The sequence below is a fragment of the Gymnoscopelus braueri genome (genome assembly GCF_963280865.1).
Source record: "Gymnoscopelus braueri genome assembly, chromosome: 9".
In the NCBI taxonomy this organism is placed as follows: Eukaryota; Metazoa; Chordata; class Actinopteri; order Myctophiformes; family Myctophidae; genus Gymnoscopelus; species Gymnoscopelus braueri.
Genome location: NC_137610.1, coordinates 12723748 through 12795836, shown reverse-complemented (window position 1 = coordinate 12795836; position 72089 = coordinate 12723748). Strand labels below are relative to the sequence as shown.

At 41.9% G+C, this 72089-nt stretch overlaps 5 protein-coding genes across 6 annotated transcripts in view; 3 read left to right on the top strand and 2 right to left on the bottom strand.

Moving 5' to 3' along the window:
• Positions 1-10811, bottom strand: part of pidd1 (p53-induced death domain protein 1) — a 15605-nt gene extending 4794 nt beyond the window's left edge. Inside the window, exons 1-13 of one of the 2 annotated variants that reach the window (XR_013933801.1) lie at positions 9794-10811; positions 9024-9437; positions 8284-8436; positions 7998-8049; positions 7694-7895; positions 6738-6887; positions 6042-6215; positions 5020-5167; positions 4494-4629; positions 4233-4383; positions 871-994; positions 604-715; positions 1-2 (exon numbers count right to left, since the gene is read on the bottom strand). The exon at positions 1-2 is cut by the window's left edge and continues 106 nt beyond it. Coding sequence is in view for 1 of the 2 variants with exons in the window: in XM_080438622.1 (XP_080294748.1) it covers positions 1-2; positions 604-719; positions 871-994; positions 4233-4383; positions 4494-4629; positions 5020-5167; positions 6042-6215; positions 6738-6887; positions 7694-7895; positions 7998-8049; positions 8284-8436; positions 9024-9437; positions 9794-10520 (2549 nt within the window). In the remaining variant the exon portion in view is untranslated. Of the gene's footprint in view, positions 3-603; positions 720-870; positions 995-4232; positions 4384-4493; positions 4630-5019; positions 5168-6041; positions 6216-6737; positions 6888-7693; positions 7896-7997; positions 8050-8283; positions 8437-9023; positions 9438-9793 lie in introns of both variants that reach the window. The other variant, XM_080438622.1, reaches the window with a different exon arrangement.
• Positions 10812-19546: 8735 nt separating this feature from the next.
• LOC308092619 (patatin-like phospholipase domain-containing protein 2) lies at positions 19547-29570 on the top strand. Its single transcript, XM_080438629.1, has 10 exons — positions 19547-19687; positions 20914-21108; positions 21952-22184; positions 23611-23676; positions 24515-24724; positions 25162-25222; positions 25799-25978; positions 26237-26369; positions 27843-27965; positions 28207-29570. The coding sequence occupies exons 2-10, from the start codon at positions 20922-20924 to the stop codon at positions 28505-28507; spliced, it is 1494 nt and encodes a 497-aa protein (XP_080294755.1). The 5' UTR covers positions 19547-19687; positions 20914-20921; the 3' UTR covers positions 28508-29570.
• Positions 29571-46570: 17000 nt separating this feature from the next.
• Positions 46571-55903, top strand: LOC308092180 (patatin-like phospholipase domain-containing protein 2; the record flags this gene model as incomplete). The annotated part of the gene is made up of 11 exons (XM_080438030.1): positions 46571-46757; positions 47599-47831; positions 49297-49362; positions 50195-50404; positions 50844-50904; positions 51483-51662; positions 51921-52053; positions 53180-53302; positions 53522-53737; positions 55002-55017; positions 55784-55903. The coding sequence occupies 11 exons, from the start codon at positions 46571-46573 to the stop codon at positions 55901-55903; spliced, it is 1545 nt and encodes a 514-aa protein (XP_080294156.1).
• A 6917-nt stretch (positions 55904-62820) lies between these two features.
• The window catches only part of LOC308092614 (uncharacterized protein), a 297349-nt gene continuing 288080 nt past the window's right edge, over positions 62821-72089 (bottom strand). Inside the window, exon 7 of the transcript XR_013933802.1 lies at positions 62821-62851. The gene's annotated coding sequence lies outside the window, so the exon portion shown is untranslated. The remainder of the gene's footprint in view (positions 62852-72089) is intronic.
• Positions 65644-66537, top strand: LOC308092179 (mitochondrial carnitine/acylcarnitine carrier protein-like; the record flags this gene model as incomplete). Its single annotated transcript, XM_080438029.1, has 1 exon — positions 65644-66537. One exon carries the CDS (start codon positions 65644-65646, stop codon positions 66535-66537), a length of 894 nt encoding a protein of 297 aa, XP_080294155.1.

Sequence of the window (72089 nt, the reverse complement as noted above, 5' to 3'; positions counted from 1 at the left end):
ACCTACAGTCAAGGAGAGATAGGAGACACATTCTCAATGTTTATTATCCAACAGATGTATCAGAATGAGAGGCATGTTTATCTGCCATCTCACAGATTTACATTTACTTCAACACGTCAGAAATCAACCCTTTCTTGAACTGAACTGGTTAATTTCTTTTACACATGAAACAGCAAGGGGTTGATTTCTTGTAACGTTACTGCACGATCATATGGAATATGGGCCTTACGTGGTCTGTTATCAAATGTGAGTGGGGACTATTTTCTTGACTTTCTAAACCTGATATTTATTCAGTATTTTCATATTTACAGAGCATTTTCAGATTTGGACAATTAACAAACTTTTTATTTATTTAAAACTAAATCAGATCAGTCATCCTGTAAAATGCGCAGCCCTACACAACAATGACACCTTTTTTCTTGTGCTGAGTTACATGTAGATAAGGTACTTAATACTGATTACCATTATGGTACACTGATTATCACTGATGCAATGAAAGGATTCCTGCTTATGGCTTCACTCGTATTCAGAACAGCATTGATGGGATGAAATAGTAGTTGAGTTAGTATTGTATGTGGACAATGTATTCATGTTCCCTCTTACTTGTCCCCTCACTGGCCCTGCATGTCCCTCAGCTGGAGAGACATACACCTCCTTCAAGTTCTTCAGGCTGGAGTAGAACACAAAAGACAGCCTTCCTCCCTCACAGTCTGGTCTATCTAGAGGAAAAAATAGATGAGAAATATCACCTGACGAGGTCTTACAATCTGCTGTTCCAAGGGAGGTATTACGAGATCTTGGCGTGGAAGCGGAGGTCAAATGTTAGAGATAAACCTCTTTGAGATAAAAGTCTCCAAAAGGACTTCAGACCTGAATTGATGTCCAGGCCCTTCTCAAAGCCAGCAAAGAACTGCTCCCCTTCCAGTATGTCACAGAGGTCAGATGGCTGTGGTCCCTCATACTGCTCCGACAGAGACTGAACTCTGCTATCCACCTGAGGGGCAAACATAAAGTACCAATTTCAGCACTTCCCCTTTGACAATTTTTACAGTTAACTTTCCCCCCTTTAAAAAGAACATTTCTTCAAAGCTATTTTTGCTTTATTGAGACAGAGAAGCAGAGAAGAGCAATGATATGCAGCACTGGTGCTGAGGGCATAAATCAAACTCAGAACGTTGCAGTAATGTGGTCAGGGGTTCATTGTCCCACACTCAGGCTACACTTGAAATACTAAATTCCTGTAGAGAATTTCTGGTGTTATCTGTGGCTAGTACTGTATAAGCCACCGTCGGTTGTTCAGTCAGTCTGTCAGACCAACATTTTCAATTGCATTGATTTTCAAGAGCTGGACGTGGCTTATCACAGATTACATGCTTGTTTAATGAGATATCACCAGTGGAGAGACATGTGGTGTGCACACTGGTTGACCCGTAAGGACTCATTTCAACTAAACATTATTTATATAACGCTTAATCACTGTTAGTCTCAAAGGGGCCTTACATGCCCTCATACAAAGGAAACAAAACATGCTTAACATGCATATGTTTGTACTGATTCACTCATCTACTGTACATAAGTATATAGATATACTTATGACACCACGGCCACTGCTTTATCAGATACTGTATGCTCAATAAAACGAGATCAAACTGTTGAACGACAACTAATATACATTCAAGAACATCATGTTTTATTGTGTACTTATTCATACTGTATCATACTCTGTTCCTTCTAAATAACTTATTTTTTTTCTGTTGCAAAGGCTATATTGTCATCCAAACCCTGCCCATAGTAACTACATTTTAGAGGATACCTAGTATGTGTGTAATATTTATTTATTCTCTATTTTGCGTTCACAGGAAGAAATTAAAAATCAAAGGACTTTTGATATAATAAAAAAATACACAAAAACCACGTCTTTAATGGTTTAGTTACAATAATATAAAAGATGCACATGCTACTGTTTGTTTATTTCTGAAAACCAGTTTATAGGCCAATGCAATGGTGTTTTTGTAACCATAGGATGGTAATTTGATGAAAAAACGAAACAAATCCCCATGGTCGAATATTCAATATTAACTCTCTCAGTGCCAATGAAAACCATGCCAACTTTTTTCTTTTTTTTTTTCAAAGTAAAAAAAAAGTGCTTAGGAAGCGAGATACAGCCTTTTTCAGTTATAGGTTAAACAAAGAGTGGATGGAGTTGCAAATCTTCAGATAATGATATCTTGGGTTCTGAACACTTTTTTTTTTTTTTTTACTCGGGATTTCTCGTTCTGGCACTGAGGGTATAACCCTAAAACTCGGGATAACTCGGGGTCTGGCACTGAGAGAGTTAATAGAATTATAGTAATCGAATTTCATTTTGGTCACTTTTACACATCCCTACTTTTAATGTACTTAAACTTCATCACTTGTTGTGTGATACTGCCTGATGTCAGGCCACTCAACTGAATCATCAGCTCTTTAGGATGACATCGAGGGGGTACTACATTCAAAACACCCCATTCAACCCTCAATCAGGTAGCAGGAAGAAAGGAAGAAATGTAATATTCAAAAGCAAAATAAACAAAATAACAAAACTGTTGTGTCCATGGCATGCTGATATGTGATATGATAGATAATAGTAACACATCGTGCATAATAGAATTATTAATAATGTTGCATATTGATAATCAATAAAAAAAAATAGGGATATATGTACTACGCAGATCAATTGAAGGGAGTCAGCCACACAGTCAAAGGGAACCACAGTCCCAGGACCGTCAGTGGGGCCGGTACTCAGTAGCCTAGAGCAGGGGTTTTAAACTGATTGTGAACCAGCGACCACCACCCTGACTAAGAATCAACCAGGGGACCACTGTTGTGTTGGGTGGGGATATGTAGGCTAAGATTATTTAAAGGTGGGTTAGGGTGGCCCTTGAAGATTGCTTGAAATCCAGAGCTCAAAAAAGGTTGAGAACCTAACACTGATCTATTCCTCTTACTTTATCCAACCTTCCATATTAAACTCATGTTAACTGATACTATACTGATTTGTAACATTTATGAGTGAGCAAACACGCCATAAATTGCCACATTTCCTAATAATGATGACACTTTCCCTTCTTGAGATTCTAACTCCCTTTTCTGGAATTTCTTGACCTCAGACTTCACAGTAACTGACTTCATTGACTCGTTATCTTAGGTCACCAGGTCATTTAGTGCACTGCTTCTCAAGTAGTGGTCCATGCCATGGACCACTAATGGTCCATGGCATGTTTACAGGAGGTCCATGTCTGTCTTTTCTTGGCTATAGTGGTGGTCAGGGACAGAGTCTCATGTCATTTTCTGGCTCCAACTTTGCCCTGTACATAATACTGTTATATAATACTAATATTCTTTCAGGTATGCCAGTGTGTCAATACCACTCTCACAGAGATAGCCTACATCGTTACAAAAGGTAAATTTCATTGAGTTTTTACTGTCATCCAGAACTTCACAAGGGACTGTGTTTCATACATATCTCTTGAAAGAGTCTGTGGACAATGAGCTGATCCTCTTCAGTAGTAAAACTTGAAGTACTTTTGGAATTGAAACACAAGCCTCCTCCAATGACCACTGATAATGTTTTTAATTCCACTATCCTCATATCACACAAATACCAACTTACTAAGTCTCTCCAAAATAAAACAAAATAAAATGATGAACAGAAACAAAATCTTCACTTTATACATTACTGAATGGATGACCAGGGACCACATGAAATACCTTCATGGACCACTAGAGGTCCACAGACCACCAGTTGAAAACCTCTGGCCTAGAGGGTATTTGTTCCTCTGACACAGATCAGTTGGATGCCCCCTCCCCCAATTTATTTATCTCTGTGAAGTGTAAAGGTCCTTACACACCGGGGGCGATTTTTTCATGCGAATAATACGTTTTTTAAAAACCTTATAAAGTCAATGCAAGCTTCCACATCAGTTTCGCGGAGCGAAAAAGCGTCTTTTATTTATTCGGTCCATTCGAGTCCGAATTTTGCGTATATTCGCATAATCGCCGGTGTGTAACCTTAAGAGTGTTTTTTTTGCTATGCCATCAGTTAATTATATGTTCATATATACACATCCACCACTGTCACCAAGGCCAATTCTATGATCACTCAGGGTCATCGAGGTGAGAAGAATAAAATACAGCCTATTCTTGGTAATCATAGTCTGGTCTGAATTTGTATGAAAGAATAATTAGCCTACCTTATTTGTAGGTAAGCATTGTAAGAGCACTTGCGTAGGGTCAGTCTTTCTCTGGAGGACCAGGAACTGGACTTTGAACTGTTTTAGCCTTTGGTAGACCCGCCTGACCACCCCACTAACACAGCGCTGAGTAGTGTACCACAACCAGTACCTAGAATGGTGCAAACAATTCAAAGAATACATTGTATAGTTAATTGTAAAGTTAATATAAAACAGGATAAAAAATGTATATGAATCAACCCAAACATAAAAGGAACTCACCAGGAGAAATGTGTAATGTAGAATATGGCATACAGATGGGTGACATAGAGAGACACTTGTGATGTGATGTCTGTCCAGGTTTGGGCGTTGGGGTCACCATGTAGTAGATGTAGGCAGGACATATCCACCATGTGTCCTGCAGAGCCCCGGGGCATGTTGACAATACATGTATTAGTGTTGAGTTCCTCTGTGTGTCTGCACTGCATAACAGCAAACCTTCAGTTACAACTGCAACTTTCCACTGCACTTGAATGCCTTGTTGTGTCCCTCTACCTCCTATATCGTATTTTGGAAGCAGGCTTCAAGTTTGGAGTATGGATTGTGACACAGATTGATTTTAAAGTAATGACTTTTGTTTACAAACTCTGCATATGTACACTACACGTCCAGGGAGAGAGATCGGTATAATTACACATGTGGTGCAGTCCAAAACGGTGACCGTTGGCTACACATGAGTTTTCAACTGTATGTGTGTGTGCATCTTTTTATTAGAAAGTGTTAACAGATTACAGATGTCATGTTGTACCTGGTACTCCATTTGGTAGAGGGACCTGCACCTTAATAGGTTGCAGGAAATCCGTGCTGGGAGTCTGCGAGAGGCAGAGAAGGGGGCTGACCCTGGCCTGGGGGTCACCACTAAATGCCTGCACCTCTGACACAGACACCTGCAGCACCTACAGGGAAAACACACACAAACACAAATAAACAACCACTTTGGGTGTATTTACACTATACCACACTAATAATCTGATTTTAACCTGACTGGGCAATACTATTATAGCTATATTATATTATAGATTGTGGCTCAATTCGGTCAATTATTTGGCAAGGTACACACGACACTGTAGCCTGCTTCTTTTTTTTTACATTTGCATGTGTCAAAAACTTTTAAGAGTTATAAAACCCAGATGGTGGTGATTATTTACACAAATAGCAGCATGGTGAGTGGCAGCATTCCATCCATGATCCTCCTCTTAACAACTTTAAATAAACCAGGCTATTAAAGGGCAAGACCACTTTGGTAGAGGTTTGGATTGCGTACTCACCTTGCCATGATGTAACAACAAAGGTGGGCAAGAAATCAAAAATAATTTCTCCATTGACTAGAAATTGATCACTTAAAATATGCTCCTCATTGATTTACATTGTACGGCGAAGAGGCTCAGGAGGAGTTATTTTATCCTGTAAACGAACTCAAACAAAGCAGATTCTGACAGTATAGAACATCACTAAACCCAGTACTGTTTTTTAAATTTTATAACGTGATGTTCTATACTGTCAGAATCAGCTTTGTCCGCGTTCATTTACGGGCATTCAAGAGCCTCCAGAGTGGTTTTGCCGTACAATGTAAGTCAATGAGGAGCATATTTTGAATGATCAATTTCTAGTCAATGGAGAAATTATTTTTGATTTCTTGCCCACCTTTGGATCATGGCAAGCTACAGTAACTACACAACCCAAACCTCTACCAAAGTGGTCTTGCCCTTTAACCTAAAAAACGAAACGAACAAAAAACGGTATTGCACTGCATGACTAAACTGTGTTTACCTGTAAGGTAATGGTTCGGGTCTGCAGAGTGGAGTCTGGGGGGAATAGCAACTTGATTCCGGGGTCAAAGCTGGACACTAACAGTGCCCCCTCCGGTGTGAGGGAACAGCTGTCCCTCACTGGACGGGACACAGCTACAAACCAGGAGAACTGGTTCACAGAGCAGCAGGCCAGCTACAGGGATAAAGAGGACAAGAGATAGCGAACCTTACTACAAGGATGCACTCTCCATGCAGATACTACTCCAATGATTGTAATTTGGGTTTCAAAGATGGGTATTCTGAAAGAAGACACATGTGAAATATATATGGGACAATTAGATGACAGTAATGTCATCCACACCCTTCTAACTAAGGGTTCCTTTTTTTCTTCCCAAATATATGATTATGAATATGAATGTCAAACCATTGATCTAAATTATCATCGTCAAATTCCTGCACATATATTGTAAGCTACTTGGTGAATTGTGTGATTCTGAAATAATAAGTGCTGATAATTATACTAGTAGAGACTAGGGCTGGGTGACTACCCTCATAGTTCTCTGACAAGGTCTGCACTGTAAATATGCTAAATTATTAGATTAAGATTAATTGACTGGTTCTATACAGCGGTTCCCATACATTTTCAGTTAACTGCCCAGCCCTATACTAGTAGAGACTAAAGATTCTTTCACAGTGAGAGGGTGTTGAAGGTTACCCTGGCAGGACGTCCTCCGGGGTGACATGAGTTGCTCTGGCTCCCTCTCCTCAGAACAGTGGGCAGTGTGCTCCATGACTGACCATCAAACCTCCGCACAACCGCCTCCCTGCTGCTGGACCGACGGTACGGCACACACACCTCCACTGCCTGTGAGCATTGCAAAACGTTTAACGAGTAGGCTGCCATGTAAGCAAGGCAGACAAGAACAGAAGGGATGAAACTAGACCAATTAACAATGTTTTCACTGATGTTTTTTTAATAAAATCTTGAAATAAATGTGAAGAAAGTCTCTATGAGAACATTTAATAACCAATTTAAACATTTAAAAAAAAATAGCCGATCTACAAGCTCACAACACACTGCGCTGTAAGCTTGTAGGTGTTCTATTTATTTTACATTTTTGAACATTTTCACCCAAACTGACATTCCCAAAATAGGGACGCCAGGTTGAGAGTGGTTAAAAATGGGGACACATCAGCTGCATAATTGCCGATACTGATGTACTCAAATAAATCAGATAATGGCCGATATATCAGTCAGGTTCTAGATGTAACCACAGAGTAGAGGTAAAGAGGCTATGTCTGAAATCACTCACTCATTCATTACTCCCTACTCTCTACATCGAGGGAATAGTGAACTCATTGGCAAAAAGTTAAACATAATTTGGACACTACTGGGGTGACGTCTGTGCTGTCACGTGCCTGATGCATGATGGTATATAGGATTTGCGATAGCGACCATTGGTTGTTATCTACTTTTCACGATGCACTATATAGGGTATAATAATTATCACTATAAGTTCAGACACCACTACAAAATGACGCAATCACTATAGTGAGTAGGGAGTGATTTTGGACACAGCCAGAGACTTGTTTCCACAGCGTTTGTCTCAAAGAAAGCAATGCACTTTGTGGAAGCAGCCATGGCAAACAGTTCAACCACTCTAACCCTACCTTCAGAAAGGTAACTCTGTGTGGACGAAGTTCCAGTGGGCGGCTCAACAGGATGTCGTGCTCCTCTAGCCACACCCACTTCCTGTCTGGTTTCTTCTCCGCCCACTTCAGTCTTGTGGTAGTCGCCAGGCACCCTGGGGGGAACAGGAGCTCAGCCCCCCCTGGGAGAAAGACGTGACAGCCAGCAGACGACACACAGAAACTGAGGAGCACAGGGTGCAAGACATCTTTAACGTGTCGTGAACCCACCCAATCTGCTGCCAGTGCTTATGTGAATATGAAAGGAGTTGTGTGTATGTTGTACCTATGTTGGCTGAATGCAACGTGTAACTCTGGGATTTTTGTCTCCGTTCGATCTGAGAAGAGACAGTAACCTGACTGAGAGTGCATATAACACAGTAACACCAATAATCAATGATAGCCTAATAACAAATAACAATAAACTATCTGAAAAACACTTTTTAAAAACTGTGCGAATTATACAGACAAATTATACAGATACAAATGTCTTACAATAAAAAGAATTACAGAGCAGAGTTGACTATTAAAGAGAGCTATGAACAGAAGGGTAATTTCATTCTTACGCTCACCTGGTGTTGGGGGAAGGGGTGGAGGGGTCGGGGGTCGTCCCAGAGGGTTGTTCCGTGCATCCATTTTCAGCAGAGGCAGTTGGTTCAGACACTGCGGGATGAGGCGAAGGTGGTTGCTGTGGATAACCAACTCCCTGAGAGAGAGGAGAGACCCTGGGAGATACAGAGGACAGATTTTTATGATCTTACGTCTACATCTGATACCACTGAACAGTGCACTCTGTGTTCGCTGTTCGCCCTGATCCACTTCCATGAATTGCTTGTTTCATTCTCACTTTTCTCACACTATTTTCTCATTAACCATATGACTATTTATATTTAGCGATTCATGGGACTGTTTGGCAAAGTGTTCTTTGTGGCCACTTTACTTTCTTTCCCTAAGGCTGTCGCATGACGGTGTTGCTCACCAAAAACAACTGATTGTCAAGCTAACTTTGAAAATCAGATATTTTCTGTTTTCCCCACTCGATATGAATCAGCCTTGAATGTCCCAAGCCAGGTCACAGTAGCAAAGCGTAGCTTTATATGGCTAGATGTAAACGGGGTGACAAGTGTCCACTAGACAAGAATTGAAAAGTCAAGAGTGCTTGAGCACTCTAACTAATGGACACTACTAGTCCCCAAAACTGTAAAACAGTCACGTGAACAGTTTTTTTTTGTTTTTTTCATTGGTGGATTGGAGGCTAAAGTCGAGTGTAGCTGAACCTGATCTTGCCTTCCACTCACCCGTCCCCTCTTACCCATGGTCTCTGGCAGCTGCCTCAGCTCATTGTGGGACAGCTCCAGCTTAACGAGCTCCCCCAGGGCGCCGATCTCGTCAGGCAGGCTCTGAAGTAGGTTGTGCGAGACGTCCAGCATCTGCAGCCCCTTCAGCCGACCCAGGCTCTGGGGGAGAGAGACCAGCCGGTTCCCCAGCAAGGAGAGGTAGCTGAGAGGGGACAGTTGGCCAATGTCAGGGGGAAGAACTGAGAGACGGTTGTGACAGAGGAGCAATGAGGACAGAGCAGGCAGGTGGAGCAGGCAGGGGGGCAGGCAGGAGAGTTGGTTAAAAGACAGGTCCAGGTGCACCAGGAGAGAAAGGGAGGCGAGGGAACTGGGCAGGGCAGTGAGGAGGCCGGGCAGGGGGAGGCCGTGGGCATCATAAACACAGTGTCCTTAAAAAATTAAGGCACAGGTGAGACAGAGGTGGAACAGAAAGGGGAAGCAAGAGTTTGAATAAGGGACACAGGGAAACAGAGAATATGACAGAGAGTGAGTTTAAAATGCATTTACCACCAAGCCGTATACTTCATCATAATCAAATACTTCAGTGAAAATTGCCAATTTGCAAGCTCAGAATGGCTGTTTTCACAATTGTTTTAACTTATAATGACATGCCCAAAATATGGATACCAGGTTGAAATACCTAAAAACACATTTAAGCGGTTAGGACCAAAACACACATTTACAGTACCAGCCTCGTTTGTTATTATGTCAGGACAACAGCATAGGCACAGCATGTGTAAAGTACCTCGGATTGCCAGAGAGCGTAGCTGTTTGAGGTGAGGCAGGACCTCAAGGGCGTCTTCTATTCCTGCTCCATCCTCAGACCCCAGTCTCAGGTACTGAAGGGCCCTCAGCTGCCCTGGGATGGACCCCCATAAGATGGGGAGAACAGCCGCTCCACCCTGGTACACATCCAGAGTCAACCTGGTGTCCGCCAGCACGGAAGAGAGCTCCACTGTGGGGGGCAAGGGAGGGGTGAGCGATAAGGCAGGAGAGGAGGAGGAGGAGGAGGAAGAGACACAGGAGGAAGATGAAGGGGTGTGATGATGATGGAAGGGGGAAGAGGGAGAGGAGCGGTTTGATAAGGAAGGAGCCCAGGTGTCAGTGAGGCTAAGTGACGGAGATGATGCAGGGGGGCGAAAGGTGGCTGGGTCCTCATCTTTCTGGGGTTCCTTAAGTACAGTTTCTGTCCCACCTTCAGACACCTCTCCAATTGTACCCAACACTGACACTCTGGTGTCATTGTCCCCTGTGTTTGTCCTAACTGGTGGCACAGCTTCCCCCTCTGATCTCCTCTGATCCTGGTGCTGAATGTCTTCGCAGAGTCTGAGGGCCGTCAGGTCCACACAAGTAGTGTCTTCTATTTCGTTGGATGTTGTCTTTGCAGGAGTAACTTCATCCTCCTCCCATCCTGACCCAGTGCATGTGGAGGCTCGATTCCCATTCTCTTCTTCACCATCACCTCTGCTCATTCTCTCCGTTTAAAGGTGAACAATGACATTACATTACCTAATGTTACCCCGGGTCAAGAAACAAATCCTTCGTTTTCTTTCTGCATGATGCGTCTGTGTTTCGACATGATCACAGGCGTTCATATTCATTCATCACGGCCATCAAACAATGCTGTCATACCAGAAGCTAACGACTGTTGCTGTTGTCTACTAACGTGACGGTGTCAGATAGCGTTAATGTTACAAATTGAACACCAATATAACTACAAATGACAAGAAGGGCTGAAAAGACAACTTTGCCTGTGCAATAGGTTTTCAATTTGTTTACTTCCTGTGTTGCCAGGTTTTGCGAGAGAAACAAGCAACCAAGTCTATGAAAACAAGCCTAAAAGAACAGCAACACGTCATGACGAGCACTTTACCTTTGGCTATTTGAAAATAGCTGATCTACAAGCTCACAACGCGTCGTGGTGCGATGCGTTGTGAGCTTGTAGATCTGCTATTTTCAAAAATTGGAATATTTTTGAAACATTTTAACAACACAAGTGAGTCTTGTATGGGGGTCCTGGCATAAAATATTTTCAGATGGGGGTCCGCACTCCGCAGACAAATACATATTAATTTTGGGGGTCCTTGACTTGAAAATGTTTGAGGAACACTGGTTTTAGGATATTAGGAAGCCCAAATAAGTAACTACACAAAGAAACAAGCCCCAAAAAACGCAACTACCTTACAACTACAAGCAACTTTACAGAAAAACAAGCCCAGCTTATAATAAGCGGACATGGCAACACTGATTACTTCCTTGTTTCCGAAATACTTTCCTTTTTTTCCCCGAAAAGGTTTGCGTCATATTGTGTGCTTGATTAAGATCACGTGCGCCACCGGTGTGCGGAGTTGAGCTCTTTCTTCGTGTATGATCCAGAAGCACCTCTCGTCCGGTTTGTTCTGGTGGATAAAACGCGCGTCTGCGCAGTGACCCCGCCAAAGTTTCAATGCAAGGCGGGGGACCAGATTCTAGAGTAGACACTAGACAGTGAACTCTGCTGTGAGTCCATGTTCATCCACACGATGGCACTATTTACCATACAATCGACTGTTACTCGTCTTATAAAATAGATAAAGCAAAGAAAACCGTTAATAATGTAATAGTTGATCATTTATTTCTGGTTTATATTAAAATAAACATAACTCCAAGGCTGTCAAATTTCAGGAATAGCTTTGAAGTGAATGACGTCGTTGTGGTGGTGGTGTCTCCATTTAAAGTAAATGGATTCAACTTAGCCCTGAAACATGACTGTCATACCATGACAGTCATGGTGCCGAGTCCCCCTGGTCTAAAGTTGTGTTCGATTTTTTCACATTGCCATCTCTCACATAAACATAAACGTTCAGATTTCAAATATAAAGTGCTTACCACCGAGCCACGGATGTTACAAGGCGATGCGGACCGCGATGAGTACCCGTATCTCCCGTATTGTTCAATAAAAAGCATTTTAATCCCATCGCCGGCCATTTTGTTTTTTTGTTTTTTTTTGTTTTGTAATGTATCAGAGTGCAATACACCTCCCAACCATTAGTGTCGCATGGTTGAAAGTATCGGAGACAATTTGGAGAAAATGGCCGGCGATGGGATTAAAATGCTTTTATTGAACAATACGGGAGATACGGGTACTCATCGCGGTCCGCATCGCCTTGTAACATCCGTGGCTCTGTGGTAAGCACTTTATATTTGAAATCTGAACGTTTATGTTTATGTGAGAGATGGCAATGTGAAAAAATCGAACACAACTTTAGACCAGGGGGACTCGGCACCATGACGCTTGTATACAAGCGTCATGTGAACCATGGCTAGATTCAACTCATCATTACATGATGATTGAACTATAGTCTTCTCCACTCCATCGCTGTAGTTTTGTGTTAGCAGATGAGCACATGTATTGTTTATTGTTGTTACAAGACACAAATAAACACAGACACATTATGTATGTTACTTACATTGTTTAAAATGAGTGAGAATACAAATTGTATCCTCACTCATTTTAACAATGTTTAAATAACTCGTAAATGGATTGTTAATTGTATAATACACTTAATGACCCATTCATGAGTTCTATACTTATACTCTTAACAAATATATCCTATGGAGTACTGTGGGACAGGAGCAGAAAGAGAGAGGGAAGACAATTGATTGTTTGCAGCACGCCAGGGCGACCTCTTTGACCCAGTGGTTGACACGATTGTCGATTGATGCTGATTGACGTTCTCCCGCCAGTCCCTCCTGTGGTGATGTGGAGCATGTTCAAAACGGGCCACTTCTGCAAACTTTAGATGTCAATGTTAGCCAATCAGGATGAAATATGAAAAATCAAACAGTTCCATCTTGATCACATGACTATAGAGATCATGTGTACCGATTTGTGTGAAATTTGGATAAAATCTGAAGGCTTAATATCCAAAAATGTGTTTTACATAAGTCGGCCTCCTGGTGGCGCTATAAAAGGCAAATGTGAAAAATGCAGGGCAGATGTTTTTCCTTGGCCTCTAGGGAGTGTGCTTGCAAAGTTTCACGCAGATCGGTGCAGTTATAGTTCAAAACACAAATCAGCCTTTTATAGCGCCACCATGAGGCTGATTTGAAGGTTGTCAAGAGGCATTTCTTCCTCGGCCTAGTGGGGATGTGTTTGTGAAATTTCACGGAAATCGCAAGCTGCGTTCATGATTTGAGGCATTTTGTTCAAAACGGACCAATCCTGCAAATTTTGGAAGCCAACCTTAGCCAATGAGGATGGAATATGGGAAATCGGACAGATCCGTGTTGATCACATGACTATAGAGATACTGTGTACCAATTTGCATGACGTTTGGATAAAATCTGTAGGAGTAATATTAAAAAAAAATCACACCCTGTGTGAAGTGGGCGGTGTCTTCCTAGCTAACCACAATACTGAATGGAGTCAACCAATGATGTACAAAAAGATAAATACATTTATTGAAACACTCTTTATGATGGACGAAACCATAACTTTAAAAAAACAAATTTATGTTTTTTTTTAAAGTTATGGTTTCTTATATAGGGCTATGCACATGTGTCATGTGACACTGGCCAATCACAGTCCTGAATAGATTGTGATTGGCCAATCACAGCGCAGGATAATTGTACAAATTTCCAAACCTCACTTATAGGGGCGGTTTCACTGCCCAAGATAATTGTACAAATTTATAACCATCATTTCATGTTTACCTTTTTTGTGGTAACTTGGAGTATTAGAGATATTGTCAAACACAGAAAAAGCATTTTCAAGTCTCCTGCTGTTGATGTGGACTTTTTTCCTCTCATGAATGAAACATTAATATTTCTTTGAAGCTGTTTCTTTTCAATATAACATCAGCAATTTCATCTTCATTTACATAGAGCAGTTGTGAACCTGTTGGATCTGTATGTTTACACCCTTCTTTAAAGGTTAATGGATCTGTGTAGAATTGATAGTGAGGATTTCCAGTGTCTTTTAGAAATTGCATTGCTTTGAATAGCTGCTCAGGATTTATAGTTGTGTAGTGAACATAATTTTTGTATATCTTTTTACGTTTCAGCTTAACATCAATGGTAGTTATTCCTGCCTGAGATGGAGTTCTGGGAAGAGTGTGCAGAGTGTTCATTACATCATTGTCTTCTATGGGAATATTAATAAGTCTGTCTCGTGTAGCTGGCATTAATGAAGTGGGAAGTCTAAATATCTTTTGAAACAAAATCTTTTTGGCAATAAGATTATTTGCTAATTCTGTCAGCTGCAAATTTTTGGGTACAGAGGTTACTTTTAGACCATTAGCAGCAGACATAGGTGGCATTTCTCCCTTTGTAAGATATCTCTTACAGGTGTCACAAACATACCAGTTTAAAATAGAATCAATGTAAACACCGAACTTTGGATCCTTCAATTTGCTTTCAAATATTTCTTCAAATAATCTCTTATTTTTGTCATTGCATGCTTTCTCAATAGTGTTCAGGACATTGTCATCAATGATGGAAACTCCTTTGTCAAACATCATTTGTTCACAAGAGCAACATGGAAATATTGGACCATATTTGACAGTGGTTTTGAAGTTTTTTAGCCTCTGTTGTTGTGTAAGTCCTTTTGCCAAATCACCACTTCTAGGAAGACTCTTGCTTTTCTCAAACATCTTCCATTTACCGATTATCTTGGCTACTGTGTTCTCAGAAATCTTAACTGCATCAGCAATTATTTTGTAATTTTGGCCAGATCTGTGTTTTGCTACAATTCTGTCTTTGAGCTCTTCTGGAATACCCTTTGATCTTACCATTATCATTTTATCCTTTTCCTTTTCCTTTTTTGGGTTCTTTATGTTTCCCACCAAGTCTCGTCTCTTACATTTATGGATTATGTTGGTAACTGTATTCTTAGAAATCTTAGGTTTGCCTGAAATTCTTCTGTAACCTTGGACAGATCTGTGCTTTGTCACAATTCCATCTTTAACCTTTTCTGATATATGCTTTGATCTGAAAGAGCCACTTAACATCTTGACATCAATGGTAGTTATTCCTGCCTGAGATGGAGTTCTCGGAAGAGTGTGCAGAGTGTTCATTACATCATTGTCTTCTATGGGAATATTAATAAGTCTGTCTCGTGTAGCTGGCATTAATGAAGTGGGAAGTCTAAATATCTTTTGAAACAAAATCTTTTTGGCAATAACATTGTTTGCATTCTTGATAGCATTCTTGCTTTTCTCAAACATCTTCCATTTACCGATTATCTTGGCTACTGTGTTCCAGGAAATCTTAACTGCAGCGGCAATTATTTTGTAAGTTTGGCCAGATCTGTGCTTTGCCACAATTCTGTCTTTGAGCTCTTCTGAAATACCCTTTGATCTTACCATTATCATTTTATCCTTTTGCTTTTCCTTTTTTGGGTTCTTCTTTACGTTTCTCACCAAGTCTCTTCTCTTACATTTATGGATTATGTTGGTAACTGTGTTCTTAGAAATCTTAGGTTTGCCTGAAATTCTTCTGTAACCTTGGACAGATCTATGCTTTGTCACAATTCCATCTTTAACCTTTTCTGATGTATGCTTTGATCTTAAAGAGCCACTTCTAGGAAGACTTTCTATTTTCTTCTCAATATCGGTTTTCCCTTTTCTCATTTCAGCCATAGTGATCTTTGACTTCTACTTTACTGTTCTCACGAAATGGACAGTATCTAAGTAATATACTAGTGTTACATCACAGTGGTTTTAGATTAGTTTCGTCATATGTATCACTAGCCAATCACAGCATGTGTCTTGCTAGCTAATCACAATACTGAATGGAGTCGATCAATCATGTACAAAAGATAAATACATTTATTGAAACACTCTTTATGATGGACAAAACCATAACATAAAAAAAAACAAATTTATGGGTTTTTTTAAGTTATGGTTGCTTATATAGGGCTATGCACATGTGTCATGTGACACTGGCCAATCACAGTCCTGAATAGATTGTGATTGGCCAATCACAGCGCAGGATAATTGTACAAATTTCCAAACCTCACTTTTAGGGGCGGTTTCACTGCCCAAGATATTTGTACATATTTCCAAATCTCACTTATAGGGGCGGTTTCACCGCCCAAAAAAAGGGTTTTGCACAAAACGGCCTCCAGGTGGCGCTATAACAGGCCCATGTGAACATTTTGAGGCAGAGGTTCTGAATTGGCATCCAGGGAGTGTGTGTGCACAGTTTCGCAGCGACCGGGCCAACGGTGCCGGAGATTAACTGCTAACACACGGACAGGACACACGGACACACGGACACACGGACACACACACACGGAGACAATAACAAATCAGGACATTGAAAAAGCCTTCCCATCAAGGTCAACACATTTAAGTTCCTTCCCTTGTAGTACTGTAGGCTGACATCCCAGTGTGGAAAAACAGCTGAACTTAAGAAAAGATCCAAGACGCTCTGCTCAGTTTATTTTGTCATGGCTTTAAAAAAACTCCCATGTGACCAACGCATTTCGGCTCAAGGGCCTTCTTCAGGGTCCAATGAGCCTTCCCATCAACTGCTTTTTTAATGCATTTGGCTGTCCACACCGAGCACTGTAACTATAACGATAACTATAACTATATTGCACACCATTGTATTTGTTATAGTTGTGAACTTTGCCATCCACTTGACCTTTTAAACTATATTTTTATAGTTATAGTGTTACAGTTACAGTGCTCTGTGTGATGGATGGATGGATGGATGGATGGATGGATGGATGGATGGATGGGTGTGTGTATGTATGTATGTATGTATGTATGTATGTATGTATGTATGTATGTATGTATGTATGTATGTATGTATGTATGTATGTATGTATGTATGTATGTATGTATGTATGTATGTATGTATGTATGTATGTAGGTAGGTAGGTAGGTAGGTAGGTAGGTAGGTAGGTAGGTAGGTAGGTAGGTAGGTAGGTAGGTAGGTAGGTAGGTAGGTAGGTAGGTAGATAGATAAATAGATATGCAGGCAGGCAGGCAGGGAGGTAGGTAGGTAGGTGTAGGGCGGTAGAAGGTAGTTAGGTGACACCTCTCTTACTCCTTCACTTGGGCTGAGTAAGTAAGCGTGAGATACAGCTAAGTTGATCTTACAGCATTCCAGAGTGTTGGTGCACTGGTGGCAAATGCCCATCCCTTGTCACATGGGGATGGCTGGGGACACAGGACAGCTAATGAAGGTGTGTCTGAGGATCTGATGTTACATCCTGATCCTGACACATAAGGGGTCAAGAGCTCAGCAATGTAACCAGGGACAAAACCGTGTTGAGCTTTATAAGTTACAACATTGTGCGTGACGCCACGTCATCAGCTTGCCCGGCGTTGCAGGGGTTTTGGGCCGCATCAATCAGCATGTTGATAGGTTGGTTTGGTAACCGGAAGGGTTGCCCCAAAACACGCTCACCGCATTTTCTGAGCAGACCGCTCACCCCAGCGTCGGTCCAGTCGCCCCGTCACTTTGCTCTCCCCAACATACGACAGTGTCTGTCTGTCTGTAGAGTAGGCCTATGCTAGGTTCACTCACTGCACTGGAATGTGAACGATGGCAGCAGCCATAAAATATATTTAATAGAATAAAGGAATTTTATTATGTTGCAATTATTCCCCTCTGTGTAGAAATACTTGGAACGGTCCGACCGTTCCGAGGTCGTGGGATTTGTGGGGGCAAGCGTTCTCAGGTCGCTGGATTTGCGGAGGCGAGCATTCTGAGATCGCTAGATTTGCGGGGGCGACGGGACCTAACGTCTGGGGCGACGGCCAGACATACTATGGGGCGACCGTTTCGAGGTCGTCGAATTTGCCCCGGGGCGAATGTGTTTTGGTATTCGGTGGTTTCAGTACCCAATTACCAGGATATTGTGTGAGCTAAGCCCCTCCATACCAGATGTGTGAGACACCAGAGACCCAAGAGCAGGGAAAAAGACAGACGATTACCCCAGAACCTCTTTGTTTTGGGTTCATGGGACACTGAGTGAGGACAGTATGGACCCCTATTGTGGGGTGTGCATTGGACAGAGGAAGGACTCATACATGCCTTGAGTTGCACAACTGTTTCCGTTATTCTTTTTGTGATTTTCATTACAATTTGTGTTATGTATGTTGTGTTTTAATTATATTTTAGATGTGACACTTGCAGAGCGCACACCTCTTATTTGAGCGACAGTGGCTGAGGTGGTATGCCATTTGTTTCAATCTTCGAGTCCAGGTCCTCTAGTGTCTAAGTGTCCTTGAGCAAGACACTGAACCCCAGATCATCCCTGGGGCACTTGCCCACTGCCCCTAATTGTTAGGATGGGTTAAATGCATATTATTGACAAATTCCTGTGCAAAAGTACTTGGCCAACAACAACTAAAAGGGAAGGGACACATTATTGTTATTATCATCCTTACTTTATTCACTTACTTACTTACTTAAGTTTACTTACTTCTACATTTTATTTGGTCTTTATTGATAACAAATACATATGAACATGTATTTGCATCTGTCAAAAGGATAAACACGTAAAAGCTTGAGAACCTATTTCCATTGTGGTCCTTTACTTACAATAGTTACTTGAGTGATTTGTTTGGTGTTAACCATTAAAGTGCATTACAAATAAGAATGTTCTGCAGTGTTCGTATGAAAAGTCATTGTTTGTTATGATTACTTTGGAGATCAGAAGCCCATCCAGTCTTTTTCAATAAAGATTGACTAAACTTGGCAGTTGTTTGGGAACACAAACAACTCTCCCCAGAAAATACCCCATGCTCTCATCCCTTGGTCATGCACATGACTCATCCTCAAATTGACGTCGGCACAGACTTTGGGGCTGTAGGACAAACTCCCATTTCTTTTCTAACCATGTTAGATAACAAAATGTTTACAATTGATTCCTTGTGCACAGGAAAACATTAGATTTAGCTGTGTCATTTCAGTCAATACGACTTTGAAGGGTGTAAGTGTTACTACAATGTTGTTTATCTAAACTGTAAATTATAACCTATTTCGCCATGTGCTTCAAACCTAGTGGGGGACAATGTTCGCAATAGGGGAGGATAGCTCCTGCTGTCAATTCCACGAACAACTTCGTGGAACAACTACAGATAATGTCCCAGAACAATTCACAAGAGACTTGTAAACACTGTGCATCATATTTCTCGTTGACCTGTTGTGGAAATTAATCATTTTTCAAATCTCATGGATTTGTCATTTTATTTCTTGCGAAATACAGTTGGCTATGTGGGCCTATTTTGTAACCACTGTTGTAAACATGCTTAGTTTGACTGTCCATACTTTATTGACTGAACTCATATGACCCAACTTTCTTTTGTTCACTGAACAAAGTTCCAAAGATAATAATTAAAGTATTAGCCTATAGGCCTATGTGTTTTCTTTGATTTATTCGTGCTGTCAGACAGTGAGAGAAGACAAAATCACCCAAATCAGTCTCTCTCTCTCTCTCTCTCTCTCTCTCTCTCTCTGTTTTGAAAATATTGATGTGAATCATACATTTATCAGATATGGCAATAGTATGTTTGTAAACTTCAACTTATCTAGGCTACTTTGATTCTGATGGGGACTGTAAAATAACGTTGTAGTCTAGGCTACTACAGAAATAAACTAGAAAAGGTGCTCCTCTGAGCACAGTTCTCCGCCAGGGCAGGTAGGTTATTGTGGAACAGCAACGTTGATGGATTATGAAGAATGGGACAGATCCGTCTTGATCACATGACTAATAGAGATCATGTGTACCGATTTGCGTGATGTTTGGACAAAATCTGAAGGAGTAATATCAAAACATTTGTTTTAAATAAGTCAGCCTCCTGGTGGCGCTATAAAAGGCAGGGCAATGGTTTTTCTTTGGCCTCTAGGGAGTGCGCACCATGACCGTGGTTATAGCGCCACCATGATGCTGATTTGAAAATGTCTTCAATCTGCCTTGTGGGAATGTGCGTGCAAAATTTCGCGGAAATCGCACACTGCGTTCATTATTTGAGGCATTTTTTTCAAAACGGAGCACTCCTGACAACTTTGAGAGCCAATCTTAGCCAATCAGGATGGAATATGAAAAATCTGAAATACCTGTTTCGTTTATGACAATAGAGATACTGTGTACCGATTTGCGTGATATTTGGACAACATCTGTAGGAGTAATACGAAAAAAATGCGTGTTTGCAAAAATCTACCTCCTGGTGACGCTGTAACAGGCCGATCTAAAAAATTTGGGGCAGAGGTTCTGCTCTGGCATCCAGGGAGTGTGTGTGGTGTGCACAGTATCACAGTGCCGGAGATTAGCTGGTCACACACACACACACACACACACACACACACACACACACACACACTACACACACACACACACACTACACACACACACTCACGGACTGACAGGGTGCAAAACATAGCCTTCAGCAGTGGCGGAGACAATACAGATGAGGCAAACAAGCTGCTCTTAACTTTTGTCAGTCCCACATGGGAATGCTACGGGCACAAATTAACCTCTGAGATCAAAATGACTCTGAGTCTGGATATGGGCTATCTATGCTGACTTCATGGGCGGCTGTTTGAGCGACGTCGATTACATTGATAGTGATTGGTCACGTCGTTCGGCGTTGCGCTCTGAATCCTCCCCAGATTGGTAAACACACCGAGCGTGGGAGAAATGTCAACAGACAGACTCGATCGCGCAACTACTACTATGTAGTTATTTTTAGTGAAACAGAAATTCATCTCGTGGTCATCCAAAGTGACACAACAGCTGGCTAAAGTGGGACATCGGATGATCAATGACTGCATGGGTGCAGACAAATATCACAATAGTGTCGTGATCGTCATATGAAAGTAAAAAAAAACTTCTATTTTTTAAAATCTTTTTTTATGATCTTGCAGTCACCGGTATGTTTCCTCTAGATTCGCCGTGGAACATTTCTTTCGCAGGCTGCGGCTTCTTGGGCATCTACCACATAGGGGTGGCGAGCTGTCTGCTGGAGCAGGCTCCTTTCTTGGTGGAGAATGCTCGGCACATCTATGGGGCATCAGCCGGGGCGCTGACAGCCACTGCTCTGGTCAGTGGAATATGTATGGGTAGGTACTGATCTATTGTGGTGGAAAAAGTATTCTTTTTTTTTTTTACTAAAATCAAAGTATCAATATTGCAATGTACAGTAGAAATACTCTGTTACAAGTAAAAGCCTGGTAATCAAAATTTACTTGAGTAAATGTACAAAAGTATTGGTATCAAAATTTACTTAAAGTACCAAAAGTAGAAAGTACTAATTATGTTATTAAGTTTTCAAAAGTACAAAAATATTTTGAAAATAGCGATAGGCTAGGTTTTGTAATAATAATCAAAATCTACAAAGTAGCTAGTAACTAATTTCAAATAATTGTAGTGGTGTAAAAGCATAGTATTTCCCTCTGAGATGTAGTGGAGTAGAAGTAAAAGTACAGAAAATTGAAAATACTCCAGTAAATTAAAAAATACCTCAAAATTGTACTTAAGTACAGTACTTGAGTAAATGTACTTTGTTACTTTACACCACTGTCTATTATCTTTCAGTATTACTCCTGTGAAAGTGAATGAGCTGATGGAGCTCTTATATGAGCTACTGGGCGAAGAATGTAAATATAGGCTACTGGAAAATCCACAAATCTGAGAAAGACTGTATGTGGCTCAAACAAAGCAAATGCTTCAGAAAATTAGACCGATGGATGATTGTTTAGCGCTTTAGCCTACATCCCACCTTGATACTTTTTTAGAGCCACAAAGTAGGCTATGTGGCCCCATATTATATCTTATGCATTTCTTCTGATCCTTTATCTTTACCGATAGGAATACTCGAGAATTGCACATTTTGCATTGTTGGCCCTGTGTTATGTGGAAAATAAAAGGTCCCATTCTGTTCTATTCTATTTAATCTTCTACAGGAGAGGCTGGGGCAAACATCCTCGATGTTGCAAAAGAGGCCAGGAAACGCTTCCTCGGGCCTCTGCATCCATCGTTCAACCTGGTCAAGATAATGCGTGTTATGATGCATCGTACGCTACCAGATGATGCCCACCTGCGGGTCAGTGGCCGGCTAGGAATCTCTCTGACCCGTGTGACAGATGGAGAGAACGTCCTGGTGTCCCAGTTCAACAGCAAGGAGGAGGTAGTGCAGGTGAGAGTAGGCCTATGGTATGCATGAATAGTGTCAATCAAAAATGTTTGATCATGAATTCAACGTTTGGACAGCAAACTGCCTTTGTCACAGTTAACCTCATGAGCAAGCGTGCTGCCAAAACATTGGCCTTACTTTTAAAACGTAATAAGCATCAGAGCTGTGTATTCTTCCTAATTGTACTTGATTTCTCCGGCCAGATCTGCACGTCAGTATCCAAGGTATTCATTCTTAAGTTACTGACCATGAATTCTGGGGAGGAGAAGGAGACACTGGAGCAGCTCAGACATTGCCTCTTTGATAGTGAAGGTGCTAGGACAGGAGTTTTGCTAAATGAAAAAAGCATTTTATAGGGAAAACCTATATTATAATATTTTGTTCTTTCTTTTATATTCTAATATTCTTTTTATTTTGTTTACACATTATTGTTGATGATTGGTTTGTCATAGTCTCTTCCCTTTTAGCTTCATTCATATTTTTGTATTAAAAAACATCACATGGGGTGACATCATGTGAATGTGGAGGGTGATTGAAGGGTGAGGTATCAGAGTAATGTTTTTGAATCTAGACAGCAGTGTGTGAAGGAGGGTTATGGTGCTGAAACCAGTGACTATTTTAGCACGCCTTCTCACCTAACCTTATCCTTCAACTGATCTAAGACCTCTTTATACAAACTCATGTCGCATTGCAATACATTGTGAGCTTGTAGATCAGAAAAATATAGAAAATGTATACCATGGTTAAAGTGGTTGATGACCAGGTGCACATCCTTCACAGCGCCATGTGCGATAGACAAAGTTGATAACTTTTTGATCAGCCCATGTATTTAAAATAGTTTATTTGATTTGATTAAATAATGTGCCTGCGGCAGTTTTCCAGCCATTGACACCATGTGAAAATCAGTGCAATATCATCAAAAATAACCTGGTACATCATAGGGTTCAATGTTTCATATTCTTTCATATTTACATAGAAATGAAGAAACACATTTTAGTCTCCTGGGTTGGAGTTCACAGAGACCCTTCAAATATTATTGATACAACAGCTATAACATGTTATTGGATCTATGATCAATGTTAAAACTCAAACTGTGAATACACTGATGACAGACACATCAGCTATTTTGTTGTTACCACTTTACCAAATCTATTTGGTTGACTAATGTCCCCCAGGGATCTATACTTGGTCCCCTCCTTGTTCCCCTCTACAACAAATCTCTTTTCTGAAAATTGCAGATCTAGCTCACAAAGCTTCATTTGCAACAACATGTTGTGAGCTTGTAGATCTGCTATTTTGGTGAATGTTTGCCAGTTTTTGTCATATGTTCACCTATTATTACATGCCCAGAATAGGGACGCTACGGTTCATGTGGTTAACAAGCTACACACTCTCCTCTAACCATTTCTTTTTTGTATGTTTTTAACAGGCATGTGTATGCAGTGCCTATATCCCTGTGTACATGGGCCTCATTCCCCCTATGCTACAAGGTGTGGTAAGTGGATCAAGTATTGTGTTACACATGTGAACGCTTCCCCTTCATAGCCATTATGTCATTTATATGAAATGAGTTAACCATTAGAAATAAGCAAAGCTCCCATAATTGTGTAACTGGCAAATACTAATTTTCTGTACTTCAATTTGATTGGACAAAATGATTGACCTTTCATCTTACATTTACTTGAATTGGCATCTGTTGTTGCTGTTTCTTTTCCTTTCCACAAACATCCCGACGCCCTTTTGACAAATGTGTTTGCTCTGAATGACATGTGTTTGGCAAAAGTGCTTCGCAAATTCCTTGTAGCTGAGATCATTCCTAGATATTTCACAGTATAGGGAAACTTGCCATTTCACTGGACAAGTTTCTGGCACTAGGCTTTTCTAGGAACTAATCATTGAGCAATACCAGCTCTCTCAACCGGACACTGCGTACCCCCCTGTGACCCTGTCAATAGGCTTGTGTGTGTATTATGTGTGTTTTTTATGTGGTCCTGTCACTAGGATGTGTTCAGAGCGAGGGTGGCAGTACCCTGTGTAATGTGACTCTGTTGGCTGGGGTTTGAGGGTTGTTCTGTCCTCTTCAAACCTGACGTCACTGCTACTTTATCAGTTGGCACACATCACAGGAATTTCCAGCTTCTTACAAACAGTCCAGATTATTCAAAAGTTAAAACATTAACAACTATTTTAAGTGGAATTAATCCTAGTTTTCTAGGCAGCACAGAAAATGCAGAGAGCCATATGAGACGAAACACAACAGACTTCGAATGAGATTCACACACCAGCTCATGATGCGATTGTCTGATCGGTGACTCTGTTTGTCTTTGACTTAGCGATACGTAGACGGAGGCTTGACAGATAACCTACCCCTGTACGATTCGAAAAACACCATCTCTGTGTCGCCATTTTCGGGAGAGAGCGACATCTGCCCCCGGGACACCACGAACCTCATACATGAACTGCGCTTCTCCAACACCAGCATCCAGTTCACCCTCATAAACCTCTACAGAGTTTCCTGCTCCCTTTTCCCCCCAGATCCAATGGTAATTTGGTCACTTACACTTACACCCTATATACTTTGTTGTACGTTGAATAGCAAAAATAGCCGAACTACAGGAGTTGTGAGCTTGTAGATCTGCTATTTTTGCAGAATGTTCACCAATTATGACAGAATAGGTACGCCAGAGTGAAATTAGTTAATTTAACCCTTCTCCCCTCACACTTACACACACATACAAAACAAATACACACATCAACAAAGAAACAGACTCAGAAAAACTCAGGTACACAGATACACATACATTTACATACAAACATAAAATGCGAAGACACCGAAAGCATACATGCAAGTTGAAACACACAGAGACACAAGCAGAATTAATTGATTGGTGCATTGTAACTGGCTTAGATGAACTGGAGTTACCTCTATGGATCTGTCTGTCTAATGACAGGTGTATATTTGTGTTTGTTTTGGGTGCAGATTTTGAAAGCCATGTGTAAACAGGGATATAGAGATGCTCTTCACTTTTTAAAGAGGAATGGTAAGTACCAGAGATTGTTTGATATATTCTGTGTCAAGCCTTCAAGCCTTTTAATCTCTAGTGAAAATTATATAATTGATATAGGCTTCTGTACTGTATGGTGGAAGAAATAAAGTGTGTTCTTCCTTCCACCATACTGTAATGTTTCATTTGTTAAAAAAATATTAAATATAAATAAATAATAATATAAACTATATGAACCTGGACATACATTTTCACAAATATATTTTTAATATCTTCTCAAATGTTTGATACATTGTTAACATGATAGAATCTTGACTCACCTCAAAAGACAGGTGACCTTTACCTTGGGTTTGTGAAATGAATCCAAAATATGACTAATGCTGTTTACATTGTGTCACATAGATAGACTGCACTGGAACTTTGCTTCATGTTACGACATGTCATTCTTTGCTGAACAGTATTGTGCTGCCCCCGTGTGGCAACTTACATTTTGCACACAGACCTTAATTATAAATATTTGAACAGATGGGGGGGGGGGTGTTCAGTCCACTATTGATCAAAGATGTCCTTGGCTTAAGAAAATCTAAATTTTCTTATTGGTTTTGTACGCAGGATTGCTGAATTTCAACGGGCCTCTCAGATGCAGACGACTGCTGGCCGATGATGGGGAACAAAACGAGGACGATGATGAAGATGAGGAAGAGGAGCAGCCAGGTGTAGAGGTGGAGGCTCAGTCTGCTCCCCCCTTAGAGGACAACATCATTGAGCACCTCCCACCCCAACTACATAAAGGTTGGTTGCACAAACACAATCAATTAGTTTCTCAATTTCTCTACAGAGTATCATGGTTACTTTTTTAATCCTACATGATCGTAAGAATAACATAAATAACATTTAAGCATTGCAAATATAGAGACATATTTATTAAAATAAAGATCTGTACTCAGATATTAAAAAGGTTTCCAAATAGACTCACTCTGCATATACTGTACAGTAGATAGTTACTGTAGTACTTGTGTACAGATGGATTGACTCTGACTTCCTCCATAGCTCTGGTGGAAGCTTGTAAGGAGAGGAGGAGCCTGGTCCACTCTCTAAGAAACCTTCTTCCTGTAAGGCTGGCCTCTACTTTGATGCTTCCCTATACTCTGCCTCTGGAGTCTGCCATGTCCATGACTGTCAGGTAAGACATCACAACTCTACTCTCACTATTCCAGACAAAGAAACTCTCTATTGAAAAGTGTTTAATATGGTAGATCTACGCTGGCAACATTTGCGTTTCCATGATGCACATGTGCTGGGATAATATTGCTGTCTCTAATTTTGGCAAAATATGGCAACATTTCAGTTTCCTGATTGATTACATAGGCTAGATGAGAGGCAGTTTGAAAGAGCAACAAATATGCGCTGGCCATACTGGTCAAAGTAATGAATTTGAAATCTAGATTCTATATTTCCAGCTGACCACACACCTTTTGGAGTTACTGCCACCCATAGTTATGCCTAGGAATCACAATTTACACTCATCTTTGCTGTGGTCGTAGCCATGGTTCACATGACGCTCGTCTGTCATGGAACCAAAAGTTCCTGGTTTTCGATTATTTTACATTTACAACTCTCACATGTACATAAACGTTCAGATTTCAAATATAAAGTGCTGACCCCCATGCCAACGGATGTAACAAGTTGAGCCGGCAAAGGTCTAAGTACCTGTATATTCCGTATTGTTCAATAAAAAGCTCGATCATCGGCCATTTTCTCCGAATTTTCTCCGATGCTTTCAACTATGCGACACTACTGGTTGGGAGGTGTATTGCACTCTGATACATTACAATATTTTTTTTAAATAGAAAATGGCCGCCGATCGGATTAAAATGCTTTTTATTGAACAATACGGGAGATACGGGTACTTATCGCGGCCGGCTCAACTTGTAACATCCATGACTCGGGGGTAAGCACTTTATATTTGAAATCTGAACGTTTATGTATATGTGAGAGGTGTAAATGTAAAAACTTGTAGAACTTTCGGTTCCGTCATGGTATGACAGTCATGTTTCAGGGCTACTGTGGTCGCAGCTTGTGTAGATTGCAAAATAAATTCTGACGTCATGAGACTTGTGTCATGCACGTTGATCTAATGCATCAGCGCCTGTGTAGATCTAGCCTCGCGTGGCCAGACAATATCACACGACACACTGCGTGGATATTAGTCTGGTCCTTATCAACGATAGATTTTTTTCCAAGGGGCGGTTACAAAAAGATCCAAACGGACTCTATTGGTTAGACCTAAACCAATCAGAGCAGTGCTTCCTTTTTCACGAACTAATCAGAGCAGTGCTTCCTTGTACGTCATTGCTCCAAATAAGGTGATAAGCCCGCCCACATTTGGATACTGGGCCCTGGTTGGCTCCACACCACTGCGGAGGGAGAGAAGTGGAATCTCTATGGAGGGGGGCCAGACCTAATCTGCCGAGGGCTAAAGTGCGATGCGATTTTGCAAAGGCAGATTCGGCTGGAACCAGGCTAGTGTAGATCCCCACCCAGTAACCCTTCACTATCCGACAATTCTAAAAAGATAGTTATTGAAGCTGTGGTGTTCTCAGCCACAGGTTGACTAGCAGCAGTTGAAATACATAATGGCGTGTCTTGTCTTTAGACTTTTGGAGTGGATGCCAACCGTGCAGAAAGACGTGATTTGGATTCGAGAGCAGATGGCCACAATGCTGCAGCGTGTTCTACGTCAGACCTCCAAAAGCATCTCCCAGCATGTATATGCCAGGTGGGAGACTATCATCTGTTTCACTCACACGCACGCACACACGCACGCACGCACGCACGCACGCACGCACGCACGCACGCACGCACGCACGCACTCACACACACTAATTATACAAATTTTCATTTAATTAAGAATACAATCTAAGGAGATATCAGAAAAGACGCGCACACACAGTGATTCACAAGTGTCTTCTTTTTTATTTTAAAGCTCATACAGTACATGCTTGTAATGTTTCCTGTAGGTTTTCCTGCCAACTGGAGCTGCATCACTACCAGTGTCTCCCAGGTCAGATTGGTTCTTCCTGCCTGCTGCCCAACTGGGTGAACGAAGGAGGTTTCTCCGTCCTGGACGCCCTCATGCGCCTGGACCAGTATCAGAGACAGCTGCTGCCTGGAGTCTTCTCCATCAACATGGACCTGCAGGGCTCTTTCAGAACGGGGCTCGGCACACCGGACACGAGCACTCCATCTGTCCTCTCCCAGGAGGACAAGACGACTCACCCGCACTGCCTAACCACTCCTTTAGCCATCGGCAGCTCTTAAGCAGTAAGTTAAGCCTAATTTATACTCTCTAATACAATGGTGCCGCTTGCCAAAAATAACGGACCTACATACTAACAACGTTGTTGGTTTGTTGATCAGTCATTTTTGTTAAACGACACCCTCATGCGATGGAGTATAAATTAAGCGTCAGGTGTCCCATGATGCTCTGCTGCTGTGGATGTCTATGAAGATTCTAAGACAAATCGGAGACTGAGGCACCTTCTAAAGAGCGCACAGTTTTAATCTCCGTTTGGAAGCATGTATACATTTGTATTATAATCACTTTTGTTGTTACAAAAGTCAAACTAATCATTGTTTTACGATTGCTGTCTTAACTGTTTTGAACTACAATCAAGCAGTGTAACAGACCATAGCAACAATGTCAATGTGTTATGTTAATCAGTGGGAGGCCACCTTTATTTTAAATGGTTTATTGTTGCTACTACTGTATGTATGAGGAAACATTACACAAGATTGCTGTAAACATATAAACATACAGCCAGCATGGTACATAAACAGCTACAGTATGAGCAAGCTAAGAACTGGAGGATATCACAAATGAACACATGAACTGTTGTCTTTCAGTGAGACAAGTGTTTGTGTTTTATGAAGTGTAGTCGCAGTAGTAGTTGAAACAGAATGTATCTGTTGCATCCAAGACTGTCTGCTTTCAGTCTCTCTCTCTCTCTCACACACACACACACACACACACACACACACACACACACACACACACACACACACACACACACACACACACACACACACACACACACACACACACACACACACACACACACACACACACACAGAGTTGAATGTGAGAATAGGATCGGAAGGGAGTGGAACTGCTGGATAAACCTCTGTGCAATGCACTCAATGCAAGTGTCAATGCAGTGTTATAAAACAAATACATAGTTCAGATTATATTTTTTGTTTTGGTTCATGTGTGGAAGGTCTGTATACTGTAGGCCTACAGTAGTTTATTTATATGAAACCTGCCCTACCTTATTATTATGTAAGTCATGGACAGTGGACACTCATCCTACCATAAACCAGATGTGTGGAGCGTTATTTCCAGGTAGAATGTCTATGGATATTTACACAATGTAAAATAAAGTGTCCAGAACATCATCAATGTCAATAAAGATGATTCTGATTCTGATGTCTAGTTTGTCAACCTGTGTATATTTAGAACAAAATAATATAAAATTGTAGTCAATAACGATATCATAAGTTTCCTGTTCCTCCAGAAATAAGGTTAATGAATCATTTTTGGTTGTGGTGATGTCATGATTTGGTCTATTAGGATCCTAGCAGGATCCTTTAAGTCAGGCCCTAATGTATTCTACTATCTACTTACCTACTTAATGAAATTATACATTAAATTGGTTTGTAGCTGCCTGCTGCTCTATTGAACAGTGATTTGCTTAGGCTATATTAAACTTATATTAGACTCACATCACATGACAATATATGAATGATGATTTTCATTACAATGACAGGAGTTATTTATTAACGTTTATTACACGGCTTGGTTGAATGCTTGATTCTGATTGGTCAATCACTGAATTCAACGGCGTGTTATTTCTGAATAATGACAGCTGGGCTCAATAACAGACTGCTGTCTAATCAAAGGCTCAGAGCACCGCCTGCTGCGCTGCTTGATTTTTGCCATACCCAACATGGCAGCCATAAACAAACACACCAAACCATGTCATTTACAGCAAAACATTGCTCTCAAGAATGTTTTTGAAAACATTTGAAGCGAGAAATAGACAATGCAGTAACCGGAAGTTGATTCTATTTGATCAACACTTCCTGTTGTTTTCCGAGGCACCTATATTGACCCATAACATAAGCCAAACTAGAAAAGTGCGCTCCTCCACCAGGCCGGGTTGCCTACCCAGGGCCTGCAAACTTTGGAAGGCAGTAATAGAGTTTCGAAGTATGACGTAATTTACGCATCCTACCTGGGTATGTCCCCCCCCCCCCCCCATTCTCAATTCCCATAGACGTGTTTAATATCGCGGCATATATGAACTGTGTTCCAAAAATCAACAAATGAGCCCGACGGTTTGACTCATATGGATATAAAGCATCAACTGACGGTGAGAAAACGCTAATGTTACTGCCGTGACAATATCGCCAGGACAGTTTGTTTATTTTTGGACCACAATTCTTGTATGAGATGATTCTAAGATGACCAATGTTATTTTCCATAGAGAAAATACTTCCGTGACACAGGGGATGAGCGAGTGACGTCAGGACTTTGGTACTCTAGCCATTTGTTCATAATTTGTGGCATTTTGTGCAAAACGAGCCACTCAATCCCGCAAACATTAAAAGCCAATCGTGGCCAGGATGGAATCTGAAATAGCCGACAGATACATCTTGATCACGTGACCACAGAGATAACAAATTGTGTAACAATTTGCGTGAGTTTTGCTAATGTGAATGAATGTAACCTGCCAAGAAGCTGTTTAACATCAATATATCAGGCTAATATGTCATCAAAACTGTCTACTGTACATATAAATTAGTGATTCTAAACTGCTAGTTCATTTTTTACAAACATTTTGCATTTACAGGTCTGGCCCCGCTGTTGTGGTCCAGCCAGTTTGCGCAATGCAAGAAATTATAAATATCAGAGTCAGTCAGTGGATGAAAAACACTATGTACGAAACAGTTACTGTACAATATGTGTCCTGAGAAGACCTTGCCTATCTTTTGTTACAGAGGGACATGCTTGCCTGCTGTTTTGCCATAACTGATGGTGTTAGACTGTGGCCCTGTATCAAAGCTGTTGTCCTTTGTGACGTCCTTTGCATGGTCTGTTGCTGTTGATTTGACCTGACAGACTCCCCGGTCAATGATTTAAACAGGAAGAGAAATAGATTGCTGCAGTGCTGTAAAAGACACTGGTCAGCGAGGAATGGGGCGTCACGGCTGATTTTGCAGAGTAAAGGCTTGTCCACAGTGTCTCCTGGTTACTTATTTCTATATTCTCCAGCCCCATGGCTTCGTTGGTGTGGAGGGAAGGAAAGGACAGCATCACTCACATTCAAATGAGCACGCTTTGTGCATGTGTGTGAGAGGGAAAGCAAAAGAGAGAGATGATGCAATGAGAGAGAATGAGTAACAATGAAACACTGACAAAGAGAGAGAGAAAAAGAGTCGCTTAGCGGGGATTAAACATGGAACACCTGTGCTGTTGTTTTCTACTCATGAAACCTGAGGCAGTTGCACAGTGGAGAGGTATCCCATAGTGGAATTCAAACAATACCCACTGCATTCTTTTGTCTTGTTGAATTATGCAGGAGATCCACTGTATTTGTTCCACTACCTGTGAACGTGTGTGTAACAGAGGTACTGTTACTTCTTCGATATGTGTTAAGGACTGTATTCTTATAGGCGCTATGGGCTCTATTATGACTGTCGCAGTATATAGACTGGGGCTGAGGCTCAAAGCGGCTCAGCGGACTGTGGGATACTAGGTATGGTCTTACCTTGTCTTATCCCAAGTCTCCAGATACTCTTCAGTTCTTGCTCAACAGCTGGTCTGGCGCCCGCTCGCGCCTACCCGCTGTACTTAATAGGTGGGACATGGTGTCGTATGATCTTGGGGTGACGTCATACTGACGCTACGTCCTTAGTCGGGACGATTGTCCCGTCGTCATCGTCGTCTCGGCAACACTCCCCCGGTGGCAGGATACTGTCACCATTCGCCGGGCGATGATGTTCATTATTATTTCCTCTTGATGGTGGGGGGTAGAAGAATTGTGCGTGTGCTCTCTGCCCGGTTTGGAGTGTCAGAGATACCACAAGGCATTCACTGCACACCATACCCGTTCTAGCGTCCATTTCCATCGCACTGTGGCATAGGACCACCTGGTTGAGTCCGTCGACCAGATGGTTAATTGAGTAGAGTAAGTCGGGCTGACAGGATTCTGTGAGCCCCTCTTCGAGCCGTCGTGTCGGTGCGCTAGGCCTTCATCTCCCTTCGGGCTGGGGGCTCTGACGTACCGGATCGGCAAGAGAGCCGGTTTGGTCTCGCGTGGGTGAACTGCGTTGTTGTGCTGTTGTGCCACGATTGGTTGCACTCTACGAGGTGTAGGCTGACGGACGCCGGGCAAGGTGGGTGCGCTCTCCTCTTCATTCCAGTACTTGGTCGGGAGAGGGGATTCGTAGAACATCGTCTGGTTCTACATCTCCGTCGGGTCCGAGCGATGTGGGTGGATGTGCTACGCAGCTGGTGCAACGGTGTACCTATGGGGGGAGCTTAGGAGGAGCCTGTGACTGTAATGTGCAGTCACGGTGGCATAGAACGCCATGGTAACAAAGCCGAGGGTGCCTCGGTCGGACCGGAGCTCGTGGGGCTTCCCCCTGCGAGCTATGAATCGACGGAGTGACGTGAGGAAAGAGTCTGCACTCATACTTGTGAGGAATTCAATGTGGATTGCACGAGTGGTGAGACATTTGAATATAATCCCCCATCTTTTCTCTGTCCTCCTACCGATTTCCACAGTCATTGGTCCGGAACAATCCATTCCGGTGGGGTAGAACGTCGGGTCCATCAATCTCAGGCTGGAGTTTGGGAGGTCGGCCATTTGGGGAATCTCGGCCTCTCCCTTCCATCTCCGACATTGGAAACAGTTGGTTTGGTATTTCTTGGCGGCTTCCCTCCCCTTTAGTATCCGGTACTTCCTTCGTAAATCAGCGAAGACCCGTTCTGTTCCTGGGTGATTTAACCTCTCGTCGTACTCTTGGATGATGAGCTTGGTGTACGGGTGAGAGTGGGGTAGTAGGATTGAGTGCATTGCTCCGTAGTGCAGGTCGTGATATCGACGGAGTCTGCCTCCTACTCTGAGTAGACCTGCGTGATACTCTGGCGCTAGGTTGCGTATCTTGCTTGTATTTTGGTAACTTAACCAGGATGTGTTTAACTCCTCTGGGAAGCTTTCCTCCTGGATGCGTCTCAGGATGACTGCTTCTGCTCTGCGGTAGTCCTCCGATTTTAAGGAGGGAGGGTCTGTCCCCCCCTGCATCTCTGCTAAGGATGATGCAGTAGTTCTGAGGAGTTCTTGGTATGCCTTAAACTCTGTTGGCGGGGCAGGCTCGGGTTTACAGACTGTTAAGCCACAGAATGGCGATGTCTTCAGCTCTTGGGTCTCCACTGGTGGGCCTTCTCCCCCCTGGACCGTCTGTGTAGCAGATGGTGCAGTAACTGTAGGGGGTTCGTTAGTAAGGTTCCCGGCATCGTCTGGGAGTGGAGGACCGTTGCCGTCCTCTTGTGTGCTCCCCCATGGAGGGGGAGGCGTCTCTGGCACTTTGATGCTAGAGTGGGGAGGGACGTCTCCTAGGTTATGTGGCATGGGTATGACTGCGGGCTCAGCTATAGGCTGCTGCTGTTCCGTCTCTTGTGAGCGGAGCGCAAACTGCAGCGGCTCTGCGGTAGGGGTGGGGTCCAGGCTCGGCTCTGCGCTAGCTGGTGTAGTTGTGCGTAGAGCAAGTACGGTACACTCCTCGGTATGATCCTGTAGCGGCTCCGTGGGCTCATCGGCCGGGCAGCTGCTCTGGACTGATGGCTGCCGACTGCTTGTAAGTAGTCGATGAGTGCGTGCGTCGGCGGCGGGGCCTTGATCGAGCTCGGTCGTCCCGGCGTCTACAGAGGTGGAATCATGGATCCAAGGGGTGATCGCCTCCGTCTTACCCTCGGCTGCAAGTCCAATGGGTTCGCTCACGGGCTCCGTAACTTTGGGTCAGGACCGCAGGCGAGGGCTCTCGCCCGGTGTATCACCGTGCTCATCTAGTCTATAATGGTCGGTATACGAATCTCGGTAAGCGCTACTGGTACCGCTTGCAATCAGTCGAGGTGGCAAGGCTCTAAGGGTCGAGGACCAAATGTAACAGAGGTACTGTTACTTCTTCGATATGTGTTAAGGACTGTATTCTTATAGGCGCTATGGGCTCTATTATGACTGTCGCAGTATATAGACTGGGGCTGAGGCTCAAAGCGGCTCAGCGGACTGTGGGATACTAGGTATGGTCTTACCTTGTCTTATCCCAAGTCTCCAGATACTCTTCAGTTCTTGCTCAACAGCTGGTCTGGCGCCCGCTCGCGCCTACCCGCTGTACTTAATAGGTGGGACATGGTGTCGTATGATCTTGGGGTGACGTCATACTGACGCTACGTCCTTAGTCGGGACGATTGTCCCGTCGTCATCGTCGTCTCGGCAACAGTGTGTGTTGGGGGGGGGGGGGTACTGTGCTATTGGCTGATACATTGTTTTGATGTACCATTCAGTGTGTGTGTGTGTGTGTGTGTGTGTGTGTGTGTGTGTGTGTGTGTGTGTGTGTGTGTGTGTGTGTGTGTGTGTGTGTGTGTGTGTGTGTGTGTGTGTGTTTGAGTGTGTGTGTGTGTGTGTGTGTGTGTGTGTGTGTGTGTGTGTGTGTGTGTGTGTGTGTGTGTGTGTGTGTGTGTGTGTGTGTGTGTGTGTGTGTGTGTGTGTGTGTGTGTGTGTGTGTGTGTGTGTGTGCGTGCGCGCGTGTGTGTGTGTGTGTGTGTGTGTGCGTGCGTACTGTATATGGCAGGCTGGCAGCCACATTATCTGAAGCAAGTACGAGTACTGTGCTATTAGCTGATACATTGTTTTGATGTACCATTCACTTTCATATATCTCTGCAGCAGTGACCTATATTCTACTAACTAGTGTGTGTGTGTGTGTGTGTGTGTGTGTGTGTGTGTGTGTGTGTGTGTGTGTGTGTGTGTGTGTGTGTGTGTGTGTGTGTGTGTGTGTGTGTGTGTGTGTGTGTGTGTGTGTGTGTGCGCGCGTGTGCGTTTGTGTGTCCATAATACATAAAGAGAATCAGACAGGGAAGAACATGAGAGAAAGCTGTAGATTCTTTAAAAGAACTGTTTATGGAATGTAATTTCTTTGTTGTCTTTTTTTCCCCAAACTCTTCACAGCAAAAACCTCAGTGCTCATTTAACACAGAGTTAACCCTTATGGGTTACATTAATACTAAGGATTTTGCTTTCTCTCTTTCAACTTGCTTATCACATGCAGAGGCAATATCCAAACAACCATATTTGACTACTTAATGTTAGACAGCAATGGTGTGTGTGTGTGTGTGTGTGTGTGTGTGTGTGTGTGTGTGTGTGTGTGTGTGTGTGTGTGTGTGTGTGTGTGCGTGTGCGTGGGTGCGTGCGTGCATGTGTGTGTGCATGCGTGATAGAGAGAGGCAGACAGAGAGAGAGACAGACCATTGAAATGTGTGGATTTGAGGAATCTTATTAAATTGTCCCTTTCTTACAAAGCTGAAGAGGAATACTGTATGAGCAAGCCTAGGCACACACATACGCACATGGACACACACAGCTGGAGCTGCACACAGAAATAATAGCTCTCTAAACTGTCGGTATAATAAAATAATAAAACTCAAGAACTACTATGTGGAGGAGCAGTGCATTCTACAGCACTGCACTGCAGTTCTGGAGGTGCCATCAGCCATCACTGTGACACATCATTGACATACTGTGTGTGGCAGCCACATTATCTGAAGCAACCATGTTTGGCAGCTGAATTTGGTCCATGTTTGACCTGGTAAATTCCTTAATCCGGTTTAGCTGAGCTCCGATAGCTGAAGCTCTAGACCTCAGAGGGTAAATAAATATATATGTCTACCACAGCACACATACAGTACTGTAAGTGTGCAATCAATCAGGGTCTCACACAGCAACCATGTGCATAATCTATTTGAAAGTGTCCTGTTCCGTATCTTCTATTTTGTTCATCACTTATAAACATCATGTCTAATGTATTCTATGTGAGCAACCCACCATGTCAAATTCCTTTCAAGTGAAGAGCAGAATAAATTAACACGAGCACTTTAAACCTTTGGCTATTTGAAAATAGCTGATCTACAAGCTCACAACGCGTCGTGGTGCGATGCGTTGTGAGCTTGTAGATCTGCTATTTTCAAAAATTGGAATATTTTTGAAACATTTTAACAACACAAGTCGTGTATGGGGGTCCTGGCATAAAATATTTTCAGATGGGGGTCCGTACTCCGCAGACAAATACATATTAATTTTGGGGGTCCTTGACTTGAAAATGTTTGAGAAACATTGGTTTTTGGATATTAGGAAGCCCAAATAAGTAACTACTGCCCAAAAAAACGCAACTACCAATACTTACAACTACAAGCAACTTTACAGAAAAACAAGCCCAAAGTCGCTTATAATAAGCGGACATGGCAACACTGATTACTTCCTTGTTTCCGAAACGCTTTCCTTTTTTCCCCCGAAAAGGTTTACGTCATATTGTGTACTTGATTAGAATCACGTGCGCCACCGGTGTGCGGAGTTGAGCTCTTTCTTCGTCTATAATCCAGAAGCACCTCTCGTCCGGTTTGTTCTGGTGATTAAAACGCGCAACTGTGCAGTGACCCCGCCAAAGTTTCAATGCAAGGCGGGGGACCAGATTCTAGACAGTGAACTCTGCTGTGAGTCCATGTTCATCCACACGATGGCACTATTTACCATACAATCGACTGTTACTCGTCTATAAAATAGATAAAGCAAAGATAGAATAAAGCAACGCAGGAAACTGTTAATAATGTAATTGTTGATCATGTATTTCTGGTTTATATTAAAATAAACATAACTCCAAGGCTGTCAAATTTCAGGAATAGCTTAGAAGTGAATGACGTCGTTGTGGTGGTGGTGTCTCCATTTAAAGTAAATGGATTCAACTCATCATTACATGATGATTGAACTATAGTCTTCTCCACTCCATCGCTGTAGTTTTGTGTTAGCAGATGAGCACATGTATTGTTTATTGTTGTTACAAGACACAAATAAACACAGACACATTATGTATGTTACTTACATTGTTTAAAATGAGTGAGAATACAAATTGTATCCTCACTCATTTTAACAATGTTTAAATAACTCATACATGGATTGTTAATTGTATAATACACTTAATGACCCATTCATGAGTTCTAACTTATACTCTTAGCAAATATATCCTATGGAGTACTGTGAGACAGGAGCAGAAAGAGAGAGGGAAGACAATTGATTGTTTGCAGCACGCCAGGGCGACCTCTTTGACCCAGTGGTTGACACGATTGATGCTGATTGACGTTCTCCCGCCAGTCCCTCCTGTGGTGATGTGGAGCATCACCGCTATCTTCAGCATCCCTGGCTACCACTAGTTTTATTGTTAGTTAACCACCACCACATTAACCACTTAAACCCCATATGGGTAACTGAGTGCTCAATACTAGTGTATTTTCTGTTTTCTGTTATTGTGGGGAAAGCTTTCGCTGAAAATAGCCGATCGACAAGCTCACAATGCAAGTAGTTAATGGTGTCCAATATAATATCATAATAACAATAACATAATAATTAACTTTATCTGTAGCCTATAGCACTTATTTTAACAAGGTTACAAGGTGCTTTACTAAACACACAAAAAACGGAACAAGCATATTTATATAAAATATTTTTAATACAAAATAATAAACATTTTAATACAAAATAATAAAATCATGGATGAAATCAGATTAGTCTACAACACAGATTAGTAAAAAAAAAAAAGAACTAGAAAAAGTGCTCCTCAGAGCACAGGTCTCCGCCAGGTCAGTTAGGTTATTGTGGGACAACAATGTTTGGAATTCGTCAATCAGGATGGAATATGAAAAATCGGACAGAACCATCTTGATCACTTGACTATAGAGATAATGGGTACCGATTTGCATGATGATTGGACAACATTTGTAGGAGTAATACAAAAAAGAAAAGTGTTGAAAAAATCAGCCTCCTGGTGGCGCTATAATAGGGCCATGTTAAAGGGTGACATTTGTTCTTCAACATAGTGCGAATGTGCGTGCAAAGTGTCACCTCAATCGGACGCTGCGTTCATGATTTGTGGCATTTTGTTCAAAACGGGCCACTTCTGCAAACTTTAGATGTCAATGTTAGCCAATCAGGATGAAATATGAAAAATCAAACAGTTCCATCTTGATCACATGACTATAGAGATCATATGTACCGATTTGTGTGAAATTTGGATAGAATCTGAAGGCTTAATATCAAAAATGTTTTTTACATAAGTCGGCCTCCTGGTGGCGCTATAAAGGCAAATGTGAAAAATGCAGATGTTTTTCCTTGGCCTCTAGGGAGTGTGCGTGCAAAGTTTCACGCAGATCGGTGCAGTTATAGTTAAAAACACAAATCAGGCTGATTTGAAAAATGTCAAGTGGCATTTCTTCCTCTGCCTAGTGGGAATGTGTTTGTGAAATTTCACGGAAATCGCAAGCTGTGTTCATGATTTGAGGCATTTTGTTTAAAACGGACCAATCCTGCAAATTTTGGAAGCCAACCTTAGCCAATGAGGATGGAATATGGGAAATCGGACAGATCCGTGTTGATCACATGACTATAGAGATACTGTGTACCAATTTGCATGACGTTTGGATACAATCTGTAGGAGTATATATTTAAAAAATGGTTTTGCACAAATCGGCCTCCAGGTGGCGCTATAACAGGCCCATGTGAAAAATTTGAGGCAGAGGTTTTGAATTGGCATCCAGGGAGTGTGTGTGCACAGTTTCGCAGCGACCGGGCCAACGGTGCCGGAGATTAGCTGCTAACACACGGACAGGACACACGGACACACGGACACACGGACACACACACGGACGGACGGAGGGTAAAAAAACATACTCTCTCGCCATGCCTTTCGGCCTGGCGCAGACAATAACAAATCAGGACATTGAAAAAGCCTTCCCATCAAGGTCAACACATTTAAGTTCCTTCCCTTGTAGTACTGTAGGCTGACATCCAAGTGTGGAAAAACAGCTGAACTTAAGAAAAGATCCAAGACGCTCTGCTCAGTTTATTTTGTCATGGCTTTAAAAAAAGCCCATGTGACCAACGCATTTCGGCTCAAGGGCCTTCTTCAGGGTTCAATGAGCCTTCCCATCAACTGCTTTTTTAATGCATTTGGCTGTCCACACCGAGCACTGTAACTATAACGATAACTATAACTATATTGCACACCATTGTATTTGTTATAGTTGTGAACTTTGCCATCCACTTGACCTTTTAAACTATATTTTTATAGTTACAGTGTTACAGTTACAGTGCTCTGTGTGATGGATGGATGGATGGATGGATGGATGGATGGATGGATGGATGGATGGATGGATGGATGGATGGATGGATGGATGGATGGATGGATGGGTGTGTGTGTGTGTGTGTGTGTGTGTGTGTGTGTGTGTGTGTGTGTGTGTGTGTGTGTGTGTGTGTGTGTGTGTGTGTGTGTGTGTGTGTGTATGTATGTATGTATGTATGTATGTATGTATGTATGTATGTATGTATGTATGTATGTATGTATGTATGTATGTATGTAGGTAGGTAGGTAGGTAGGTAGGTAGGTAGGTAGGTAGGTAGGTAGGTAGGTAGGTAGGTAGGTAGGTAGGTAGGTAGGTAGGTAGGTAGGTAGGTAGGTAGATAGATAGATAGATAGATAGATAGATAGATAGATAGATAGATAGATAGATAGATAGATAGATAGATATGCAGGCAGGCAGGCAGGTAGGTAGGTGTAGGGCGGTAGAAGGTAGTTAGGTGACAACTCTCCTACTCCTTCACTTGGGCTGAGTAAGTAAGCGTGAGATACAGCTAAGTTGATCTTACAGCATTCCAGAGTGTAGGTGCACTGGTGGCAAATGCATACATATGAACATGTATTTGCATCTGTCAAAAGGATAAAGCTTGAGAACCTATTTCCATTGTGGTCCTTTACTTACAATAGTTACTTGAGTGATTTGTTTGGTGTTAACCATTAAAGTGCATTACAAACTAGAAAAAGTGCTCCTCGGAGCACAGGTCTCCGCCAGGTCAGGTAGGTTATTGTGGCCTCCTGGTGGCGCTATAATAGGCCAATGTGAAAAGGGTGGCATTTCTTCCTCGGCCTAGTGGGAATGTGCGTGCATTCATGATTTGATGCATTTTGTTGCAAAAATGTGTTTTGCTAAAGTAGACCTGCTGGTGGCACTATAACAGGGCAATGTGAAAAGGGTGGCATTTCTTCCGCAGCCTAGTGAGAATGTGCGTGCAAATTTTCACGGAAATCGCACGCTGTGTTCATGATTTGAGACATTTTGTTCAAAACTGACCAATCCTGCAAATTTTGGAAGCCAACCTTAGCCAATCAGGATGGAATATGAAATATCGGACAGATGCGTCTTGATCACATGACTATAGAGATACTGTGTACCGATTTGCGTGATGTTTGGATAAAATCTGAAGGATTAATATCCAAAAATGTTATTGACATAAGTCGGCCTCCTGGTGGCGCTGTAAAAAGCAGATGTGAAAAATGCAGTGCAAATGTTTTTCCTTGGCCTCTAGGGAGTATGCGTGCAAAGTTTCACGCAGATCGGTGCAGTTATAGTTAAAAATGCAAATTGGCCTGTTATAGCGCCACCATGAGGCTGATTTGAAAAGTTTTAAGTGGCATTTCTTCCTAGTGGGAATGTGCGTGTGCAATTTTATGGAAATGGCAAGCTGCGTTCATGATTTGAGGCAGTTTGTTCAAGACTAACCAATCCTGCAAACTTTGGAAGCCAACCTTAGCCAATGAGGATGGAATATGGGAAATTGAACAGATCCGGGTTGATCACATGACTATAGAGATACTGTGTACCGATTTGCATGACGTTTAATTAAAAGCTGTAGGAGTAATGGGAAAAAAATTGTTTTGCACACATCGGCCTCCAGGTGGCGCTATAACAGGCCCATGTGAAAAATGCAGATGTTTTTCCTTGGCCTCTAGGGAGTGTGCGTGCAAAGTTTCACGCAGATCGGTGCAGTTATAGTTAAAAACACAAATCAGGCTGATTTGAAAAATGCAAGTGGCATTTCTTCCTCTGCCTAGTGGGAATGTGTTTGTGAAATTTCACAGAAATCGCAAGCTGTGTTCATGATTTGAGGCATTTTGTTTAAAACGGACCAATCCTGCAAATTTTGGAAGCCAACCTTAGCCAATGAGGATGGAATATGGGAAATCGGACAGATCCGTGTTGATCACATGACTATAGAGATACTGTGTACCAATTTGCATGACGTTTGGATACAATCTGTAGGAGTATATATTTAAAAAATGGTTTTGCACAAATCGGCCTCCAGGTGGCGCTATAACAGGCCCATGTGAAAAATTTGAGGCAGAGGTTTTGAATTGGCATCCAGGGAGTGTGTGTGCACAGTTTCGCAGCGACCGGGCCAACGGTGCCGGAGATTAGCTGCTAACACACGGACAGGACACACGGACACACGGACACACACACGGACGGACGGAGGGTAAAAAAACATACTCTCTCGCCATGCCTTTCGGCCTGGCGCAGACAATAACAAATCAGGACATTGAAAAAGCCTTCCCATCAAGGTCAACACATTTAAGTTCCTTCCCTTGTAGTACTGTAGGCTGACATCCAAGTGTGGAAAAACAGCTGAACTTAAGAAAAGATCCAAGACGCTCTGCTCAGTTTATTTTGTCATGGCTTTAAAAAAACGCCCATGTGACCAACGCATTTCGGCTCAAGGGCCTTCTTCAGGGTTCAATGAGCCTTCCCATCAACTGCTTTTTTAATGCATTTGGCTGTCCACACCGAGCACTGTAACTATAACGATAACTATAACTATATTGCACACCATTGCATTTGTTATAGTTGTGAACTTTGCCATCCACTTGACCTTTTAAACTATATTTTTATAGTTACAGTGTTACAGTTACAGTGCTCTGTGTGATGGATGGATGGATGGATGGATGGATGGATGGATGGATGGATGGATGGATGGATGGGTGTATGTATGTATGTATGTATGTATGTATGTAGGTAGGTAGGTAGGTAGGTAGGTAGGTAGGTAGGTAGGTAGGTAGGTAGGTAGGTAGGTAGGTAGGTAGGTAGGTAGGTAGGTAGGTAGATAGATAGATATGCAGGCAGGCAGGCAGGTAGGTAGGTGTAGGGCGGTAGAAGGTAGTTAGGTGACAACTCTCCTACTCCTTCACTTGGGCTGAGTAAGTAAGCGTGAGATACAGCTAAGTTGATCTTACAGCATTCCAGAGTGTAGGTGCACTGGTGGCAAATGCATACATATGAACATGTATTTGCATCTGTCAAAAGGATAAAGCTTGAGAACCTATTTCCATTGTGGTCCTTTACTTACAATAGTTACTTGAGTGATTTGTTTGGTGTTAACCATTAAAGTGCATTACAAACTAGAAAAAGTGCTCCTCGGAGCACAGGTCTCCGCCAGGTCAGGTAGGTTATTGTGGCCTCCTGGTGGCGCTATAATAGGCCAATGTGAAAAGGGTGGCATTTCTTCCTCGGCCTAGTGGGAATGTGCGTGCATTCATGATTTGATGCATTTTGTTGCAAAAATGTGTTTTGCTAAAGTAGACCTGCTGGTGGCACTATAACAGGGCAATGTGAAAAGGGTGGCATTTCTTCCGCAGCCTAGTGAGAATGTGCGTGCAAATTTTCACGGAAATCGCACGCTGTGTTCATGATTTGAGACATTTTGTTCAAAACTGACCAATCCTGCAAATTTTGGAAGCCAACCTTAGCCAATCAGGATGGAATATGAAATATCGGACAGATGCGTCTTGATCACATGACTATAGAGATACTGTGTACCGATTTGCGTGATGTTTGGATAAAATCTGAAGGATTAATATCCAAAAATGTTATTGACATAAGTCGGCCTCCTGGTGGCGCTGTAAAAAGCAGATGTGAAAAATGCAGTGCAAATGTTTTTCCTTGGCCTCTAGGGAGTATGCGTGCAAAGTTTCACGCAGATCGGTGCAGTTATAGTTAAAAATGCAAATTGGCCTGTTATAGCGCCACCATGAGGCTGATTTGAAAAGTTTTAAGTGGCATTTCTTCCTAGTGGGAATGTGCGTGTGCAATTTTATGGAAATGGCAAGCTGCGTTCATGATTTGAGGCAGTTTGTTCAAGACTAACCAATCCTGCAAACTTTGGAAGCCAACCTTAGCCAATGAGGATGGAATATGGGAAATTGAACAGATGCGGGTTGATCACATGACTATAGAGATACTGTGTACCGATTTGCATGACGTTTAATTAAAAGCTGTAGGAGTAATGGGAAAAAAATTGTTTTGCACACATCGGCCTCCAGGTGGCGCTATAACAGGCCCATGTGAAAAATGTGGGGCAGAGGTTCTGAATTGGCATCCAGGGAGTGTTTGTGCACAGTTTCGCAGCGACCGGGCCAACGGTGCCGGAGATTAGCTGCTAACACACAGACAGGACGGACACACGGACGGACACACACACACACGGACGGACGGACAGGGGGCAAAACATACTCTCTCGCCATGCCTTTCGGCCTGGCGGAGACAATAAGAGTGTTCTGCAGTGTTCATATGAAAAGTCATTGTTTGTTATGATGACTACTTTGGAGATCAGAAGCCCATCCAGTCTTTTTCAATAAAGATTTACTAAACTTGGCAGTTGTTTGGGAACACAAACAACTCTCCCCAGAAAATACCCCATGCTCTCATCCCTTGGTCATGCACATTTTTTTTTCCTCTGACTCATCCTCAAATTGACGTCGGCACAGACTTTGGGGCAGTAGGACAAACTCCCATTTCTTTTCTAACCATGTTAGATAACAAAATGTTCACTACAATTGATTCCTTGTGCACAGGAAAACATTAGATTTAGCTGTGTCATTTCAGTCAATACGACTTTGAAGGGTGTAAGTGTTACTACAATGTTGTTTATCTAAACTGTAAATTATAACCTATGTAACAGAGGTACTGTTACGTCTTCGATATATATTAAGGACTGTATCTTTTAGGCGCTATGGGCTCTTATGACTGTCGCAGTATGGGCTGGGGCTGAGGCTCGAAGCGGCTCAGCGGACTGTGAGATATTAGGTATGGTTTCTCTGGGGTTAATTCCTCCAGTACAACTCTATCTGAGTATAGCTCTCCTAGGTATGATCCAATCTCAAGTCTCCAGATACTCTTCAGTTCTCATCTAACAGCTGGTCTGCGCCCGCTCGCGCCTCCCGCTGTGCTTAATAGGTGGGACATGGTGTCGTATGATCTTGGGGTGACGTCATACTGACGCTACGTCCTTAATCGGGACGATTGTCCCGTCGTCATCGTCGTCTTGGCAACAACCTATTTCGCCATGTGCTTCAAACCTAGTGGGGGACAATGTTCGCAATAGGAGAGGATAGCTCCTGCTGTCAATTCCACGAACAACTTCGTGGAACAACTACAGATAATGTCCCAGAACAATTCACCAGAGACTTGTAAACACTGTGCATCGTAATGTAGCCTCGTTGACCTGTTGTGGAAATTAATCATTTTTCAATTCTCATGGACTTGTCATTTTATTTCTTGCGAAATACAGTGGGCCTATTTTGTAACCACTGTTGTAAACATGCTTAGTTTGACTGTCCATACTTTATTGACTGAACTCATATGACCCAACTTTCTTTTGTTCACTGAACAAAGTTCCAAAGATAACAATTAAAGTATTAGCCTATAGGCCTATGTGTTTTCTTTGATTTATTTGTGCTGTCAGACAGTGAGAGAAAACAAAATCACCCAAATCAGTCTCTCTCTCTCTCTCTCTCTCTCTCGCTCTCTCTCTCTCTGTTTTGAAAATATTGATGTGAATCATACATTTATCAGATATGGCAATAGTATGTTTTTGTATTGTAAACTTCAACTTATCTAGGCTACTTTGATTCTGATGGGGACTGTAAAATAACGTTGTAGTCTAGGCTACTACAGAAATAAACTAGAAAAGGTGCTCCTCTGAGCACAGGTCTCCGCCAGGGCAGGTAGGTTATTGTGGAACAGCAACGTTGATGGATTATGAAGAATGGGACAGATCCGTATTGATCACATGACTAATAGAGATCATGTGTACCGATTTGCGTGATGTTTGGACAAAATCTGAAGGAGTAATATCAAAACATTTGTTTTAAATAAGTCAGCCTCCTGGTGGCGCTATAAAAGGCAGGGCAATGGTTTTTCTTTGGCCTCTTGTGAGTGCACACCATGACCGTGGTTATAGCGCCACCATGATGCTGATTTGAAAATGTCTTCAATCGGCCTTGTGGGAATGTGCGTGCAAAATTTCACGGAAATCGCATACTGCGTTCATTATTTGAGGCATTTTGTTCAAAACGGAGCACTCCTGACAACTTTGGAAGCCAATCTTAGCCAATCAGGATGGAATATGAAAAATCTGAAATACCTGTTTCGTTTAATGACAATAGAGATACTATGTACCGATTTGCGTGATATTTGGACAACATCTGTAGGAGTAATACGAAAAAAATGCGTGTTTGCAAAAAAAAAATTTTGCTCGACTGAATAGTGGGGGGACACATTGTCCATTAATTAAGCAGGCGCCGGCGCCACTGACACACACACACACACACACACACACTCACGGACGGACAGGGTGCAAAACATAGCCTTCAGCCTGGCGGAGACAATACAGATGAGGCAAACAAGCTGCTCTTAACTTCTGTCAGTCCCACATGGGAATGCTACGGGCACAATCCTCTGAGATCAAAATGACTCTGAGTCTGGATATGGGCTATCTATGCTGACTTCATGGGCGGCTGTTTGAGCGACGTCGATTACATCGATAGTGATTGGTCACGTCGTTCGCGGCGTTGCGCTCTGAATCCTCCCCAGATTGGTAAACACACCGAGCGTGGGAGAAATGTCAACAGACAGACTCGATCGCGCGACTACTACTATGTAGTTATTTTTTACCAGCACCAGTTGCTAATGTTGTGAAAGTCCCAGAAATTCATCTCGTGGAGCTATAGTCATCCAAAGTGACACAACAGCTGGCTAAAGTGGGGCATCGGATGATCAATGACTGCATGGGTGCAGACAAATATCACAATAGTGTCGTGATCGTCATATAAAAGTTAAAAAAAAACTTCTATTTTTTAAAATCATTTTTATGATCTCGCAGTCACCGGTATGTTTCCTCTAGATTCGCCGTGGAACATTTCTTTCTCAGGCTGCGGCTTCTTGGGCATCTACCACATGGGGGTGGCGAGCTGTCTGCTGGAGCAGGCTCCTTTCTTGGTGGAGAATGCTCGGCACATCTATGGGGCATCAGCTGGGGCGCTGACAGCCACTGCTCTGACCAGTGGAATATGTATTGGTAGGTACTGATCTATTGTGGTGGGAAAAGTATTATTATTTTTTTACTAAAATCAAAGTATCAATATTGCAATGTAGAAATACTCTGTTACAAGTAAAAGCCTGGTAATCAAAATTTACTTGAGTAAATGTACAAAAGTATTGGTATCAAAATGTACTTAAAGTACCAAAAGTAGAAAGTACTCATTATGTAGAATGTCCCATTTCACAAGTTTTCAAACGTATACAAATACTTTGAAAATAGCGATAGGCTAGGTTTTGTAATAATAATCAAAATCTACAAAGTAGCTAGTAACTAATTTCAAATAATTGTAGTGGTGTAAAAGCATAGTATTTGCCTCTGAGATGTAGTGGAGTACAAGTAAAAGTACAGAAAATTGGAAATACTCCAGTAAAGTAAAAAATACCTCAAAATTGTACTTAAGTACAGTACTTGAGTAAATGTACTTTGTTACTTTACACCACTGTCTATTATCTTTCAGTATTACTCCTGTGAAAGTGAATGAGCTGATGGAGCTCTTATATGAGCTACTGGGCGAAGAATGTAAATATAGGCTACTGGAAAATCCACAAATCTGAGATAGACTGTATGTGGCTCAAACAAAGCAATTGCTTCAGAAAATTAGACCCATGGATGATTGTTTAGCCTACATCCCACCTTGATACTTTTTTAGAGCCACAAAGTAGGCTATGTGGCCCCATATTATATCTTATGCATTTCTTCTGATCCTTTATCTTTACCAATAGGAATACTCGAGAATTGCACATTTTGCATTGTTGGCCCTGTGTTATGTGGAAAATAAAAGGTCCCATTCTGTTCTATTCTATTTAATCTTCTACAGGAGAGGCTGGGGCAAACATCATGGATGTTGCAAAAGAGGCCAGGAAACGCTTCCTCGGGCCTATGCATCCATCGTTCAACCTGGTCAAGATAATGCGTGTTATGATGCATCGTACGCTACCAGATGATGCCCACCTGCGGGTCAGTGGCCGGCTAGGAATCTCTCTGACCCGTGTGACAGATGGAGAGAACGTCCTGGTGTCCCAGTTCAACAGCAAGGAGGAGGTAGTGCAGGTGAGAGTAGGCCTATGGTATGCATGAATAGTGTCAATCTAAAATGTTTGATCATGAATTCAACGTTTGGACAGCAAACTGCCTTTGTCACAGTTAACCTCATGAGCAAGCTTGCTGCCAAAACATTGGCCTTACTTTTAAAACGTAATAAGCATCAGAGCTGTGTATTCTTCCTAATTGTACTTGATTTCTCCGGCCAGATCTGCACGTCAGTATCCAAGGTATTCATTCTTAAGTTACTGACCATGAATTCTGGGGAGGAGAAGGAGACACTGGAGCAGCTCAGACATTGCCTCATTGATAGTGAAGGTGCTAGGACAGGAGTTTTGCTAAATGAAAAAAGCATTTTATAGGGAAAACCTATATTATAATATTTTGTTCTTTCTTTTATATTCTAATATTCTTTTTATTTTGTTTACACATTATTGTTGATGATTGGTTTGTCATAGTCTCTTCCCTTTTAGCTTCATTCATATTTTTGTAATAAAAAACATCACATGGGGTGACATCATGTGAATGTGGAGGGTGATTGAAGGGTGAGGTATCAGAGGAATGTTTTTGAATCTAGACAGCAGTGTGTGAAGGAGGGTTATCATGGTGCTGAAACCAGTGACTATTTTAGCACGCCTTCTCACCTAACCTTATCCTTCAACTGATCTAAGACCTCTTTATAAAAAGCCTGATCGACCATTTAACCACTTATGCCCAAAATCCCCAAATGCTAGATCTATAAACTCATGTCGCATTGCAATGCATTGTGAGCTTGTAGATCAGAAAAATATAGAAAATTGATACCAGGGTTAAAGTGGTTGATGACCAGGTGCACATCCTTCACAGCGCCACGTGCGATAGACAAAGTTGATAACTTTTTGATCAGCCCATGTATTTAAAATAGTTTATTTGATTTGATTAAATAATGTGCCTGCGGCAGTTTTCCAGCCATTGACACCATGTGCAAATCAGTGCAATATCATCAAAAATAACCTGGTACATCATAGGGTTCAATGTTTCATATTCTTTCATATTTACATGGAAATGAAGAAACACATTTTAGTCTCCTGGGTTGGAGTTCACAGAGACCCTTCAAATATTATTGATACAACAGCTATAACATGTTCTTGGATCTATGATCAATGTTAAAACTCAAACTGTGAATACACTGATGACAGACACATCAGCTATTTTGTTGTTACCACTTTACCAAATCTACTTGGTTGACTAATGTCCCCCAGGGATCTATACTTGTTCCCCTCTACAACAAATCTCTGAAAATTGCAGATCTAGCTCACAAAGCTTCATTGCAACATGTTGTGAGCTTGTAGATCTGCTATTTTGGTGAATGTTTGCCAGTTTTTGTCATATGTACACCTATTATTACATGCCCAAAATAGGGACGCTACGGTTCATGTGGTTAACAAGCTACACACTCTCCTCTAACCATTTATTTTTTATATGTTTTTAACAGGCATGTGTATGCAGTGCCTACATCCCTGTGTACTGTGGCCTCATTCCCCCTATGCTACAAGGTGTGGTAAGTGGATCAAGTATTGTGCTACACATGTGAACGCTTCCCCTTCGTAGCCATTATGTCATTTATATGAAATGAGTTAATCATTAGAAATAAGCAAAGCTCCCATAATTGTGTAACTGGCAAATACTCATTTTCTGTACTTCAATTTGATTGGACAAAATGATTGACCTTTCATCTTACATTTACTTGAATTGGGATCTGTTGTTGCTGTTTCTTTTCCTTTCCACAAACATCCCGACGCCCTTTTGACAAATGTGTTTGCTCTGAATGACATGTGTTTGGCAAAAGTGCTTAGCAAATTCCTTGTAGCTGAGATCATTCCTAGATATTTCACAGTATAGGGAAACTTCACTGGACAAGTTTCTGGCACTAGGCTTTTCTAGGAACTAATCATTGAGCAATACCAGCTCTCTCAACCGGACACTACGTACCCCCCTGTGACCCTGTCAATAGGCTTGTGTGTGTATTATGTGTGTGTTTTTATGTGGTCCTGTCACTAGGATGTGTTCAGAGCGAGGGTGGCAGTACCCTGTGTAATGTGACTCTGTTGGCTGGGGTTTGAGGGTTGTTCTGTCCTCTTCAAACCTGACGTCACTGCTACTTTATCAGTTGGCACACATCACAGGAATTTCCAGCTTCTTACAAACAGTCCAGATTATTCAAAAGTTAAAACATTAACAACTATTTTAAGTGGAATTAATCCTAGTTTTCTAGGCAGCACAGAAAATGCAGAGAGCCATATGAGACGAAACACAACAGACTTCGAATGAGATTCACACACCAGCTCATGATGCGATTGTCTGATCGGTGACTCTGTTTGTCTTTGACTTAGCGATACGTAGACGGAGGCTTGACAGATAACCTACCCCTGTACGATTCGAAAAACACCATCTCTGTGTCGCCATTTTCGGGAGAGAGCGACATCTGCCCCCGGGACACCACGAACCTCATACATGAACTGCGCTTCTCCAACACCAGCATCCAGTTCACCCTCATAAACCTCTACAGAGTCTCCTGGGCGCTTTTCCCCCCAGATCCAATGGTAATTTGGTCACTTACACTTACACCCTATATACTTTGTTGTACGTTGAATAGCAAAAATAGCCGAACTACAGGAGTTGTGAGCTTGTAGATCTGCTATTTTTGCAGAATGTTCACCAATTATGACAGAATAGGTATGCCAGAGTGAAATTAGTTAATTTAACCCTTCTCCCCTCACACTTACACACACATGCAAAACAAATACACACATCAACAAAGAAACAGACTCAGAAAAACTCAGATACACAGATACACATACATTTACATACAAACATAAAATGCGAAGACACCGAAAGCATACATGCAAGTTGAAACACACAGAGACACAAGCAGAATTAATTGATTGGTGCATTGTAACTGGCTTAGATGAACTGGAGTTACCTCTATGGATCTGTCTGTCTAATGACATATATGTATATTTGTGTTTGTTTTGGGTGCAGGTTTTGAAAGCCATGTGTAAACAGGGATATAGAGATGCTCTTCACTTTTTAAAGAGGAATGGTAAGTACCAGCGATTGTTTGATATATTCTGTGTCAAGCCTTCAAGCATTTTAATCTCTAGTGAAAACTATATAATTGATATAGGCTTCTGTACTGTATGGTGGAAGAAATAAAGTGTGTTCTTCCTTCCACCATACTGTAATGTTTCATTTGTTAAAAAGATATTAAATATAAATAAATAATAATATAAACTATATGAACCTGGACATACATTTTCACAAATATATTTTTAATATCTTCTCAAATGTTTGATACATTGTTAACATGGTAGAATCTTGACTCACCTCAAAAGACAGGTGACCTTTACCTTGGGTTTGTGAAATGAATCCAAAATATGACTAATGCTGTTTACATTGTGTCACATAGATAGACTGCACTGGAACTTTGCTTCATGTTACGACATGTCATTCTTTGCTGAACAGTATTGTGCTGCCCCCGTGTGGCAACTTACATTTTGCACACAGACCTTAATTATAAATCTTTGAACAGATGGGGGGGGGGGGGTGTTCAGTCCACTATTGATCAAAGATGTCCTTGGCTTAAGAAAATCTAAATTTTCTTATTGGTTTTGTACGCAGGATTGCTGAATTTCAACGGGCCTCTCAGATGCAGACGACTGCTGGCCGATGATGGGGAACAAAACGAGGACGATGATGAAGATGAGGAAGAGGAGCAGACAGGTGTAGAGGTGGAGGCTCAGTCTGCTCCCCCCTTAGAGGACAACATCATTGAGCACCTCCCACCCCAACTACATAAAGGTTGGTTGCACAAACACAATCAATTAGTTTCTCAATTTCTCTACAGAGTATCATGGTTACTTTTTTAATCCTACATGATCGTAAGAATAACATAAATAACATTTAAGCATTGCAAATATAGAGACATATTTATTAAAATAAAGATCTGTACTCAGATATTAAAAAGGTTTTCAAATAGACTCACTCTGCATATACTGTACAGTAGATAGTTACTGTAGTACTTGTGTACAGATGGATTGACTCTGACTTCCTCCATAGCTCTGGTGGAAGCTTGTAAGGAGAGGAGGAGCCTGGTCCACTCTCTAAGAAACCTTCTTCCTGTAAGGCTGGCCTCTACTTTGATGCTTCCTTATACTCTGCCTCTGGAGTCTGCCATGTCCATGACTGTCAGGTAAGACATCACAACTCTACTCTCACTATTCCAGACAAAGAAACTCTCTATTGAAAAGTGTTTAATATGGTAGATCTACGCTGGCAACATTTGTGTTTCCATGATGCACATGTGCTGGGATAATATTGCTGTCTCTAATTTTGGCAAAATATGGCAACATTTCAGTTTCCTGATTGATTACATAGGCTAGATGAGAGGCAGTTTGAAAGAGCAACAAATATGCGCTGGCCATACTGGTCAAAGTAATGAATTTGAAATCTAGATTCTATATTTCCAGCAGACCACACACCTTTTGGAGTTACTGCCACCCATAGTTATGCCTAGGAATCACAATTTACACTCATCTTTGCTGTGGTCGTAGCCATGGTTCACATGACGCTCGTCTGTCATGGAACCAAAAGTTCCTGGTTTTCGATTCTTTTACATTTACAACTCTCACATGTACATAAACGTTCAGATTTCAAATATAAAGTGCTGAACCCCATGCCAACGGATGTAACAAGTTGAGCCGGCAAAGGTCTAAGTACCTGCATATTCCGTATTGTTCAATAAAAAGCTTTTTAATCCGATCACCGGCCATTTTCTCTGAATTTTCTCCGATGCTTTGAACTATGCGACACTACTGGTTGGGAGGTGTACACTCTGCACTCTGATACATTACAAAAAAATAAAAAAAATTATAGAAAATGGCCACCGATCGGATTAAAATGCTTTTTATTGAACAATACGGGAGATACGGGTACTTATCGCGGCCGGCTCAACTTGTAACATCCATGACTCGGGGGTAAGCACTTTATATTTGAAATCTGAACGTTTATGTACGAGAGTTGTAATGTAAAAACTTGTAGAACTTTCGGTTCCATGACTGTCATGGTATGACTGTCATGTTTCAGGGCTACTGTGGTCGCAGCTTGTGTAGATTGCAAAATAAAGTCTGACGTCATGACACTTGTGTCATGCACGTTGATCTAATGCAACAGCGCCTGTGTAGATCCCCACCCAGTAACCCTTCACTATCCGACAATTCTAAAAAGATAGTTATTGAAGCTGTGGTGTTCTCAGCCACAGGTTGACTAACATTAGACTAGCAGCAGTTGAAATACATGATGGCGTGTCTTGTCTTTAGACTTTTGGAGTGGATGCCAACCGTGCAGGAAGACGTGATTTGGATTCGAGAGCAGATGGCCACAATGCTGCAGCGTGTTCTACGTCAGACCTCCAAAAGCATCTCCCAGCATGTATATGCCAGGTGGGAGACTATCATCTGTTTCACTCACACACACGCACGCACGCACGCACGCACGCACTCACACACACACACTAATTATACATTTTTAAAGTTAATTTTCATTTAATTAAGAATACAATCTAAGAAGATATCAGAAAAGACGTGCACACACAGTGATTCACAAGTGTCTTCTTTTTATTTTAAAGCTCATACAGTACATGCTTGTAATGTTTCGTGTAGGTTTTCCTGCCAACTGGAGCTGCATCACCAGTGTCTCCCAGGTCAGATTGGTTCCTCCTGCCTGCTGCCTAACTGGGTGAACGAAGGAGGTTTCTCCGTCCTGGACGTCCTCATGCGCCTGGACCAGTATCAGAGACAGCTGCTGCCTGGAGTCTTCTCCATCAACATGGACCAGACTGGGATTGACACTAACGCCTGCCCGACTGCCCGGGGCAGGTAAATAAAACTTGCGGGCAGGTGGAGTTAGCTTTCAGCCTGCCCTACAGGGCAAGTGCGCGCTTGAGTGGCAGTGGGGACGCAACCATCTTTTGTTCACTATAAACACAACATGAGATATCTGTCTAAACACATGAACGTGGCCAGAGCACTCTGCCCCCCGCCCTCTTGTCTTGCCTCTCTGTCAAGCCCCCAGAGTTGCTGAGAAACATTGAAGCTGCCACCCCAGTGGCCAAAGCTGGAACTGCACGCGGGGAGAAATACATGCACGCGCAAAACATACTGAGAGATATTTATATTTATACATATAAATATGTAAACATATTATACATACATACATATGCATTTACATATAAATATGCATCTCGAGTGTATTTAATAAATATCTCGCGTTCAATCCTTGACACACGGGCTGCCGTAGAACGCAAAAAGGACACTAGTGCGCATGCTCATAACTCTATGGGGAGACAAAATCGAACCAATAATTCTACTTCCGGCAGGTTTCCGGGTGCTTCAAAACGCCACTGAGCACATTCATTGAAATGATAGCTGGGGGCGGGGCAATCCGCCCTCTAGTTATATTATACCTCTATGCTCTCTGTCCTTCCCTCCCACGCACACACACTTTGTGTAACACACACACACACACACACACTTTACGTGCAGTGGCTCTTATGAGTAGAGCCAAACCGCAACATCGGCCATTATTTCACCGATGTGGCCCGATGTTTTTTTTATTTATCATCATTCATTTCCCCTACACTTGTCTTTTAGAACATTGGAACTGCCATTCTACTAGAACTAACCAGTAGAGGTATAACACAAGTGAACTGCTTAGCAGCCATCTCATGGATTGTCAATGCCAGCGCATCTGTGCATATCAAACGGTATAGGCTAAACAACCCGACGTTTTATCAACTGCCGCATATAGATTAATAAATGTGACGAAATACAGTCAAATCCCAAACTTATGAGAGATCCAGCCAGCAATAGAAATTAATTACTGGAAACAACTTCAAAGTTTATGCTATCATTCAAATAAGAAAGAAGCTGTGCCCTCACCGCTCTGACGGACAAGAAATAAATATAATCCTTTTAAAACAGCCATGTTCTGTTCCTTTTTTAAACGATAATCCAAAGAGGAAGGTTTCAACAGCTAGAATCATGACAGTTTGACATTGTTTGAGCAGTTTTTGGTGTGCAAAACTAGTCGCAAGCTCCCTCATTAAGTTAATTGTGTGCAGCTGCTGTGCTTGGTGCGCAGATCCCCGCCAGGCCAGGTTGTCTACCCAGGCCTGTGAAATTCATAGGCAGCCAATTGGAATGAAATCTGCTAAAACTGACTGATATACTGATACAGAACCATATAGGCTATATAACTTTGCTGTCAGGTGGAAACCTTGTATATCCTTAAAAAAAAGAACAAAAATTAAAATAGTGAAAATAGCTGATCTACAAGCTCACAATGCATTGTATCTCGACACGTTGGGAGCTTGTAGATCTGCTATTTTACTCTTATAGTGCGACACTCTTTAATGATGAAGTAGGGCATTTATGATCAAACATATTTTTCCATATTACAAAACCATTGAAATATGGAAATACAAGGTTTTTTCCCGACAACGACAATATATGATTTCATCATTTGCATTTATCCATCAAAACATTATTTATGTTTATTTGTATGGACTTCAAAATGGTCTGTGGAATGTAAAATAAGAGCACTGTTGGCCTATAATGTGCTGTTTTCACTGTTGCTACACTTAAAAATATAAAATAACAAGTGTTAACCCATATTCATAGCTATTTAGATACTTGGCATAAATATTGAGGTATGACATTTTTTATCGTGCAGCCCCATAATTCACAAGTACAAAGTAAAAAATGTGTTAAATTGAACGGTAATTATAATTTTACCATCATTTTATAAAGGACGGTTTACTTTTCGGGCAAGTGGGCAAGACCTGTGGGCAAGTAGAACATGACCTGCACTTGCCCGACGGGCAAGTGCCTCTGAGACCTTAGTGTCAACCCTGTCACCTGCAGGGCTCTTTCAAAACGGGGCTCCCCACACCGGACACGAGCACTCCATCTGTCCTCTCCCAGGAGGACAAGACGACTCACCCGCACTGCCTAACCACTCCTTTAGCCATCGGCAGATCTTAAGCAGTAAGTTAAGCCTAATTTATACTCTCTAATACAATGGTGCCGCTTGCCAAAAATAACGGACCTACATACTAACAACGTTGTTGGTTTGTTGATCAGTCATTTTTGTTAAACGACACCCTCATGCGATGGAGTATAAATTAAGCGTCAGGTGTCCCATGATGCTCTGCTGCTGTGGATGTCTATGAAGATTCTAAGACAAATCGGAGACTGAGGCACCTTCTAAAGAGCGCACAGTTTTAATCTCCGTTTGGAAGCATGTATACATTTGTATTATAATCACTTTTGTTGTTACAAAAGTCAAACTAATCATTGTTTTACGATTGCTGTCTTAACTGTTTTGAACTACAATCAAGCAGTGTAACAGACCATAGCAACAATGTCAATGTGTTATGTTAATCAGTGGGAGGCCACCTTTATTTTAAATGGTTTATTGTTGCTACTATGTATGAGGAAACATTACACAAGATTGCTGTAAACATATAAACATACAGCCAGCATGGTACATAAACAGCTACAGTATGAGCAAGCTAAGAACTGGAGGATATCACAAATGAACACATGAACTGTTGTCTTTCAGTGAGACAAGTGTTTGTGTTTTATGAAGTGTAGTCGCAGTAGTAGTTGAAACAGAATGTATCTGTTGCATCCAAGACTGTCTGCTTTCAGTCTCTCTCTCTCTCTCTCTCTCTCTCTCTCTCTCTCTCTCTCTCTCTCTCTCTCTCTCTCTCTCTCTCTCTCTCTCTCTCTCTCTCTCTCTCTCTCTCTCTCTCACACACACACACACACACACACACACACACACACACACACACACACACACACACACACACACACACACACACACACACACACACAGAGAGAGTTGAATGTGAGAATAGGATCGGAAGGGAGTGGAACTGCTGGATAAACCTCTGTGATGACTGGTTGTTTACTTAAGTGGAACTCAATGCAAGTGTCAATGCAGTGTTATAAAACAAATACATAGTTCAGATTATATTTTTTGTTTTGGTTCATGTGTGGAAGGTCTGTATACTGTAGGCCTACAGTAGTTTATTTATATGAAACCTGCCCTACCTTATTATTATGTAAGTCATGGACAGTGGACACTCATCCTACCATAAACCAGATGTGTGGAGCGTTATTTCCAGGTAGAATGTCTATGGATATTTACACAATGTAAAATAAAGTGTCCAGAACATCATCAATGTCAATAAAGATGATTCTGATTCTGATGTCTAGTTTGTCAACCTGTGTATATTTAGAACAAAATAATATAAAATTGTAGTCAATAACGTAATAAGTTTCCTGTTCCTCCAGAAATAAGGTTAATGAATCATTTTTGGTTGTGGTGATGTCATGATTTGGTCTATTAGGATCCTAGCAGGATCCTTTAAGTCAGGCCCTAATGTATTATCTACTTACCTACTTAATGAAATTATACATTAAATTGGTTTGTAGCTGCCTGCTGCTCTATTGAACAGTGATTTGCTTAGGCTATATTAAACTTATATTAGACTCACATCACATGACAATACATGAATGATTATTTTCATTACAATGACAGGAGTTATTTATTTAAGCAATATTACACGAGAGGGTGTGCTTTACCGTCATTATTAGCACGCCTGTGATGCGGTCAGGAACGAGACGAAGTCGAGTTCCGCCGCGATCACAGAAGTGCTAATAATGTAAGGTAAAGCACACCCTCGAGTGTAATATTGCGATTATACAACAGTTACCAACAAAACACATCCAAATGTATTCATATTGTGGGGCAATTCATAATTTAAAAAAATCGCTTATCCGTTTCCCTGTAAAGAGAAGAGTTTATTTGACTGAGACAAAATAGTCCCTGTCACAGCGCAGCACTCTGTCTCTCTGACTCTCGTCTCATCAACACAGCTGATTCCAGTAGGCTATATGCTCCGTCGTACGATCGTGTTACGTGGCCAAAATAACTGATCTACAAGCTCACAACGCGTCAAGATGGCGATGTGTTGTGAACTTGTAGATCGGCTATTTTTGCCGTGCGATACCTTCGTACGATAAAGTATAACATACACTGGACTGTTAACGAAATGGGAGTAATTTTACTTTAACACAGGAGGATATTTATACAGTATGGATGTTACCATTGAAATAAAGCACACTTTTTTCCAGTTATTCCTTTTATTATAGGATTTTAGGCGATTTTAGTGTGCTCTCTTCTAACCATTGATCAACCGTAAGTCCACCAAATAAGTCAAAATTAACAACATAGTCCATTTTGCGTAGCGGTTTGTTCTCCGGTGGCGGCGGTGGGTACTGTCTGTTTGTTTTCCTACCGTGGGACAGCGTGACTTCACAGCACAGCTGTACCATATATGGTCTAATCAGGTGCGGACTGCAGTGCGGAGTGATTTATTAATGTGATTAGGCCCGTGATATGATGCTGGTTTGAATCACGGCTAGAAAGCTATTTCAACCAATCAGATTGCTTGGTCGGAACTACCTGTTGTATAATAACGTTTATTACACGGCTTGGTTGAATGCTTGATTCTGATTGGTCAATCACTGAATTCAGCGGTGTGTTATTTCTGAATAATGACAGCTGGGCTCAATAACAGACTGCTGTCTAATCAAAGGCTCAGAGCACCGCCTGCTGCCCTGCTTGATTTTTGCCGTACCCAACATGGCAGCCATAAACAAACACACCAAACCATGTCATTTACAGCAAAACATTGCTCTCAAGAATGTTTTTGAAAACATTTGAAGCGAGAAATAGACAATTCAGTAACCGGAAGTTGATTCTATTTGATCAACACTTCCTGTTGTTTTCCGAGGCACCTATATTGAACCATAACATAAGCCAAACTAGAAAAGTGCGCTCCTCCACCAGGCCGGGTTGCCTACCCAGGGCCTGCAATCCTTACGCATCCTACCTGGGTATGTTCCCCCCCCCATTCTCAATTCCCATAGACGTGTTTAATATCGCGGCATATATGAACTGTGTTCCAAAAATCAACAAATGAGCCCGACGGTTTGACTCATATGGATATGAAGCATCAACTGACGATGAGAAAACGCTAATGTTACCGCCGTGACAATATCGCCGGGACAGTTTGTTTATTTTTGGACCACAAAATATGAGATGATTCTAAGATGACCAATGTTATTTTCCATAGAGAAAATACTTCCGTGACACAGGAGATGAGCGAGTGACGTCAGGACTTTGGTACTCTAGCCATTTGTTCATAATTTGTGGCATTTTGTGCAAAAAGAGCCACTCAATCCCGCAAACATTAAAAGCCAATCGTGGCCAGTCAGGATGGAATCTGAAATAGCTGACAGACACATCTTGATCACGTGACCACAGAGATAACAAATTGCGTAACCATTTGCGTGAGTTTTGCCAATGTGAATGTAACCTGCCAAGAAGCTGTTTAACATCAATATATCAGGCTATGTCATCAAAACTGTATATAGGCTACTGTACATATAAGTTAGTGATTCTAAACTGCTAGTTCGTTTTTTTACAAACATTTTGCATTTACAGGTCTGGCCCCGCTGTTGTGGTCCAGCCAATGTTTGCGCAATGCAAGAAATTATAAATATCAGAGTCAGTGGATGAAAAACACTATGTACAAAACAGTTACTGTACAATATGTGTCCTGAGAAGACCTTGCCTATCTTTTGTTATAGAGGGACATGCTTGCCTGCTGTTTTGCCATAACTGATGGTGTTAGACTGTGGCCCTGTAACAAAGCTGTTGTCCTTTGTGACGTCCTTTGCATGGTCTGTTGCTGTTGATTTGACCTGACAGACTCCCGGTCAATGATTTAAACAGGAAGAGAAATAGATTGCTGCAGTGCTGTAAAAGACACTGGTCAGCGAGGAATGGGGGCGTCACAGCTGATTTTGCAGAGTAAAGGCTTGTCCACAGTGTCTCCTGGTTACTTATTTCTATATTCTCCAGCCCCATGGCTTCGTTGGTGTGGAGGGAAGGAAAGGACAGCATCACTCACATTCAAATGACCACGCTTTGTGCATGTGTGTGAGAGGGAAAGCAAAAGAGAGAGATGATGCAATGAGAGAGAATGAGTAACAATGAAACACTGACAAAGAGAGAGAGAAAAAGAGTCGCTTAGCGGGGATTAAACATGGAACACCTGTGCTGTTGTTTTCTACTCATGAAACCTGAGGCAGTTGTACAGTGGAGAGGTATCCCATAGTGGAATTCAAACAATACCCACTGCATTCTTTTGTCTTGTTGAATTATGCAAGAGATCCACTGTATTTGTTCCACTACCTGTGAACCTGTGTGTTGGGGGGGGGGGGGTACTGTGCTATTGGCTGATACATTGTTTTGATGTACCATTCAGTGTGTGTGTGTGTGTGTGTGTGTGTGTGTGTGTGTGTGTGTGTGTGTGTGTGTGTGTGTGTGTGTGTGTGTGTGTGTGTGTGTGTGTGTGTGTGTGTGTGTGTGTGCGTGCGTGCGTGCGTGCGTGCGTGCGTGTGTGTGCGCGTACTGTATGTGGCAGCCACATTATCTGAAGCAAGTACGAGTACTGTGCTATTAGCTGATACATTGTTTTGATGTACCATTCACTTTCATATATCTCTGCAGCAGTGACCTATATTCTACTAACTACTCTGTGTGTGTGTGTGTGTGTGTGTGTGTGTGTGTGTGTGTGTGTGTGCGCGTGTGCGTGTGCGTGTGCGTGTCCATAATACATAAAGAGAATCAGACAGGGAAGAACATGAGAGAAAGCTGTAGATTCTTTAAAAGAACTGTTTATGGAATGTAATTTCTTTGTTGTCTTTTTTTCTCCAAACTCTTCACAGCAAAAACCTCAGTGCTCATTTAACACAGAGTTAACCCTTATGGGTTACATTAATACTAAGGATTTTGCTTTCTCTCTTTCAACTTGCTTATCACATGCAGAGGCAATTTCCAAACAACCATATTTGACTACTTAATGTTAGACAGCATGTGTGTGTGTGTGTGTGCGTGTGCATGGGTGCGTGCGTGCATGTGTGTGTGCATGCGTGATAGAGAGAGGCAGACAGAGAGAGAGACAGACCATTGAAATGTGTGGATTTGAGGAATCTTGTTAAATTGTCCCTTTCTTACAAAGCTGATGAGGAATACTGTATGAGCAAGCCTAGGCACACACATACGCACATATAATATGGACACACACAGCTGGAGCTGCACACAGAAATAATAGCTCTCTAAACTGTCGGTATAATAAAATAATAAAACTAAAGAACTACTCTGTGGAGGAGCAGTGCATTCTACAGCACTGCACTGCAGTTCTGGAGGTGCCATCAGCCATCACTGTGACACATCATTGACATACTGTGTGTGGCAGCCACATTATCTGAAGCAACCGTGTTTGGCAGCTGAATTTGGTCCATGTTTGACCTGGTAAATTCCTTAATCCGGTTTAGCTGAGCTCCGATAGCTGAAGCTCTAGACCTCAGAGGGTAAATAAATATATATGTCTACCACAGCACACATACAGTACTGTAAGTGTGCAATCAATCAGGGTCTCACACGGCAACCATGTGCATAATCTATTTGAAAGTGTTGTGTTCCGTATCTTCTATTTTGTTCATCACTTATAAACATCATGTCTAATGTATTCTATGTGAGCAACCCACCATGTCAAATTCCTTTCAAGTGAAGAGCAGAATAAATTAATAAAGAAATACGAGGAAAGGGATAAAAAACGTACAAGTAAGAAAGATTGAGAAGAAAAAAAAGACATTTACAAAAAGGAAATTGAGGAAAAGGTGCTGAATCGTCTTCTACACAATATGGTCTCTGTATAAGAGCCTAACTACATGGATACACAGAGGCTAGGATGCCAGTGTAAAAACTGCGAGGGCTTTTGCAAGACAGCTCACCTAATTGGCCAACATGCCTCATAGAGAGGAGTGTGGTGGAGCTCTGCTGATAAATGACAGGCCCTGTGTAGTGCAGTTCCTGTCTGAGCTGTAGTCCAGGGGAAGATGGCAGCTCTGACCTTTTTGCTGCTAGTAAATGAAAGCGGCTGTCAGTGACAATACGCAGAGCAGAACAAGGAGCTTGAAGCAAAATACTTTTTTGCCCACTCAAGGTTCTGACCTGAGTGTGCATGCCTACAGTATGTGCATGAAAGAGAGAGAGAGAGATAACCGAAGACATAAGAAAGTTGAATAGAAATGCAATCGATGGATGAGTTTGTGTAAGTGTGAGTGATGACTGTACGATCGATGCCAGTGCAACAGTCTTTTACCAGTTTTTGCGTTACTTAGAGGAGAGTGTAGAGAGATGTTGAGAATATGAGGAAGGCAGGGAAAGTCGTGAACATGGCTCTGGCTGGAATCGAACCAGAGGCCAGTATGCCCCTGCCTGTGACTCTCTTTGGCAATTGTATGCATACACTGTTTATATTCTCAATTTCTCATGTTTATTATGGTACTGATTGTTTCCAGGTACAATGAGAAGACTGCTGTTTGATATTTAAAGGGCAAGACCACTTTGGTATAGGTTTGGGTTGTGTGGTTACCTTGCCATGATGTAACTCCAAAGTTGGACAAGAAATAAAAGATAATTGCTCCATTGATTAGAAATTGATAATTCAATGCTCCTCATTGACAAAACAGCTCTCAAAGTATAGCACATAAACAAACGCAAACAAAGTTGATTCAGACAATATAGAACATCACAAAACCCAGTACTGTTTTAAAAATAAAAATAAACAGTACTGGGTGTGGTGACGTTCTATATTGTCTGAATCAGCTTTGTTTGTGTTTGTTTACGTGCTAAACGAGTGGCTTTGAGAGCTGTTTGACTGTACAATGTAAGTCTATGTAAATGTAAATGAGGAGCATATTTTTTATTATCAATCTCTAATCAATGGAGCAATTATTTTTTATTTCTTGTCCACCTTTGGAGTTACATCATGGCAAAGGTAACTAACTACACAACCCAAACCTCTACCAAAGTGGTCTTGCTAAAAAAAAGCATGACTTGACATCTCACTGGAGGACATGTGTGTGTGTTCATCTTTCTATAACTATACTTGTGAGTTCATGTGCCTTTGCTTGAAGCAGACAGAGGTGTTGTACACAAGGCTGCAGAAAACCACAGTGAAAATGATTCCTGTCATCCACTCCCACTCCCTCAGGGCACGGAGGATGTGGATGGATAGAAGGAAACAAGTCTGTATCACCAGGCTCCATGCTCATGCCTGAAGGACATGTTGTCACCATCACACCTTCTCTCTCTCTCCCGCTCTCTCTTTCTCCCTCTCTCCCTCTCCCCTGGCTCTGGCAGTGGTGTGATTCTAAGATATGGTGACCATGGCTCGTTCCCTTTTTTTTGTCTTTTTCTATTCATAGCAACGCTGTGTCAAACATGGATGGGGCCAGTATTCTGCAGATATATTTGAATGGAAACTTCCTGTCTGTGTTACGTGTGTGTGTGTGTGTGTGTGTGTGTGTGTGTGTGTGTGTGTGTGTGTGTGTGTGTGTGTGTGTGTGTGTGTGTGTGTGTGTGTGTGTGTGTGTGTGTGTGTGTGTGTGTGTGTGGAGAGAGAATGAAGCAGAGGTTAGTCTGAACACTAGAGGGCACCATCACACCAAATGTTCTCCAGCTAATGTGATCTTCAGACATGAATGAGGAAGCCTTTATTGGTACAGTTTATTGAGTACAATTATTAAGAAATATATTCATTTGACCTACTGTATATAATAAACACTCTACCCTCTCTAATTCTATTCATGTTCATTCTTTATGAAAGCAACAGTAGGAAAGCCAAGAGGTCTATGTACAATACATTACATAGCAAGCATTTCAGCTTTCTGAAATCTCCAGCATTGGGTCTGTTGTTCACACAGGCATCTCAGCTCATCCTAGCTTTGTCTGCTGGTTTGAAGTCTCTGGATCTCGCCTTTGTAATAGGAAAGACTATTTACCACTTAAACCCTACTGAAACCCCTGTATATACTTTGTTGACAAGGGTCGCCCCCCCCCCCCCCCTCGTCCTTGGCCCACTCCTTTTTCCCTCTTCACTAAATCTCTTCTGCTCTGCAAAAAAACAAGAAACACTCAGTCATTGTTTTGAGGACTGGCTCTTTCTTAAAATGTGTAATCAAACAGGCTGTCTTGATTTGAAGCCCAATAACATGTCATAGCCGATGGTATTAATCCTTTCCCCCTATTCCCTATTTCTCCATTTCTTCACCCACAAAATAGACAGGGCCGGACATACCGTAGGGTTAGGGTAACCCTACCGAATTAACCAAATTAAAGTAACAAAAACTCATTTTTGCGCGCGGGCACTGTGCCAGGGGGGCCTAAAAAATTACTCTATTACTCCGGCCCTGAAAATAGAGGAATATTTTCTCCCTAAGTTTTCCTCACACCACATTAAAACCTGGAAATCCTTTATTTTTATTATATATGAGTACCGGTATTTAAAATTATATATTTCTCTGCGAATCTCTTAGTTACACCAACATTGTTTCTGTGAAGCAGGATGTTTATGCTTATTGATGAAGATAATACAGATTGCTACACATCATTGTGATCCCCCAGTAATATCAATTGTACAGTATGGCCATAAACAAAGGGCTTCATGGGTGGTCTCACTCACGGCCATGTTCAAAGTCAAGGTCGTGTCTGCTACTTTGCTAGACCAATACTGACTTAAAGACTGACTAAAAAAGAAGAAAAACTAAAAGCTAAACCTAATTCTATCACTTGAACAGATACCAACCGGTACCAAGCACAATAGAAAAGATCACAGGAGTCACAAAATACTCACAAGCGGACCTCACAAAACACATCTGCTCCCTTATGAGAGCCATCTATGATTCACCTTAGCTAGAATATTACACATACTGCAAGATTGTGCTAGTAAATATATTTACAGCACAAATACTAGGATATGTCTGCAACCTCCCGCGAGATCCGCAACATCATGTGAGACTTCATGCAGGAAGAGACTTAATATATGGACAGACAACCCCAAACATGTGGGTCACTCATTCACTATAAACCTCTACATTTACTATAGTCCTCTACATCTGACTGTAGAGGACTATAGTGAACTCATCTGCCAAAAAACACATTTAAGACCCTACTTGGGTCACGGCCAATTATGTCATCACTGTCGTATTATTAAACCTTGCGTCACCAGGCTTGCCGCTACCTGTTGAAAGTTTTCATTACGAATTATGATCGATGCACCTCCTGCATCCCTTGCAACGGCACATCCTCCATCATCCCAGCAATGAAACAACCATTCCTAGCAACAGGTCCCATTCTATGCACCACACAAGTCAAGAGCTGTGTGAACCTCTATATTTGGGCAAGACTGACGTCATATTTCATTACGTGAGACACAACACAGATATGCTTAAAAGCACACCACGCACATTGTGTGTCACAGTAAATATTTCATCTTAGGGGAAATTACAAGCAGGCATTCAAGATTCAGTATTGTAATTTTAAGTGTACACGATTATAATTATCATTTGGTTTCGGTTCCTCAATATTGTAACATCTTATACGTGCACATACAAATACAGTTTGGTTCCTCAACGCAGTAGCAGAAATAAAAACAATAATAACAACAATAACAAAACAATAATAAAGAATAGTAACAACAATACTAAGACTAATAATAGTGAAACACGAAGTGACGGCAAACAAGGTACAAGGTACAAAACTGAGAGTGGTCAACCTGACAAGAACAGAAGATATGTCTACGCAACCACAACCAATAAGTCCAGTGGATTTCTTCTTAGCCGGTGCATGCGGAGGTGTGTGCCGGGTCTTCATTGGATATCCACTAGATACCATAAAAGTGCGTTTGCAGACTCAGCCGATGCCTAACCCCGGGCAAAACCCCTTTTATACAGGAACCATCGATTGCTTACGAAAGACAATCACTAAAGAGGGTGTGAAAGTCCTATATACAGGTATGGCAGCCCCAATAATTGGAGTAAGTAGTCCTTTGTCTTTCTTTGGATTTGGCCTCGGAAAGAAATTACAGCAGAAAAGTCCTGATGATATTCTCACAAACACACAGCTCTTTGCTGCAGGAATGTTGTCCGGTGTGTTCACCACAGCAATCATTACTCCCGGAGAACGTATCAAATGCCTTCTACAGTTCCAGGCAGCATCTGGAGGGGTGAAATATGCAGGGCCCATGGATTGCGTCAAACAGCTGTACAGAAAGAGTGGGATCAGAGGAATCTACAGAGGCACCGCTCTCACACTTATGCGAGACGTCCCAGGAAATGGGACGTACTTCTTGACCTATGAATGGTTGAAGAACATGCTCACACCGGCAGGAAAGAGTCATAACGAGCTCAGTGTTCCCAGTATTCTCTTTGCGGGAGGAATGGCTGGGATCTCTAACTGGGCCGTGGCAATTCCACCTGACGTTCTTAAGTCTCGTCTCCAGACAGCTGCAGAGGGAAAGTATCCAAATGGGTTCCGGGATGTTCTACGAGAGCTGATTAGAGAAGAGGGAATGGCCACTCTTTATAAAGGCTTTCCTGCTGTCATACTCAGGGCTTTCCCTGCCAATGCAGCTTGCTTCTTAGGATTTGAATGTGCTATGAAGTTCCTGAATTGGGCAGCACTTTAATTGGCAGCTGTAGCTGATCGGGAATAGGAAGGTCACCAGTCTATGTGTTGAAACAGATCTACAAACTATCAAAGCGTCACCATGCAACACGTTGTTGGCTTGTACGTCTGTACTTTTTAGCAAGCATGCAACACCATCATACTTGTCAAGTATAAATTAGGTGTTGTAATGTCTAGTAAATACATTGTGTTACTGGACAGAGGAAACGTACAGCATGTATAGACAGAGCGAATGTTGAGTGAATGGAATATGTAAATGCCTTCTATATTGATATACACTTTAAGATGTATACTGCATACATTAGGGTCTTTCCTGTAGTTTTAGCCTTATTTCTATATTGTCTTGTTTTTCTTGTTCTTTTGTTTATTGAATAGACGAGATTGAATGTGTCTATTAATATAGACTAAATCTATTAACCACTTGACCCTGTATTATACTTCGTTATACAATGGTTGTGTACAAATAGCCAATCTACAAGCTCATAACGTGTCGCATCACGGAGCGTTGTAAGCATTGTAGATTTATTATTTGCACTAATTATTTTCATATCTGGTCATATCACCCAGCCCTTATAGATAGATAGAGTAAATTATACATTAATTAGAGTAGAGTAGAGTAGAGTAGAGTAGAGTAGAGTAGAGTAGAGTAGAGCAAGAGTTCCCGAACTTTTCAGCCCGGACCCCCAAAAATAATCATATTTGAAGTGGGACTTTGACCCCGACAAGCACTTAGAATTGTAGGCATTACATTTAGTTTGACTTGGTTCCACAGATAAATATTGCGAAAATAGCCGAACTACAAGCTCCTCGCACTGCGAGGCGTTGTGAGCTTTCACAATGTTTGTCTCTTTCGTAATATTTGACAATTCGACCAATTTGGTATTAAAAAGGTCATAAAAGTCATTAAATTGTCACTTTAGAAATGTGCACATACCCTGTATACACTTATAGTGTATGTTGGTTTGTTTGCTGTTGAGTGAGAAAACCATGTTGCACATTAAGCTAATCATCTGGGGACCCCCCAAAATAATTTGGGGACCCCCCTAGGGGTCCCGACCCCCAGAGTTAGAGTAGAGTAGAGTAGAGTAGAGGAGGAAGAAGAACTGTCTATTCAGCACCACGCTGAAGAAAGCACCATGGACAGCTCCTGGCCTACTCATTCTGTCCTGACAGCACTGTGTCTCTCTCAGTGAGCATAATCCATTATTATCCAGTCACCGTGCTTGTACATTTTGACCAGGACACAAAACCATGTCGTTCAGTGTTGAAAACGTGTTGAATGGGTGAACATCTAAATGTAGCACAGTTCTCTGTGCTGACTATTATATGGGGAGTTTGATAAATCACAGTGTTCAGACACAGAGTTAATGACAGCGAATGTCTCTTAAATGCGATCATAACAAGAGCTGGAGCCAGAGTATAAATGTTTATGTGGCAGTAAAGGAACCCAAGGCTGCATGAGCACAGAACACATGTTTAACTAAGTTCTCATATTGTAGAGCACCGTGAACTAAAATCAATGTGTGGAAAGTGCAATACAAAATGATTATTTTATTATTATTACCAATAGAAGTAGTTGCAGTACTAGTAGAACATTTAGTAGTATAGTCTTAGTATGAGCATCAGTATTAAAGTATTAAATGTTTAAGTTGTAATTTGCAGTACAACTGTGTGGCTTACTAAAAATAACTGATTTACATGAGTGGCATGGTTGTACGGCGAGTCTCAAGGCTTTTCAATGTTCAACAGTCACTGTATCCTGGCTTGCGTACTAGCAGAGTTTTAATGGCAGATATGCTAACAAATAAACAGTGTTTGAGTGCTGTGGTAGAGGCTGAAACACAGCTCAGAATTATGCAATGAAATCTAACAGGCCTCTCTGGAGCAACACAAGCTGAAGAACTCATAAATGTTTTAAGACCTGCCGGAGTAACGCACACTGTTAGCTCTCACTACCGAACACAGATACGCTGTCATATTCCTTCTCTCTGTCTGAGCATTTTGAAATTTCTAAGGAAATGGGGTTACACATTACTACAAGCATATAGGTTTGATACAGATATGTGTGTAGGTGTTGTATACTTACAGACAGATAGTCATGGTGAAACCAATCTGGGAACCCAGCGCCAAATGAAAAGGAAAAACAGCGCCCTCTGCTGTTTTTTACTATCTCAGTTGGCTCTGGGAGGAAGAAAACGTAGCACCCGTGCGCAAGGAAACCGGGGTTTTGGTCTGCCTTCAGCACATCACTTCCGGTGGTGCGACTATGTTTTCATTCCCACTAACAATATTTCTACACGGAACACTAACACCACTTCTCCCAGAGAACATGGATCGTTTTGGTTATAAGCCCAATTGTTTCTATGATGAAAGAGCAAGTTAAAATGTGAATATCTTTCCGTGGTTTTGTCTGCTCCGCGTACGCTATTGTTAAATTAGTTTCGGTTGGTTTCGAGAGGGGAAGGATCGACGGACACGTGAATCCCGCCCACTACATTTGATTGGGTAAAGCGCGGCCTGCTTCCTGATCTGGAGGCACGCCCACTTGTAGCCCAGTGCGCACACGTTATGACGAACCTCCCCGACAGATTCAAACGCAGAGCAGAATCTGTTCTTGAGAGATTATGGTGAAACAGACACGCACAGTGAAACAGACACGCACGCACGCACGCACGCACGCACGCACGCACGCACGCACGCACGCACGCACGCACGCACGCACGCGCGCGCGCTGCGCGCGCTGCGCGCACGCACGCACGCACGCACGCACGCACGCACGCACGCACGCACAGACAGACAGACAGACAGACAGACAGACAGACAGACAGACAGACAGACAGACAGACAGACAGACAGACAGACAGACAGACACACACACACACACACACAAACACCACTCGGACTTTCACTGCATCCCATGAGGCCTTTGCCCCCTTCAGTCTGTAATGATACTGCCGGTGTTATAACTGTGACTTGCCCTGGCACCCTACCACCACCTCCACCACCTCTCTGACCACAACTGCCCAGTAATCTTATAAAGGAAGACAGTGTGATTGGCTCTCGGGCCCCGCGGCCGTCCTCACAACACACTGAGGCTGTCATCTGCTGCCAGGAAACAGAGCAGCTTCCCACCAGTGATTTATTCTTGTAGGGTCTGACTCCTGCCTCACCCCCATGTCTCTCCTCACTCTGTGGACAGACGGGCCTGAGAGACACACACAGAGACATCCAGTGAAGACAGGCCTGCGCGTTTTTTGCTAAGATGCATTTGGATACATCAAATACAAAGTAGAATAGAATCCTGTGTTAATATAATTTTGAAAATTTACAAATTTGTACTTTTGTACACTCTGTGAGTGTTAAATTAACAGTCTCTGTATTTCCCGGTGTTTCGCCCTGGTGGATGTGGTTTTGAGGCTAGATTTAGGCATTCTGTGAGGTTAGGGTTAGGCATAATGTTTGTGGGGTTAGGGTTAAGGTTAGGTTTAGGCATAGTTTTTGTGAAGTCCCGTTAAACACACTGGAACACTTCCATATTCCATATAGGCTACCACATGTGCGAGGAGTATAGTACTTGAAATTAAAAAAAATATATAATAATCTCAGACCATGCAGGCACTCATGACGGTTTAAGTTAAGTCCTTTACAACTACTGCAAAGTTGTAAAGGACAGACATATGAATTGACTAAACCACGGACCTCCTTTGACCACAGACTTCCATTACAGCCCGGTCAATAAGAGGTTAACCAGAGATTTTCTTTGACAAAACCCGGATGTGTTTTTGTGATTCAGATCCTCTATCACTTAAATTGATGATGTAAGACCATGACCAAGATCAACTCTACAATGCCCTCGCCTATTAGCATGCTACATTTGCTGGTGTATGAAATCAAGCGATGTATGCTACTGTTACTGTCTGGCAAAATCTTCCATCTGATTGGTGTTATGCGAGATGCTTTGGAAATTAGGTTTGGAAAAGTTGATTTATGATCCTGTAGTGTACCAGTCTGCCAGTTCCTTTCACCTCCAGATCCAGATAGGCTAGGGGTTGGGCTTGTCTTCAGGGGACAGTGGGTCTCCAGTGCTTTGACTGTAAACAACTCAGTCTGAATTTATTGTGATCTGCACACAAGTGTGTGCACAAAGAAGAGTTCCTCGCCTCAGCGTTTCCATATTCATGCAAATGCTGCTGTCAAAGTAATGCTGCTATTTCTTTCATTTTCCAATTTTGAATTATGCCTTGTCATCCGTTGTAAATGGAACAGACGTTGGAAGTGGGGGTGATGTGTAAGTGTGTGCGTGTGCGGGCCTGTGGGGGCCTTATTCTGTATATACAGTACATCCCTGCAATCCGTACCTCCCATCCTCCCTGTTGATGTTCAGCCAGTGTGTGATGGCACTACGGTAAACAGGGCCACCACAGATTTTCTTCAGTTGTTTCTATTGTGATTTACCATTTCCCTGGAGACCTTCGTAGACTTTTGAGTTGTGTAGTTCTGATGCTACACCAAATGAGCCGCAGCAAACCACGCACACATTTTAGCATCCACATCATTTGGCTTGAAAATCAACGCCTTCACAAATATCATATTCCATTTAGTGCTTTCGCTGTGTGCGACAAAGTGTCATCAAATGCTAATAAAATACAAATGCATTCATTTTTGTTGCAGACGGTGTAAACAGAATTGTTAGGCCCTTCATTAGTGGCCTCGGTTTTGTGTCCAGATCACTGCTAATGACTAGGGAGTCACAAACGTTAATGAATTCACAGCGCAGGAGAGCTGACTTAATGATTGTTTTCCCTTCTGAGACTCTATCTTGATCAGCTGATGGTAGAGGTGACTTCCTCGCCAGCGTACCGACTGATCTGATAAGAGGAACGTTTTTAGATAATGTTAAAACTCTAAAAGCTGTTCTGTGCGATGTGAGGCTGCAGAAATGCAAGGCTTAGACTTTCAACATTTAGGCAAAATATTTAATTACTTTTTATGTATATTTTACAAGTGATTTCTTAACAACTCAGTTTAGCGCATTGCTTGAGGAGACCCTATCACCCTAATGTCTCTCTGCTTGTTTCAAATGTTGAGGGTTACCTCTCATCAGGCATCATAGTCTACCATCTCCAGATCTGGATTGACTTAATCACATGGAACACCTTCAGCGAAGAAGTGTGCGATGACTATAAATGAATTAATAAGTAAAGTATAGCAATGCCAAGTGTCTCATTAAAGTTCTGGCAGTGAATTAGCCAGGCAATCTATTAGCCACCATCTCATTTAGAGGCTTGAGTCTGGAAAGGGCCAGATCCTGCTCTCCGTCAGATGGGTATTTAATAGAGGTGTAACGATATAGTAACTGCATCGAAAAATCGTTTTGAATTTCCAACGATCTACTATATCGATATGCAAACAGCAAAATATCGTATCGTTTGACTTTGTATCGTATCGAATCGTTTTGCAATGCAAATAATCGTATCGAATCGTTTTGCAATGCAAATAATCAATTTTATCAATACTAAGTACTTTTAAGAAGAAAAAAGAGAAAGAGGAGTT

Coding starts and splice junctions, on each gene's coding strand:
- LOC308092619 (XM_080438629.1), top strand. CDS start 20,922: ATGTTTCCTCTAGATTCGCCGTGGAACATTTCTTTCGCAGGCTGCGGC. Junction 23,677..24,514: donor CCCCTATGCTACAAGGTGTG/GTAAGTGGATCA, acceptor TCTTTGACTTAG/CGATACGTAGACGGAGGCTT. Junction 25,223..25,798: donor TCACTTTTTAAAGAGGAATG/GTAAGTACCAGA, acceptor TTTTGTACGCAG/GATTGCTGAATTTCAACGGG.